Source organism: Manis pentadactyla, chromosome 6 (genome assembly GCF_030020395.1).
Source record: "Manis pentadactyla isolate mManPen7 chromosome 6, mManPen7.hap1, whole genome shotgun sequence".
Taxonomy (NCBI): domain Eukaryota; kingdom Metazoa; phylum Chordata; class Mammalia; order Pholidota; family Manidae; genus Manis; species Manis pentadactyla.
Window position 1 is genome coordinate 139,755,371 of NC_080024.1, and position 60,617 is coordinate 139,815,987.

General features: G+C 37.1%; 2 protein-coding genes across 5 annotated transcripts; one reads left to right on the forward strand and one right to left on the reverse strand.

Moving 5' to 3' along the window:
* Positions 1 to 4,871: 4,871 nt before the first annotated feature.
* Positions 4,872 to 13,886, reverse strand: STARD6 (StAR related lipid transfer domain containing 6). Its single transcript, XM_057504339.1, is given in 3 exon segments — positions 4,872 to 5,070; positions 11,364 to 11,446; positions 12,383 to 13,886. Coding segments are annotated over 3 exon segments (372 nt in total). The 5' UTR covers positions 12,473 to 13,886.
* Positions 13,887 to 15,476: 1,590 nt separating this feature from the next.
* C6H18orf54 (chromosome 6 C18orf54 homolog) lies at positions 15,477 to 59,765 on the forward strand. Of its 4 annotated transcripts, XM_036918565.2 has the most exons (9): positions 15,480 to 15,601; positions 16,279 to 16,371; positions 18,023 to 18,351; positions 19,385 to 20,167; positions 20,497 to 20,647; positions 23,261 to 23,363; positions 34,214 to 34,345; positions 35,629 to 35,699; positions 41,037 to 44,263. In XM_036918565.2, the coding sequence occupies exons 3-9, from the start codon at positions 18,069 to 18,071 to the stop codon at positions 41,137 to 41,139; spliced, it is 1,626 nt and encodes a 541-aa protein (XP_036774460.2). In that variant the 5' UTR covers positions 15,480 to 15,601; positions 16,279 to 16,371; positions 18,023 to 18,068; the 3' UTR covers positions 41,140 to 44,263. The 4 variants fall into 4 exon arrangements, with proteins under 4 accessions (XP_057360173.1, XP_036774460.2, XP_057360174.1 ...); XM_057504190.1 differs by lacking the exon at positions 16,279 to 16,371 and having other exon boundaries at positions 15,477 to 15,601; XM_057504191.1 differs by lacking the exons at positions 15,480 to 15,601; positions 41,037 to 44,263 and adding an exon at positions 59,626 to 59,765 and having other exon boundaries at positions 15,611 to 16,371.
* Positions 59,766 to 60,617: the final 852 nt, after the last annotated feature.

A 60,617-nucleotide genomic window follows, 5' to 3' on the forward strand; every position in this document is an offset into this window, starting at 1 on the left:
TACCTTCAGACTTTCCAGTTACATGGAATTTTTGCTATCTGGTGGCTTCCCCAATTCCTGGCTATTTAGTAGTCACTCAAATGGTAAAATACCATAATGTATAGAGATGACAAGACACAGCAGATGTGCTTGCATTATAAACACTTGTTAAACATTAGGAGAAGGAGTGAAAGATACAGTACTTGGTAGTATTTCTTTGGTATTATTATTTACATTTTGCCTTAAACAGGATACAAGTTAATCAAATATATTATTCTACTATTTTTAAAATAGTAGATTTTTTGCCTCCTGATTTCAAAATTATTTGTCTTTCTTGGAATACATATTGTATTAAAATGTGTAATTTGGTGATCTGTGTTTATGAGTTGGTTTATGGCTAAAAAGCTCACATTCTTTTAAGTGTAAAGTCTAAATTGTAAAACAGTAAAAGTGGTATATTCACCAAACAGGGCGTATTCTTAGTGATAGTATAATTGCAGGTTTAATTATGTCTTTTGAATATTTTATTAGGAAGGAAAAATGCTCAGAATACAGGGAGTTTTAGGAGGAGAGACCAACATCCAAGGAATTTGGAACAGAATACGGAGACTCCCTTTAGTTAAGCTGCTCTTCAAAATACACGTACTTCCAGCATCTCCCCCAAGATGCCCTCCCTAGTCCATAGCAGCTTTACAGCCCTCCCCATTCCATACCCCGCCAGGTTTCTCTCACACAAAGGAGGCATGAAGACTAACTTCTGAAGCTCGAAGGTGATTAGTAGAAGAGTTAAAACTGACTTTGTTATGAAAGAGCTATTCATTCATGAGAACAGTACTTCTGTATCTTCTTACACTTGAATTTTGACATCATTTCCTGTGAAATGAGAGGCTTTTGAAGGTGTGTGCCTCTTTGGAGCTGTGATTTGGTATATAATATTTATAAGTAAAAGCAGACTTTTTCCTGGGGCTAAATATCTATATCTCCTTAACAATCATTTCAATCCATAGAACCAGATCAGAAAATCTTGACTAGAGGACTTGCTTTTAAAGAGTAATGTTAAACAAGTGTTTATAATGTAAGCACATCTGCTGTGTTTTGGCAAATAATAAGATGTATCATAGGTAATTAAAAATCAAATATTTTAAAACAAATGCTATTTACTATGAGATAGTTTCATATAATTTTATGACATTTAGGTTTTTTTTGGCTTGGATATTTTTTCTATTTAAGTTTTTTCCATTTAAAGTTTTTTCTACTTAAATTTTTTTAAAATTTTGAGATGATTGTAGATTTACATGCAAATTATAAAGAAAGATGCCATATACCCTTTACCCAGTTTCTCCCAAAGGTACTATCTTGTATAACTATAGTACAAGGTCACAACCAGGAAATCTACACTGATACAATCCACTTAGTTTATTCAGATATCACTAGTTTTAATGCAGACATTTACATGTGTGGGTCATTATATGCAGTTTTGTCACATATGACAAATTCCCGTGACCACCACCACAGTCAACACACAGAACAGGTTAATCACAAGGATCCCTCCTGCTACCCTTTCAAGGCCACAACACCTCCCTTCTTGCCCCAGTCCTGTTATTCCCAGTAACCCACTAATTGTTTTCCATGTCTATCATTTTGTCTCTTCAAGAATGTTATATAAATGGAATAATAGACTGACCCTTTGAGATGGGCTTTTTTTACTCAGCAGTATTCCCTTAAGACCATCCATGTTGTGTGTAGCAGTAGTTTGTTCCTTTGTATTACTTAGTGGTGTTCCATGTATGGATCACCACAGTTTATTCATCCATTAAGGGCTACCTAGGTAGTCGCCACTTTGGGGCTATTTAGAATAAAGGTGCTATGAATATTTCTGTGCAGGTTTTTGTGTGAACATTTCCATTTCAGTGGGATAAAGTGCCATCGCTGGGTCACAGAGTGAGCATGTTTTATTTTGTAAGACGCTGCTATCCTCCCTCACAGTGGCCGGACCATTTTACGTTTCCACTTGGTAGTGTATGAAGGACCCGGTTTCTCCACATCCTCCCTAACATTTGATCTAAACACTAATTTTAAAAAAATGCTAGCCTTCAGATAAGTGTGTGCTGATACCTCAGTGTGGTTGTTATTTGCATTTGCTCTTTTTAGAAACTTACTTGCTATCTAAATATCTTCTTCAGTGAAATGTCCATGTCTTTTGCCATTTTTTTAATGCTGTTGAGTTTTGAAAGATTTTTTTACCTGAATTCCTTTACCAGAAATGTCTTTCAGGTATTTTCTCCCAGTCTGTAACTCTCGTCATTTTCTTCACAGGATCTTTCCCAGATCATATATTTTTAATTTTGATGAAGATCAATTTCTCATTTTTTCCACATATGGATCATAGTTTTGGTGTCCAGTATAAGAACTCTTTGCCTAAGTTGTAGGTTCTGAAATTTTTCTCTTAAAAGTTTTATAGTTTTATGTTTTATATTTTAGTCCATGCTCTATGTTAATTTTTGTATAAAGTACAAAATTAGGTCAAGGCCTTTGGATGTCAGTTGCTCTACCACTATCTGCTGAAAAGCCATCCTTCCTCCATGGAATTGCTTTTGTACCTGTCAACCATCAAATAGGATTCAATATACTCATGAGGATAAGTAGATTACATTTTCACCTGTATTTTGACCCATTCTGATGTTCTTCCCTTTCTGAAGGACTCGGGGTTCTGTTTAACCTTCAGTCTTAGCGGGTAGCCCCCTAGCTGAGGTGTAGCGGGAGAGTTGGGAGGGTGTGTATGTTCAGCTTCCCTGAGCCCTGCCTTCACCACCCTGGCAAAAGTGGAGCACTGACTGACTCACTGCAGCTCAGCTCCTCTTCCTGGGGAAAGTGGGCACTGATTTGCTCAGCCTTTTTTGCTGCTGAGTACACTTGCTGACTCAGCTTCCCACTGGGTCCTGCTGACACCGGGAGAGGGGATGGGGAAGCACAGTGCTGGCGAGCCCCATGTCCTACCACCTTGTTTCACCCTGTTCATGCCAGGGGGCAGTGGAGGCCCAGATCCCTGCTGAGCCCTGTTGATATCAAAGTGTATTAGTTTCCTATGGCTACTATGACAAATTACCACAAATATGGGGGGCTTAAAAAAAACAAGAATTTATCTCAAGTTCGGGAAACCAGAAGTCTAAAATCACAGTGTCAGTAGGGCCACACTCCCTCTGAAGGCTGCGGGGGGAAATTCCTTCCTTACCTCTTCTGGCTTCTGGTGACTCTAGGTGTTCTTGACTTGTGGCTGCAAAACTCCAACCTCTGCTTCTCTCTTCTGCCTCTTCACATCTTTCCTCTGTGCATCTCATAAGATAGTTGTGATTAGATTTATGGCCCACCCAGAAATCCAGGATGATTTATTATTTTTATTTTTTATTTTTTATTCAGGCCCTTAATAACATCAGCAAAGATCCTTTTTCCAAATAAGGTCACATTCAAGTTTTCAGGGATTTGACAAGGACATATCTTTTGGGGAACACCATTCATCACTCTGCAGGGGGAAGCCATTGATGCTGGGTGGGGGTAGGGGCTGAGCATCCTGCTGGACCTTGGGAGCACTGCGGGCCGGGGGTGGACTGTGAAGCTGAGTAGTGACCAGCCCTTCCGTGCACGAGCTGGTGAAGTCTTGCTGCTGCCAGGTGGGGGTAGAAGCTCGCTTTGCCACTGGACTCTGCTGACAGCACCCCAGCAGGGATATCAAAGCACCACTACCTGCTTCTACTGGGAGGAAGATCGAAAATCAGCTCCCTGCTTGAGAAGCCTACGCCACCTGGAAGGGTAATCAGAATGCTGTGTGCTTTGCCAGGGAGAAGATGGAAGATCAGCCCCCTGCTCAACCCTGCTGACACCACAGGGTGGGGGTGTCGGATACCACCACCTGCTGCTGTGGGATGAAAGATCATCTCTCCACTTTGCCCGACTGAAACCACGGGGTGAGGTGGGTGCAGTTTTTAGGTTGATGTTTGGCTGGTATAGGTGGGCGTTGTCAAAAGAGTTTTGTTCTGTTAGGCCACCCTTTTGCTCATAGCCACTCTGATGGCTGGGAGGAATAGACCTTTTCTTGAAGTTTTCTGTTGTTCCTGCCTGTTGGTGGTTCCAGGATGGAGGCCTCCGCAGTGCCCTGTCTGGAATACACGGGAGGCAATAAGGAAACGCAGAGAACTCCCTACTGGGTCAGTCCTCAAGTTCCAAGCTCCCCAAGGCCGGTTTGTCACCTCCTTTCCACCTATGCTTGTCTTCCTATACTTGCTTGTCGTGTTATGTGCAGGGTCTTTTAGTTTAAAAGGATGGACTTGGGAGGAATGGGCAACTACATCTTGGGCAGAACCAGAAACTGATTCATGCCTCATTCGATTTTAAATTCCAGATTTCATTCATCATCCATTCTAGTAGAATTCTTTTCAGTTTTTATGTTCATTTCCTATAATTATCAGTTTAAACAGTAAGTGAAAGAAAAACAATTTAAAATATATTTTTAATCTTTAATTAATGCTGACCTCTAACTGTATATGTTTTCTTATTGATTCTTCTGCAGAACATTTCTAGGGGAAAAAAGCAAAAATAGAAGTACATTAAGAACACTTGTTATTTAAAATCATTTTTATATGGGATTAAAAATTATTTAATGCTGTTCTCTTGTACAACTATGAGTTCTTATTTTCACAAAGTACCTCTAGTAATTTGTACAAGAATACTGTCTAGAATAGTTTAGACAGTATTCTTGAGATGCTGAAGGGGAAATTTGATCAAATGGAAGTGAGCTGAGAAGGCAAGCATAAATAACAGTATTTATGCATATTGACTTCAAAGTAAACTGTAATAACTGCCCCACATGATTTTATATGGCCTCATGTTAAATGGGTTCATTTCCTCTTTAGGAATGATTAATGACCTTTATGATGCCATCCTCATCCTGATGCAGCTTTGTGTGTCTTTATTCCATCTTTTGCATTGAGGATGAAGCTTACTAAGTTGGAAGGCATGATTTCTTCAATTATTGTCTGGACCAACATCACTAGTTTGGAATGTGCTGGGTTCCTGTAAACAAAGGAAGAGTTGAAAAATATAAAGAATTTTTAGATTTATCTATTGAATTTCCAAGCTTATGGAAAGTAGGATTCTTGTCTTATTCACCACTTGATTCCCTTCATAGGGCTTGTACCTAGAATAAACAGGATACCTAAGATAAATAGTTACTGAAGAAAGAAGGAAAAAAAGGGTAGAGTGATTTGCACATTCATAAACATTTTACATAAAAATATTAAGTAGACTATTTCTTAAAGTCTTCAACTTTAGTCAACTTTTCCTTTTTGTCATCTTACTTTTCTGAGTTACAAAAGTAATATATGATTCTGAAAATTTAAACAATACAGAATTCTCATATTACCCTCATTCTGTTCTGAGATAATCACTATTTATAGTTCCGACTGTATTTTTTCAGATGATTGTCTATGTATATATACAAGAAAGTATACACATATATATATATATACACATATACACATATGTATACCTACCACACATATACATTTTTGGTTTTAGAAAAATATATATTCATTTTTCTGCAACCAGTTTTATTTTCCTCTTAGTAGGATATCATACAACTTTTTTTGTGTCAATACTTACATATCTGCTTAGTTGTTCTACATAACCGCATAGAGTATTTAATACTCTATTTAACCAGCCCTTTATAGATTATCACTTGGGTTATTTCTTTTTGCTATTATAAATAAAGCTACAATGAAACATCTTTGGAATGTATCCATTTGTACTTTTATAAGAATTTACATAGAATTTCTAGGTTTTGTGCACTTAACATTTTGAAATGTTATCTCCAAATTGTCCTCTAAGAACATACTATATTTTTATATTCTAGACCAGGATTTTCAAACTGCAGTACGTGAAGACTTTCCAAGGGGTATGAGAGGATGAATAACATTTGAGGGAATAAATATTCAAATCTATAACTTCCATATGTACCTTATCCTTAAACTGAGCTGAGAACATATCACCGATGGAGATATCAGCTTATCCTTTCTCACAAGCCTCTTCACATCATCCTTATGTTGATTTACAGAATAAAATTATACCTGTCATCCCCACAAACAGTAGTAGGGTGCTTTCCCTGGCTTACAAAAATCTTTGAGATGCTGAAGGGGAAATTTGATCAACTGGAAGTGAGCTGAGAAGGCAAGCAACTAATGACTTCATAATAAATAATTACCAAGTCATGTTGTCAGTTCTTTGCTTTCAAGAAAATTTAAGGATCTAGTTGAATTGTCAGCTGATAGGTCATTAAACATAGTTTTTGATTGAGATCCCTATGTAATTTATAGTACATAACCCAGAAGAATTTCATGGGATTGAATGATACTGCTAGAATTATATTCTTTCCATTTTAACTCACTTACTTCTGTAAACAAAGTTTCTGAGTGCTTACGTTTATAAAAATGTAAAGTAGGAGTAAACTTGATATTAAATGCTATCTCATTTTATTTGTAATATCAATCCACAGAAAAAAAGTTGCCCATGTTTATATTCAGGAGATTTTTGCCTATGTTTTCCTCTAAAAGTTTTATGGTTTCATGACTTACATCCAGGTCTTTGATCCATTTTGAGTTTGCTTTTGTGTATGGGGTTAGACAATAATCCAATTTCATTTTCTTGCATATAACTGTCCAGTTTTGCCAACACCAGTTGAAGAGGCTGTCATTTCCCATTGTATATCCATGGCTCCTTTATCATGTATTAATTGACCATATATGCTTGGGTTTATATTTGGGCTCTTTAGTCTTTTCCATTGGTCTATGGGTCTGTTCTTGATTACTGTGGCTTTTTAGTAGCGCATGAAGTCAGGGAGTGTAATCCCCCCAGCTTTATTCTTCCTTCTCAGGATTGCTTTGGCTATTCAGGGTCTTTTGTGGTTTCATATGATTTTTAGACTATTTGCTCTAGTTTGTTGAAGAATGCTGTTGGTATTGAATCTATAGATTGCTTTAGGCAGGATGGCCATTTTGACGATATCAATTCTTCCTATTCATGAGCATGGGATGTATTTCTATTTATTGGTATCTTCTCTAATTTTCTCATGAGTGTCTTGTAGTTTTCAGGGTATAAGTCTTTCACTTCCTTGGTTAGGTTTATTCCTAAGTATTTTATTCTTTTTGATGCAATTGTGAATGGAATTGTTTTCCTGATTTCTCTTTCTGTTAGTTCATCATTAGTGTATAAGAATGCAACATATTTCTGTGTATTAGTTCTGTATCCTGCAACTTTGCTGAATTCAGATATTAGATCTAGTAGTTTTAGAGTGGATTCTTTAGGGATTTTTTATGTACAATATCATGTCATCTGCAAACAGTGAGAATTAGACTTCTTCCTTACCAATATGGATGCCTTTTATTTCTTTGTGTTGTCTGATTGCTGTGGCTAGCACCTCCAGAATTATGTTGAATAAAAGTGGGAAAGTGGGCTTCCTTGTCTTGTTCCTGATCTTAAAGGAAAAGCTTTCAGCTTCTTGCTGTTTAGTATGATGTTGACTGTGGGTTTGTCATGTATGGCCTTTATCATGTTGAGGTACTTGCCCTTATACCCATTTTGTTGAGAGTTTTTGCCATGAATGGATGTTGAATTTTGTCAAATGCTTTTTCTGCATCTATGAAGATGAGCATGTGGTTTTTGTCCTTCTTTTTGTTGATGTGTTGTATGATGTTGATGGATTTTTGAGTATTGTACCATCCTTGCATACCTGTAATAAATCCTACCTGATCATGATTGATAATCTTTTTGATGTATTTTTGAATTTGGTTTGCTATTATTTTGTTGAATATTTTTGCATCTATGTTCATCAAGGATATTGGTCTGTGATTTTCTTTTTTTGTGGTGTCTTTGCCTGGTTTGGGTTTTAGAATGATGTTGGCTTCATAGAATGAGTTTGGAAGTATTCCCTCCTCTTCTACTTTTTGGAAAACTGGGTATTAGGTCTTCACTAAAGGTTTGATAAAATTCAGTGGTGAAGCCATCTGGTCCAGGAGTTTTGTTCTTAGGTAGTTTTTTGATTACCAATTCATTGCTTATAATTGGTCTGTTCAGATTTTCTGTTTCATCCTGGGTCAGCCTTGGAAAGTTGTATTTTTCTAGAATGTTGTCCATTTCTTCTAGGTTATCCAGTTTGTTAGCATATGATTTTCTATAGTATTCTCTAATAATTCTTGGTATTTCTATGGTGTCTGTAGTGATTGTTCCTTTCTCATTTCTGATTCTGTTTATGTGTGTAGACTCTCTTTTGTTCTTGATAAGTCTGGCTAGGGGTTTATCTATTTTGCTTATTTTCTTGAAGAACCAGCTCCTGCTTCTATTGATTCTTTGTATTGTTTTATTTTTCTCAATTTTATTTATTTCTGCTCTAATCTTTATTATGTCCCTCCTTATGCTGAGGATAAAGGCCCAGAGGATGGCTGTGCAGGCAGAGAGGCCCAGAGGCAGAGACCAGTGTGCTGCATGCAGACTTGCTCTGAGTGAGCAGGATTTTGGTGATTCACCTGCCGCCAAGGAAATAAAGTTGGGTATGACCCTTTCACCGCAAAAACGTTTTACTGTCATTTTCTTTGGTCACATTGAATCCATAGTGAACTTTCCTGGGGCTGAAACCTACTGGCAAGACACAACTTTATGAAGAATGGGGTACAGTTGAGTAATGGTATCCATGGAGTCCATTAGTAGTTACTGAAATAATCCATATGAGAGATGATGGCAGCTTGTACTAGGATGGTAGTAGGGAGATAATGAAAATTAAATAACTTCTCTCTGTACTTATCTAGTCAATTAGGACATCTCTAGAATCCAAATCTGAGATCAATGATCCAATCTAGGACAATGTTTTACAAGCATGTTCTTGGTCAAAAACATTTGGAAAAGTTTGCATTAAAGTTAAATAGGTTTCTAAATAGTTTTTCCTAAAAAGTTAAATAGTTTTTCCTAAAATTACTAAAATTACTTTAGGATTGAATCTTACAGTGAATCTTCAGAATGAAGTGTTTTGAAAAGTTTTATTTGATAATGCAACCCATTTTTCCCCCACATAGCATTTTTGGGGATTATATTTCTCCCAGACACTAGTTTGGCAAACAGAATTAGACCATGCCGTATACCCCCAAAAGCGTGCAATGTTTTATCTTCAGTTGCTCATTCTAAATTCATGTGCATATGTTTCTTATTTGGATTATTTACAACTCTTTAAATAAAACACTGAAGCTTTGAAGTACTGGAAAAATTTTAATCTTCCTTAGGTTTTCCCCTTGATTTGACTGCAATCTCACTTTCTTCTCACTCTATTGTAGGAGGTGGGGAGGTAAACTTTTGACTGAGGCAGACCAACCTAACCAACATGTTCAAATTGATTTCCTTTGTAAAAATCTAAATATCTGCCACAGCTGTTGACAATAATAGATATATTTTGAAAAATATAAACTGCTCCAGTCACATGCTCCTTCTGAAGAATCACTGAGCTGTGCTTGAGAAAACAGGCATGCAAAATGGAGTTTCATGTACATTTTATCAATCTTAATTTTGAGGCTGTGTTTAATATTTATTGGACTATAGCTCACCTGTAAAAAAAGAATCAAGTTTGCCAAAACCAATGTATGATAGGCCATCTCTACAATGGTCCCCTCTACTTCCTGGGTTCACACACTTGGGTACTCCCCTTCCCCTGAGTCAGGGCTGGATATAGTGACTCACTTCTAATAAACTGAATATTGCAAAAGTGATAAAGAGTTCACTTCCAAGATTAGGTTGCAGAAAGACTTTGGCTTCTGTCTTGTTTGCTCTTTCTTTCTCTTGCTCTCTTCTAGAACCCTCACTCCTCAGAGTAAGCAAACTGCCATGTTGTGAATAGCCCCACAGAGAGGCCTATATGTCAAGAAACTGAGGAAAGCATCTAGCCTAAAGCCAGCAAGGAACTGAGGCCCTCATTCCAACAAGTACATAAAGAACTGAATCCTACCAACAACCATGTAAGTGAGCTTGGGGGTCAAGCTGCCTTCAGATGAGACCTCAGCCCTGGCACACACCCTGGCTGTAACCTTGTGAGAACCCTTGAGGCAGGGGTACAAAGCTAAGCTACACCTTGATTCCAGACCCATACAAATCATGAGATAATAAATGTCTGGTAAGTCACTAAGATATGGGGTGACATATTATTGTACAGTGTTTGTAAATTTCACTTCAAATGTGAGTACAAGAAGTTTCAACTTTTTTGTCTGTTTAGTTTAACATGTAAGAGTAAAATAGCTTATGATAAATTTTAATAAAGCTTTAAAACAGTCTAATTGAGTCTATTATTTGAATGGCTCTAGGCATTGTATATTGGACCTTGTGTATAAATACCCAGGAAGTGTTTGTACAATAAATAAGCAACTTCTGGGGTTTCTTAGATGCATAGGTTGCTGTCTACACTGGTTTGATCTGTAAGGCATCAAAAAACTATAATATCCAAAACTTTATTCTCCTAGTGTACCTGGTTTTGACCTTCCCCATTCCCTTATCAGTCTATTTTTGAAAGTGCCACTATTAGAATCATTAATTGTGTAGATAACAAAGGCAGGAATTATCTTCCTGATAATTACTAAAATGAAAATGAGAAAGCACACTAGCTTTATCCCATGGTAAAACACTGGACTGAAGCATAAGATAGGTAAATTTTAGTCAGATGTAAAAAGAGCAAGAAGTACAAAATGAAGTAGTTGAAAGAAGTGGACTCCAAAAAAATAAAAGGGTATTGAATAAAATTTGGTTTTCTCAATAACACATAATGATCTGATGGCATTAAGGTATAATGAGCAATGAATGACTAACTCTTAAACATAAAGTTAAAAATGTCAGCACAATTTCCCTTTGTGTACTTGTACTGGAAATAGCAGGATCCTCAAGGATATCCTTAACAGCAGCTTATAGAAAAAATTTACATGTATCAGCAGGAAAAATAAGTTGGGGAAGTAAACTGGTTTTTAGTGGTTCATTTAATGGAAAGATGGGTGTTTAAAAGACCATAAGATATTGTTAGCAAGAAAATACCAATTTACTTTTATAGTAATTATTTCTCAAACTAGAAATTTCCTATCTTAGTGAATTATTCATCAAAAGGGATTTCCCTCCCTATTCCTTCAGGTTTGAAAATGATTAGAAAATATATAATTGCTATATTTTATGAGTATCACATTTCAACCAGTGACTTTATAATTTCTATTTCCTCATTGTTATCCAATAATGTATAGCTAAGGAAGCAGGATTAAATTCTTGATTTATCAATGACATTGAATTCAAAATAATGATTGTAAATAAGAAATTGTACTCACAGATTTCCATGGAATTTTTTAGAAGCCTTGCTGGAAACAGTTGTCTTTTCTCCAAAGGAAATAAAAATCTACAAATACATTAGCTCTCAGATACAGGAAGAAAAAAAACCCTCAGAAAAAAAGAAAACAGAAGTAAAAATGTTTTCTTGGTTTAAAAAAAATAGTGCTTAGAAAAGTCTTCCTAATGAATGGTTTCTTATTAAAAAACAAACTCTTGATCCACTCCTAGGAATTTACCCTAAGAACGCAGCAGCCCAGTTTGAAAAAGACATATGCACCCCTATGTTTATCACAGCACTATTTACAATACCCAAGAAATGGAAGCAACCTAAGTGTCCATCAGTAGATGAATGGATAAAGAAGATGTGGTACATATACACAATGGAATATTCTTCAGCCATAAGAACAGAACAAATCCTACCATTTGCAACAACATGGATTGAGCTAGAGGGTATTATGCTCAGTGAAATAAGCCAGGCGGAGAAAGACAAGTGCCAAATGATTTCACTCATCTGTAGAGTATAAGAACAAAGGAAAAACTGAAGGAACAAAACAGCAGCAGACTCACAGAACCCAAGAAGGAACTAACAGTTACCAAAGGGAAAAGAACTGGGGAAGTTGGGTGGGAAGGGAGGGATAAGGGGGAAAATTAGCACACATAATGTAGCAGGGTCGGGGGACAGGGGGAAGGCAGTATAACACAGAGAAGATAAGTAATGATTCTATAGCATCTTACTACACTGATGGACAGTGACTGTAATGGGGTATGTGGTGGGGGCTTGATAATAGGGGGAGTCTAGTAACCATAATATTGCTCATGTAATTGTACATTAATAATAGCAAAAAAAAATACTGCACAGCAACAACAACAAAAAAAAGTTGTTGCCTTATAGAAATGTGTGGGAACAAGGTGGACTGGGACATGAGTAGGAATGAGACTTTTCAATGCACATCTTTTTGTATCATTTTTATTTTTGAAACAAAAAAAGCAAACTCTTGAAACCTATTTGTTTTTTTACCGATGTTTTAACCACTTTCCAGCCTGATGTATCTTGATTGTAACCTAGAATTTCTTGAGCAGTTTATTGGGCAAGTGTCTTATAGTCCATCTATCTGCAAAGTTTTAAAAACAAATGAATGTAAGAGTAGAATAATATAAAAATGTTTTTAAATGCTGTATTATGTTTTACTACGATTTCTCCAGTGCCTGTCACATAGAAATGAACAATAATTACATGTTGAATGCATGCATGCACGAATCTCTTCTTCCTTATTAATGGTCTTTCAAATGAGAAAATGTGGTACAGTACAAAGAGCAGGCTTTGGAGTCAAAGAGACATGTGTCAAATCCTGTCTCTGCCACTGACTAATTGTAAACTATGTTATTTAATATTTGTTTCCGTGTTCTCTGAGATAATAAACCTAACCTGGTAGAATTAATGTGAGGATTAAATGAGAACACACTTAAGTGTTCTACACCATTGCCTGACGTACAATAGTCATTCAATAAATCATTATTATTTCTAACACCTTAATCATGTTTCCATTCTCTTGTTAAGCATCATAATCTGTTGAACATGTGTCCTGGGAATTAATCTTTTTTAAAGTGAGTGGCAGGGGCAGTCAGTGATCAGATCCCTAGCTTGGTCTCCAAAGTTAATTCTCACCTGTTTTCTTCTCTCCCACTTAGCTCCAATCATACTGACCTCCTGGCTGTTTCTCAGATACAACCAAGCATCTCCTCACACTGGAATCTTTGTATTTGCTGCTCCCTTGGCTTGTACCATCCTTCCGCAGTATGAATGACTGACTCCTTTTGATTGGTGTCTTTATTTAAACGCAGGATCAAATTTAGACAGGATCTCTGGACAGGATCAAGTTCAAATCAGTTCAGCTTAAACACATTTGCTGAACCCCTACTAGGGGTTCCATACTGTGGTGGGCTTGCAAAAACAGCTGAGTAAGATACTGTTTCTGAGCTCAATGAGTTTAGGAAACTGGAATCTCATTGGTCCTTTGGCCCCACATCCAGTTTTCAGTTAGGGGGAACTGGCTGGTATGGTACAAAGAACGACAACTAAAAGCTGGCTTCAAATCCTGCGTTTGCCACTCACCGCTAGCTGTATGACTTTGGGTAAATTGTTTAACCTTTGAACTTCAATTTTCACATCTCTAGATTATGGATAGTAATAGCTATCTCCTGCGTCATTATAAGGATTGAGTTAACACATGTAAGAGTGATCCAAACAGTGTGAGACCTCTTCTCAGTGGGTTAGCTTCTCTGCTTAAAATGGACACACTTAAATCTACCTTTTAAAGAGCTCTTCAAAGAGCTGACTCAATAAACTTTCTTAAAGTTTAATGACCAGAACATGTCTTCCTTAGCTCTCATTTAAAACTCTTTAGGTTGGATTATAAGTCTATTTTCTCTTGTTTAGTTCTCCAGCAAGGCACACCCTAGTTGACCTTTATATTTGAAAAGCTTGAGTAAACCATTATAACTCCTCTTTTCTAGCAGACTCCTCTTTCCTCCTCTTGGTTTCCTTACCTTTCCTAATAGATCTAGTTCAGAATTTTAATAGCTATTGGGACTCTTCTCCAAATCTTTGTAGAGATCTCCATTTTCTCTTAACCTGTGAAGGAACAAAGTGGAAGTACAATTTTTTTGATCCATGAATTAGGTCAATATATTTGATAATTTCCTTTATATTTTTTCAGTGTCCTATTTACACTTAATGTCCTCATTAGGAAACATTTGCTATATAAGCTCCAAGATGGAAGAAAAAGGTAGTAAGAGAAATGTTAAAGCTACTGTTTATGAAAAGAACCTGTAAGAGATTATTTTCAAGAAAGGTTAAAAAGCCATGTAGGTGGAATGTGGATAAAAACATCTAACTTTTTAAGCTCATCCCATTAACAATCTTTGACTGATCTCTGACCTGTGCATGCCTCAGCATATATAAAATCTTTATTTCCTATCATCAACGTACTTGATACTGACCGATCTAGAAACTGCACAGATTATTGGAACGTATCACTGGAGTGTGAACTCCTGCTGGGACTCTGTCTTATCCATTTTCAAATCATTAGCACTTACTGCCATAATAAACATGTTTAATTCAATCACTCAACTGAACTTTATAGCTTCTGGACTTTTTCATTTGCTAAGGAAAAAGGGAAGGTTAAATTTAGTGGGCTAAAGAGGGTGAGAAGAAGAAAGCACAAATGACAAGACTACCATCGTATTACCTGGTGATGTTATGTCAGATAAACTGGAACATATTCAGGTGGAGCAATGGTCAAGGGTATCGTCATCCATAGGGTCAGTGGAAAACAAACATAAACCAGTTTTGAGATGGCATCTTTTTTTGGGTACAGCACGTGGTTGAAACTGTATTCTTCACACTTCATATTCTGTCCCGGCCTTATAGATGGGTTCACACATGTTGTTAGTGGGTCTTTACATTTGTTTGTATGATCTCCCTCTTTCTGGGCTGACTGGGTCCCTAATCCATCACTGCCATTTTTCCCTGGGAATCAAGGTCCCCAAGGACTTTGTTAAATCCCATCCCTGGCCAAACTCCCTCCAACAATCCCGCATCTGCTTTGAGCGTGAGGGTCCGGCTGGAAGCCCGGGACGGCGGTCCCAGGGATGGTGTGGGGAAGGCACGGAGGAGTCGGGGAAGGAAGTGGTTGGGGGAGCTGGTGTCTTAGCCTGGCGGGTGGAGCGGAAGGCGAGGAGGCCGAGCGTGCTGGACGGTCTGGGACTGTGCGGCCGGCTCGCGTCGACCCGGGCTGCCGCCGCCAGAGCCCCCGAGCCTCCGGCCCCTCGTAAGGCCCGGGAAGCCGGCCAAGGAGGCTCAGCCTGTCGCTAGCGCAGTCGGCCTGCGAATAGCGGGGACGGAGGCGAGGAGGGAGTGAAGGGCGGTGACTTCGATGTAGTCCAGGGCCAACCCCTCCATCCCAGATAGACGAGGAAGGAGGAACTACACTTCCCAGCAGGGAGTGCGACCTAACGTCCGCGGCGCCCCTTCCCCTGCAGCCTTCGCCCCCCGCCCTGCTCGCTCCCTGCGACCGAGGGCTGCGCATGCGCACCGCAAGACGGCGCCATGTCGGGTCCGTTTGAAAGCCAGCGCGGGCGTCGCCCTCCGCTGTGACGGCGGAGCAAGCGGCGGATCAGTGGATCCTGAGACTGGGCGGCGTGTAGGGCGGGGTTGCTCTGTCGGGTCTCCCGTCAGGTAACAAGCCCTTACTTTAGGCGGAGAACTGTGGGAGTGTGCGTTTTTCTCTCTTTTTGTGCCCCGGTGGGTGAGTTCGGTCTGAGAAACGGTGTCTTCTCGAGGGTCGCCCAGCTTTGACAGCCCGAGGGAAGGGCTGTAGGCAGAGTGGCGGGGAGGAAAGGCGAAGCCGTTCCCGGAGGGAGCGCGCGTGTGGAGAGTGCGGGTGGGAAGAGGACAGCTTTAGGGGAGGGTCGCGGAGCGGGACGGGAGGACCCACGTGGGCCTCTCTGGGACTCGAGGCGTCCATTGAAGCGGGCGGGGTCTTGGGCTTTGGGGCCGTCGCCTCGGAAAAAACCCGTCCCCGGCGGAGCTCACGCCTGCTGTCTAGTATAACGGGTTTGGGGCGGAGGCGGCCAGCTGCAGCTCGGGTCTGTGCCTGCCGGGGCTGCCGGAATCCCGCAATCCCGCAGGCAGCGTGTGTCCTAGACGAGGGCGGGGTTTGACCCCAACCTCGGGCGCGGGAAGGATGCTCTGGTCCAGCGGCGCCGGCAGTCTTCGCTTTTCAGGTTCATTTTTTTTTGCTGGAGAATAAACAGACGTTCGGTTTCATAACATTAAGTAACAGAGCTGTTGTTCCTAAGTTCTTAATTTCCTGTGAGCTATTCTTAACACTGAACATTCTGTTCTTGAATCAGAGGTGGTGGAAATTTCTTGACATTCATTTTAACATTCTCTTCTTTGGAATGATGGATTTCCTTTTGGAAACGAAAGTGTTTACGGAGGAAATGGTAAGATATATGGGATTTGTTTCCAAATAATCCCGTGGGGAAAAGCGGGTGGATTAAAGTTTGGGTATGTTCATTGTTTTAAGCAGGATGATGGGTGCATAGAGGTTTATTAAACTATTCTTTCTACTTTTGTATACCTTTGGAAACTTTCCACAATAAAAATTCACTTGTGGGTTTTCCCTTTGCCTCCTGTAAGTTGAAATAAATGTTACTACCCATTTACTGAGAACTATACCTCAACAGTTTTCCCCTTTAGGGTTTTGTTTTATTTTTAAGATTTTGTAAAACCATATCAGTAACCTGTACTGTGTTCGAATAAGGGAGAAAACGTTTGGTCAAGCTTATTATTCAAGCAATATTTATTTGAGAAAATTCAAACTATTAAATGAGATGGGTAAAGAAAGGGCAGAGCCATTCTTTAGAGGTATGCTAATATCACAAAGTGGCTAAATAACCGTTATCTTCTGTTCTGCTGCTTCGCCTGACTGCTGTCAGCTCTCCTGCAAAGGCAAGTGCATGCTCTAATGCTGAGGCAGGATGACGTTTTATTCTGACTTTTCTTCTTCAAGTGGAAAACTTGGAGTATAAAGTCAAATTTTACAGTTATTAAGGTTATGTAGAAGTTGTTATAAATTAAACATTCCCAAAATTATAGCCAAAATTTAAGCATATTAACTTTAATTACAGCATGTGTTAAATCCCAGGTACTAATCTTTCATTTTTAGTACAGAAAATCCATTTTATGTTCATTTAATTTTTAAAAGAATGTTATCACATATACTGAGGTAGTGCCTTCTCATTCTTTTATTTCTTAGATTTTCAAACATAGGACCTATTACTGCTCTGAGACAGGATTTAATAATGGGAAATTAGTAAGGTGGATACATTAAGCCAATTTCCTAATTACTTTAGTCTCCTTAAAAAGAGAGGTGGGATGAATCTGTTTAACATAAGAATTGAAAAATAGTGGGGGTAGTAACAAAAAGGCAGGTCAGAAAACGATTATTAACAATTTTAGGAAAATAGTGTTTGCTAGCTTGTTTTATGGTAAACTTATAGTTTATTTCTTTATAGATAAATATTGTAAATTATTCTCTCATCTTTTTTGGGGGAAGGGGTTGGCTAAACTTACATATTGCTATTTACAACACTGAGCATGGATATTCTCCATTGTTCCTTGTTTCTAATACTTTATATTTGATGTCTTTAAAAGTTTTAACTAGCACCTGTTTGCAGTGTATAGTGGTAGGTGTATAAATTTAAAAATATTCTGTATAGGGGAATGTTAGGTATTGTGATGTCATAGAATATATAACCATAAGAAAAGACTATACGTCAGTAGTTCTTAGGACTTAAAAAAAAAAAAAGTGAATACTCTTCCTTTGGTATTTTCTGTGAATATTCTCAGATAATTTTTGTATATAAAATTCAAAGGCACATAGTAGGTGCTTAGTAAGTGGTTTCTAATCAATGAAGGAATTCACAACAATTAAAATAATAGAAAATCTATAACGTGTATTGCATAAAAAGGATTTATAATGAATTTTATTCTTTAAAGGAGATAATAAAAATTTATGTATTTAGTCATTTCTCTGCATATGGCTATTATTCCTTTTAATTGGGACTTTAATCTTTTGTTTTTGTATTACAGTTGTTTTTAAGAGAAATCAATAGAAATAACCCATTTTGAGGAAGCCATGGCAAAATCAAATTCAAAACACAGAGTTTGTTCTCAGGAGTCTTCAGTGTCTTCTCTGTTAGCAAGCTGCAGCCTAAGTGGTAGTAATTCCTCTAACTCTGATGGTTCTTATCAATATAAGGATAAACTGTACAGTTCTGCATCTCAGGCTCTACAGGCCTACATTGATGATTTCGATCTAAGTCAAATGTATCCTGATGCAAGCATGGGAAAGATTAACATTGATAACTGTTCTGCTGATATACCAGAATTCTCCAACTCTATTTATAAACCAAACAATGGTATGCTTTTATTCTTTTTGTCCACTGATTTAAAGCATTTGAGAGATGTGTGGTAGCTTGGAAAACAAGTGTTTCTTTTTTGGTCTTTTGGGGGTAAAAACTACTTTTTTTAATATTAAGATCTGGATTTAAAAAAATGATTCTGTAAATCTCTAGTTCTCAGGAATTTTCAGTTAAGAACCTCTTTTGACCTTGGAGGGAAGATGATGAATGTAATTAATGATAGCAGGTGGCTAACACTTAAGCCAATTTTATTGTAACATAATGGAAAGGGCACTGACTTTGTGGTTCTAGCTTTCATTAACTAGCTTCATGACTTTAAACAAATCTCAGCCTTTCTGAGTTTATATTTGATCAGTCCCAAGTGCAATAGGACCATCCCACTAGCCTTCCTGATCTGTATTCTGTGGGACAATAATATTCGTAAAATGTTGTTTTTTCTTGATAAGGTTTCCATGAAGACAAGTTTGGAAAAAGCATCTGTTGATTACCCAGTTAACACTGTATTGAGCATTTATGGAATAGCCCTAGTATGGGGGAAGTTTGCATTCAACTCTTAGATGATGTGGGCAATATATTCCAGAAAAGGAAATTAGAACATTTTTGCTCTGTGTGTTAATGCTATTGTAAGGTTAGTAGGCAAGAAAGCAAATTATTTTTCCACATAGTTTAATAGCATATTTTTTTTCCTTTGTTGTATCCAGTATTGAGTGACCAGTATGTATTAATATGAATGTATTAGGGTATTGGGTATATCTAGAAGAAAAATATTGAAATCGTAAATCAAAGAACATGGGGAAACTCAGGAGATTGGAGAAAAAGTATAGAAGTTGGTTAAAACAAATTGAAGTGTTGTGAGGAAAAAGCACATCCTATTTAATCAACCCATCCCTTTTGTTCTTTTAATCAGAGCTTTAAGAAGATAAAGGGAAAGTGGCAAAAATGATTCTTAATTCTCATTTACTGTTGAATATTATGAAGTATTTTCGTATGTGATATAAAAAAGAAACAGAACTATGCTTTTGTTTTTCAGCTTTTGAAAATCCTGGTCACAAAAAACACTACTTGTTCTATAGAAAACAGACTATTAATGACATAGACTCCATTAGTCTAACAACTGATGATTTATTAAAACTTCCAGCAGATGGATCATTTTCTTTCAGTTGTGTTGGACCAGGTCACAGACTTAGCAAGAAAAATAAGAAATGCATTGGAAGACTGAGTTCATCGGACACTGAAAAGGATCAAAATTTTCAACGACCCTTCACTGTCATGGTCAAGGATAACATAGTTACTCCTGCTGTACATACAAATAAAAATGGAAAACAGTGTGGTAGGCTAAAAAACCCAAAGCTTGTGAATAAGACTAATAAATGTGTTTCTAAGCCATCTTTATCTTTTCCCAAGAAATCATCTTTCAAGGACAGTTCAGAACACAGTCTTGAACAGAATTACCCAAGATGGCTCACTAGCCAGAAGTCCGATCTTAATGTTTCAGGGATAACTAGTATACCTGATTTCAAATACCCAGTTTGGCTGCACAATCAAGACTTGCTACCTGATACAAATAGTCAAAGGATTTACAAAATATTTAAAGAAGATCAGTGTTCCCCTAGACATAGTTACCAGGCACAAAAAACTTCTCAACTTATGAATAAACTTGACTGTTTTGAATATTCTTTCCAACCCTCACACATTTCAAAATCCTTGAGTGATGATAAAGGAGTAGTTAATGAATATAAATGTGATTCTGAACATAGCCAGTGTCAGTGTGAGAATCTACTTCTCCCAGGACAGTCCAAAGAGCCATTCAATGGTAATTGTTTTTGTTTTGTTTTTAAGAATCAAAGTGCTATAAATTTGACCTTATGTTTAGATTTTTAAAGAGTTTTTATGTTTTATTCTTGATGTAAAGATCAGGTGATGTATCTTTTGGTACTCTTATGGCTTTCATTTATGTAGCATTTTGAAACTAGAAAATGTCCTTTCTCCCCTTTTTTCCTTTGTTTGAAATGTCACATTTTAACATAATTTGCTGTTTTAGATACTGTTATAGTCCAAATGATCTGAATTCTTGTTTCCTTTGTAAGATATTACTGAACTTTAATTTTTTTCTTAAAGAATTAATGTAATTTTTTAAATTAGGTGACAAAATTGAATTGCTTATTCTGAAGGCCAAAAGAAATCTAGAGCAATGTACTGAAGAACTGCCGAAGTCTATGAAAAAGGATGATAGTCCTTGTTCATTAGATAAACTTGAAGCAGAAAGATCATGGGAAAATATTCCTGTTACTTTGTAAGTTACAATGGAAAAACTAGTTTTCCAAATGAAAAAGTCATGTTAATAACTGATTTATTTTTAAAAAATAATGATAGTTAGCAATGGTAATAAAAAGGCAATTCAATGGAACATAGCTTTCATTGTGGCTTGCTTTAAATTGCATTTTCCATTTGTTACCACAAGATGGTGTAATGTTTCATAATCTTAAGTGCATTTATATAACTTCTTACTTTCTTACATGTTTCTTTTGTTGCACTATAAAATATTGATAAATGTTTAATATGAGGAATTAGAACCAAAAAACAGTTATTTTGCAGATAGAGGAATGCTATGAAACTCTTAACTTTCTTTTTATTTATTTTTTTCCCCTCTATATTCTCTCCATGTAGTAAAGTAAACCATTTCTTTTCATTTACTTATTACCTTTTCTTTTACTTGTTATTTTCCTTAAATGATGTGCACTTTCTTGTATGGTCTACTGTATACATTTTTTTGTAGCTTCTAAGATGGTTTTCATATCTGTGCTTAACCTTTCTGTGACATAGTTTCTCAGAATAAAAAGTGTTTACCTAGATACCTGTGAATGTGAGGGTGGAGTAAGAATTGGGAGTTCATATAGGAAAGCTTTTTTTCTTAGTGCTGTTACATCTGGGACTCATCAGAAAGGCATTCTTGGTAACTATATCCTCTCTTAGGCTCTGATGATTATCTTCAGTTGTCTAAACTTTCTTTTGTAGATGGAGTCTGTTAATTCCTCGATCTTTTTTTTTTGCTTTTCATTTGAAAGACATAGTTTTTGAATGTGGACAATGACTATAATTTTGGTTTGGAATTCTGGCTCTGTTATTTCCTTACTGAGACCTCATACATGTTGCTTCTATTTTGTGCAAGACATTGTATAAGTTCTTCTACTGTGTGGTTGTTGTAAGGATTCAATTGATTAGAAAATAAATGTTAGGTATTCAGGTCAGTTTCTGACTTAGGATGAGCCCTCTTGTAGTTGTAGTGGTGATGATTATCCAGAATATTTGTTTTCTTCATTTAACTTAATTTCTCAATTGTTGATTCAATAATATCTTCTTTTTTTTAAAACTTGCATTAATAATTAGCTCACTTAATTTCTCTTATCTTTCCTATTTCCTAATTTCTTATATTCTTATCAGTTGGTCTTTGTATTTGTAAAGTACTGTTGCTGCAATACTTTGCTTTCAGTTGGAACCAAAATGGTTGAGTAAGTAATATCAGAGAAGTTTAAGAGTAAAATATTTGAATACATTTAATGCATTTTGTAATTAGATAACTTCTAACCTGTCTAATTTTTTTTATTATCATTAATGGTTTGGCCTAGTGCCTTGCATACAGTAGTTGATTTTTGGAAGATTGAATTCATATTGTGATGGGTATGTTTGTACATAAAGTTAATGATGGATTGTGAGAAGAAGAAATAGACCTAATCTCAGTGTAACATTAACAAACTATCAGTCTGTCCTCAAAACCAAAATTGACTAGGAAGTACTTAAGGTGTAATGAATAAAGGATAGAGCATAACCACAACCAAATAATTGCTTTGTTTGAAAATTTCCAACAAGTTGGAAAAAATTAAAAAGCTAAACAAAGAAAAGAACAACAGTATAATGAATCCCTGTGCACCCAGGACTCCTCTTCCATAATTGGGTAAATGTTTTTTGATGAAAGAAGGTAGATGTACAAATCCTTTTGGTAAAGAGTGGGAGAAAAGACTACTTGGGAGTGAGAGAAAACTCACAGTAAATTACAAATCAAACGAGTCAGTAATGAAGTGCTGTTAATTATTGAGAAAAAAATTTGCATTTGACATTTAAATGTTATAAAAAGATTCTTAGGTATCAGTATTTGAGTTAGAAAGACATTGATATATAAAGAAGAGAATGAATGGGTTTATTCTCTGTGACTAATAGAATTGGGAAAATTCTTTTGCTAGGGATTTTCCTCTACTACCCCTTGAACATCAAGAAGGAAACATACCATCTATTAAATGTTCTGGGTACATAGAGTTAATTTTTGCAATTTCTGTGTGATAAATGGGACTACAGATACAGAAATTGAAATTCAGATAATTTACTTAAGGTCATATAGTAAGTAGGATTAGGATTTAAACACAGAATTTTTATTTTCAAAATTGATCCTTTTCCCACTATAATCTGTCTTCTACGTTAATGCCAGTTCTGGAGGGGAAGTCCTATTGCTTTGATGTGGAAAAGCATGTAAATGCCATCCCAGTGGAAACTCTTATAGGGGGTTTTGTGTATTACCATTAGGTAACTAATGTTAATTAGAGAAATGTACTGCTTATTTCAAACAAAAGAGCTTTTGGAGCATTGTCTATAGTTGAAAGCTTATTTGTTTATTTTTCAGTTTCTTTATAGTTTTCCCTTAGAGCTTTAAAGGAGAAGCAAGGAGATGGGAGGGGGTTAGATTCTGACATCAGTTTAGGAGAAGATGAGGGACCAAGCACCATCAATATGAATCATATCTTTAATGTTTATGTCTTGGTGACAGTTTGCATTTAAATGCTAACCATTCAATTATATACTAATTTTTATAAATTGGGAACTTAATTGCTATCTTGTATCCTTAAATCCTATTTAGCAAATCTCCTGTTCCTGTTAACTCTGATGATAGTCCTCAGCAAATTTCAAAGGCAAAGTGTGCTAAAGGGTTCCTTGAAGACTTTTTATGTAATGATAGTCAGGTGGGTAAAGTTAAATCTTTTTAACTTATTAAAAGAATATTTGTGACTAGTATATAGATATTAATTTCTAAGTTGGATGTTATACAACAGAAAGTGACCAAGATCCCTTCTTCTCCAACACATGTCATAAAACAACACTCCTAGAATTACTGATTGTTGTAGTATTCCAGAGTAGAGGGACCTGGGATTGAACTCTACAGAAACCTAAATTGTCATTACAGTCTTTTGGAAAACATGTAAAACAGACTATTACAAAGTGAATTGTATTTTCCCATAGAGTGGTTGATTATGGAGAGTTGTATTTCTATTAAGACTATATCAACTCATCAATGATAATATATCATGAACTCCCTGATATGATGCACAGTCCATTTCTAGAACTTTTTCATCTCCCCCAACTGAAATGCTGTACCCATTAAAAGTAACTCGCCATCCCCCTTTCTGTTTAGCCTCTCACTATCACCATTCTACTTTTTGTCTCTAAGAATTTGACTACTCTAGGAATCTTACATGTCTTAGTCTGCTCAAGCTGCCAACACCAAATACCATAGACTGGTGGCTTAAATAACAGAAACTTGTTTTTCATAGTTCTGGTTTCTGGGGAGTCTAAGATCAAGGTGCTGGTTGGTGATGTTCCTGGTGAAGACTGTCTTCCTGGCTTGTAGACAGCCACTTGTGCTCTCACATGGCTGTTCCTTGAACTCTTAACATGTCTCTTCTTGTAAGGATGATAACCTTGTGGTATCAGGGCCTCCCTTATGACCTCATTTAATTTGAATTTTCTCTTTACAGCTGTATCTCCAAATACACCTGCATTTGAGGGTAGAGATTCAACATGAAATTTTAGGGGGACATAATTCAATCCATCATAAAAGAAGAATCATGCAATATTTGTCCTTTTGTGAACTGGCTTATTCTGTTAGCAAAATGTCAACAAGGTTCATCTATGTTGTATCATGTGTCAAAATTTCCTTTCTTAGATTGAACAATATTCCATTGTATGTACGTACCAAGTATTGTGTAACCATTCATCCATTGATGGACACTTGGGTTGCTTCCACCTTTTGGCTATTGTGGATAATGCTGCTATGACCATGGGTGTACAAATATCTTTTTGAATTTCTGCTTTAACTTCTTTTGGGTATGTAACCAGAAGGGGAAATACAGGATCTTGTAGTAATTTTATGCTTAATCTTGAGGAATTGTGTTCCATCTTTTGAGGAATACCATTTTCCACAGCAGCTGCACCATTTTACATCCCACACCCTGTTTCTTACACCTTGCTCATATAACTGTGCAGAATGTCTTTAAAATCTTTTTAGCCATTATGCTTAACTTTCAATTTCTTCACCAGTGAGTACTCACTTCCAGTATCCTACCCATGCTAGTCAACAACTTTCCCTAGACTTGAAGATTAAATGCTGAAATATGTTAAATTGCATGTATCTTTTTTTTTTTTTGTGAGGGCATCTCTCATATTTATTGATCAAATGGTTGTTAACGACAATAAAATTATGTATAGGGGAGTCAATGCTCAATGCACAATCATTAATCCACCCCAAGCCTAATTTTCATCAGTCTCCAATCTTCTGAGGCTTAACAAACAAGTTCTTACATGGAGAACAAATTCTTACGTAATGAATAAGTTACATAGTGAACAGTACAAGGGCAGTCATCACGGAAACTTTCGGTTTTGCTCATGCATTATGAACTCTAAACAGTCAGTTCAAATATGAATACTCATTTGGTTTTTATACTTGATTTATATGTGGATACCACATTTCTCTATTATTATTATTTTTAATAAAATGCTGAAGTGGTAGGTAGATACAAGATAAAGGTAGAAAACATAGTTTAGTGTTGTAAGAGAGCAAATGTAGATGATCAGGTGTGTGCCTGTAGACTATGTGTTAATCCAAGCTAGACCAGGGCAATAAAACATCCACGTATGCAGAAGATTTCTCTCAGAACGGGGGTGAGGTTCTAAGCCTCACCTCTGTTGATCCCCAATTTCTCACCTGATGGCCCCCTGCGACTGTGCCTGTCTTAGGTTGTTCCTCCCTTGAGGAATCTTACCCGTCTCTGGCCAACCAGTCATCTTCCGGGGCCATACAGGGAAATGTTAAGTTGGTAAGTGAGAGAGAAGCCTTATTGTTTGAAAAGGTTAGCTTTTTACTTCTTTGCATATTTATGCCCTGTGGCTTCTATGCCCAGCATTTGTCTTGAGGTATCTTTACCACTTGGAAGAATTATGATACTCGGTAAATTTGATATGAGGCACGAATTCTATTTAAGGGTTGTAATTAGGAAGGAAGAAGAAAAGCTATAGAAGTAGCAGGCGGAAGAAAACATGGGAAGATTGATTATTTCTTTGACATATCTTCTTGTACAGTAACTTCAGCATGAATAGGTTTTAAGCTACTACTTAAATTGCGCACACACATTAACATAATAGGAGTATAGTTACATAACCAAAGCATATCTGTAATTACCAGCCATCTCCAGTGAAACCAAGAAAACCAGTTAGGTACCTTAGGCATTTGTGAAAACTTATCTATGATATGGTGGATATTGTCCAACTGAACTTGAACAGTCTGAGAGAAATCAGACAAATTAAAACAACCCATTCCTGGGGACTGTTCACATGCCATATGTTCTTTTAACAGTAAATAGTCTGTAGTTGTAAGATTTTGGAGAGCTACAATTTGCAGTTCTCTTAATTCTTGGTTGAGTTCCAACAGTATAGATCCAGTCAAATTTATTGTTTTACTATATGCACAGGCCAGCTTAGATATCTCCTTCCTCATTCCCATGGCAAGTCCAGGAACTGGTGGGATGAGTGCATCTACAGCTGTAGCAGTGCGTGGATCTTTGTTGGGGTTTTTTGATGATCATCTTCTGGCATGAGTCTTCCAGAGAGTGCTGATGTTGGAAGTTCTTTTTCATATCGTATCTTAGTTCATTTTTGGGGTAGCCCAATTAGGCTTTGATCCTCTGTATAAGCACAAACAGACCCTTTGCCTACACTTTTATATGCCCTTTATACCCTTGTGTAGAACTCGTTGGAGGTTACCACACAGGAACTGCCCTTTTTTTTTTTTTTTGCTTTGTTTTTGGTATCACTAATCTACACTTACATGACGAATATTATGTTTACTAGGCTCTCCCCTATACCAGGTCTCCCCTATAAACCCCTTTACAGTCACTGTCCATCAGCATAGCAAAATGTTGTAGAATCACTACTTGCCTTCTCTGTGTTGTACAGCCCTCCCTTTTCTCCTACCCCCCCATGCATGTTAATCTTAATACCCCCCTACTTCTCCCCCCCTTATCCCTCCCTACCCACCCATCCTCCCCAGTCCCTTTCCCTTTGGTACCTGTTAGTCCATTCTTGAGTTCTGTGATTCTGCTTCTGTTTTGTTCCTTCAGTTTTTCCTTTGTTCTTATATTCCACAGATAAGTGAAATCATTTGGTATTTCTCTTTCTCTGCTTGGCTTGTTTCACTGAGCATAATACCCTCCAGCTCCATCCATGTTGCTGCAAATGGTTGGATTTGCCCTTTTCTTATGGCTGAGTAGTATTCCATTGTGTATATGTACCACATCTTCTTTATCCATTCATCTATCGATGGACATTTAGGTTGCTTCCAATTCTTGGCTATTGTAAATAGTGCTGCAATAAACATAGGGGTGCATCTGTCTTTCTCAAACTTGATTGCTGCGTTCTTAGGGTAAATTCCTAGGAGTGGAATTCCTGGGTCAAATGGTAAGTCTGTTTTGAGCATTTTGATGTACCTCCATACTGCTTTCCACAATGGTTGAACTAACTTACATTCCCACCAGCAGTGTAGGAGGTTTCCCCTTTCTCCACAGCCTCGCGAACATTTGTTGTTGTTTGTGTTTTGGATGGCAGCCATCCTTACTGGTGTGAGGTGATACCTCATTGTAGTTTTAATTTGCATTTCTCTGATAATTAGCGATGTGGAGCATCTTTTCATGTGTCTGTTGGCCATCTGTATTTCTTTTTTGGAGAACTGTCTGTTCAGTTCCTCTGCCCATTTTTTAATTGGGTTATTTGTTTTTTGTTTGTTGAGGCGTGTGAGCTCCTTATATATTCTGGACGTCAAGCCTTTATTGGATGTGTCATTTTCAAATATATTCTCCCATACTGTAGGGATCCTTCTTGTTGTATTGATGGTGTCTTTTGCTGTACAGAAGCTTTTCAGCTTAATATTGTCCCACTTACTCATTTTTGCTGTTGTTTTCCTTGCCCGGGGAGATATGTTCAAGAAGAGGTCACTCATGTTTATGTCTAAGAGGTTTTTGCCTATGTTTTCTTCCAAGAGTTTAATGGTTTCATGGCTTACATTCAGGTCTTTGATCCATTTTGAGTTTACTTTTGTATATGGGGTTAGACAATGGTCCAGTTTCATTCTCCTACATGTAGCTGTCCAGTTTTGCCAGCAGCACCTGTTGAAGAGACTGTCATTTCGCCATTGTATGTCCATGGCTCCTTTATCAAATATTAATTGACCATATATGTCTGGGTTAATGTCTGGATTCTCTAGTCTGTTCCATTGGTCTGTGGCTCTGCTCTTGTGCCAGTACCAAATTGTCTTGATTACTATGGCTTTATAGTAGAGCTTGAAGTTGGGGAGTGAGATCCCCCCTACTTTATTCTTCTTTCTCAGGATTGCTTTGGCTATTCGGGGTCTTTGGTGTTTCCATATGAATTTTTGAATTATTTGTTCCAGTTCATTGAAGAATGTTGCTGGTAGTTTCATAGGGATTGCATCAAATCTGTATATTGCTTTGGGCAGGATGGCCATTTTGACGATATTAATTCTTCCTAGCCACGAGCATGGGATGAGTTTCCATCTGTTAGTGTCCCCTTTAATTTCTCTTAAGAGTGACTTGTAGTTTTCAGAGTATAAGTCTTTCACTTCTTTGGTTAGGTTTATTCCTAGGTATTTTATTTTTTTTGATGCAATTGTGAATGGAGTTGTTTTCCTGATTTCTCTTTCTGTTGGTTCATTGTTAGTATATAGGAAAGCCACAGATTTCTGTGTGTTGATTTTGTATCCTGCAACTTTGCTGTATTCCGATATCAGTTCTAGTAGTTTTGGGGTGGAGTCTTTAGGGTTTTTTATGTACAGTATCATGTCATCTGCAAATAGTGACAGTTTAACTTCTTCTTTACCAATCTGGATTCCTTGTATTTCTTTATTTTGTCTGATTGCTGTGGCTAGGACCTCCAGTACTATGTTAAATAACAGTGGAGAGAGTGGGCATCCCTGTCTAGTTCCCGATCTCAGAGGAAATGCTTTCAGCTTCTCGCTGTTCAATATAATGTTGGCTGTGGGTTTATCATAGATGGCCTTTATTATGTTGAGGTACTTGCCTTCTATTCCCATTTTGCTGAGAGTTTTTAACATGAATGGATGTTGAACTTTGTCAAATGCTTTTTCAGCATCTATGGAGATGATCATGTGGTTTTTGTCTTTCTTTTTGTTGATGTGGTGGATGATGTTGATGGACTTTCGAATGTTGTACCATCCTTGCATCCCTGGGATGAATCCCACTTGGTCATGGTGTATGATCCTTTTGATGTATTTTTGAATTCGGTTTGCGAATATTTTGTTGAGTATTTTTGCATCTACGTTCATCAGGATATTGGTCTGCAGTTTTCTTTTTTGGTGGGGTGTTTGCCTGGTTTTGGTATTAGGGTGATGTTAGCTTCATAGAATGAGTTTGGGAGTATCCCCTCCTCCTTTATTTTTTGGAAAACTTTAAGGAGAATGGGTATTATGTCTTCCCTGTATGTCTGATAAAATTCCGAGGTAAATCCATCTGGCCCAGGGGTTTTGTTCTTTGGTAGTTTTTTGATTACCGCTTCAATTTCGTTGCTGGTAATTGGTCTGTTTAGATTTTCTGTTTCTTCCTGGGTCAATCTTGGAAGGTTATATTTTTCTAGGAAGTTGTCTGTTTCTCCTAGGTTTCCCAGCTTGTTAGCATATAGGTTTTCATAGTATTCTCCAATAATTCTTTGCATTTCCGTGGGGTCCGTCGTGATTTTTCCTTTCTCGTTTCTGATACTGTTGATTTGTGTTGACTCTCTTTTCTTCTTAATAAGTCTGGCTATAGGCTTATCTATTTTGTTTATTTTCTCGAAGAACCAGCTCTTGGTTTCATTGATTTTTGCTATTGTTTTATTCTTCTCAATTTTATTTATTTCTTCTCTGATCTTTATTATGTCCCTCCTTCTGCTGACCTTAGGCCTCATCTGTTCTTCTTTTTCCAATTTCGATAATTGTGACATTAGACCATTCATTTGGGATTGCTCTTCCTTTTTTAAATATGCTTGGATTGCTATATACTTTCCTCTTAAGACTGCTTTTGCTGTGTCCCACAGAAGTTGGGGCTTAGTGTTGTTGTTGTCATTTGTTTCCATATATTGCTGGATCTCCATTTTGATTTGGTCATTGATCCATTGATTATTTAGGAGCGTGTTGTTAAGCCTCCATGTGTTTGTGAGCCTCTTTGCTTTCTTTGTACAGTTTATTTCTAGTTTTATGCCTTTGTGGTCTGAAAAGTTGGTTGGTAGGATTTCAATCTTTTGGAATTTTCTGAGGCTCTTTTTGTGGCCTAGTATGTGGTCTATTCTGGAGAATGTTCCATGTGCACTTGAGAAGAATGTATATCCTGTTGCTTTTGGATGTAGAGTTCTATAGATGTCTATTAGGTCCATCTGCTCTACTGTGTTGTTCAGTGCTTCCGTGTCCTTACTTATTTTCTGCCCAGTGGATCTATCCTTTGGGGTGAGTGGTGTGTTGAAGTCTCCTAGAATGAATGCATTGCAGTCTATATCCCCCTTTAGTTCTGTTAGTATTTGTTTCACATATGCTGGTGCTCCTGTGTTGGGTGCATATATATTTAGAATGGTTATATCCTCTTGTTGGACTGAGCCCTTTATCATTATGTAGTGTCCTTCTTTATCTCTTGTTACTTTCTTTGTTTTGAAGTCTGTTTTTTCTGATATTAGTACTGCAACCCCTGCTTTCTTCTCGCTGTTGTTTGCTTGAAATACGTTTTTCCATCCCTTGACTTTTAGTCTGTACATGTCTTTGGGTTTGAGGTGAGTTTCTTGTAAGCAGCATATAGATGGGTCTTGCTTTTTTATCCATTCTGTTACTCTGTGTCTTTTGATTGTTGCATTGAACCCATTAACTTTTAGGGTGACTATTGAAAGATATGTACTTATTGCCATTGCAGGCTTTAAATTCGTGGTTAACAAAGGTTCAAGGTTAGCCTCTTTAGTATCTTAGTGCCTAACTTAGCTTGCTTATTGAGCTGTTATATACACTGTCTGGAGATTCTTTTCTTCTCTCCCTTCTTGTTCCTCCTCCTCGATTCTTCATATGTTGGGTGTTTTGTGCTGTGCTCTTTCTAGGAGTGCTCCCATCTAGAGCAGTCCCTGTAAGATGTTCTGTAGAGGTGGTTTGTGGGAAGCAAATTCCCTCAGCTTTTGTTTGTCTGGGAATTGTTTAATCCCACCGTCATATTTGAATGATAGTCGTGCTGGATACAGTATCCTTGGTTCAAGGCCCTTCTGTTTCATTGTATTAAATATATCATGCCATTCTCTTCTGGCCTGTAGGGTTTCTGTTGAGAAATCTGACGTTAGCCTGATGGGTTTCCCTTTATAGGTGACCTTTTTCTCTCTAGCTGCCTTTAACACTCTTTCCTTGTCCTTGATCTTTGCCATTTTAATTATTATGTGTCTTGGTGTTGCCCTTCTTGGATCCTTTCTGTTGGGGGTTCTGTGTATTTCCGTGGTCTGTTTGATTACTTCCTCCCCCAGTGTGGGGAAGTTTTCAGCAATTATTTCTTCTAAGATACTTTCCATCTCTTTGCCTCTCTCTTCTTCTTCTGGGACCCCTATAATACGGATATTGCTCCTTTTAGATTGGTCACACAGTTCTCTTAATATTGTTTCATTCCTGGAGATCCTTTTGTCTCTCTCTATGTCAGCTTCCATGCGTTCCTGTTCTCTGATTTCAATTCCATCAATGGCCTCTTGCATTCTATCCATTCTGCTTATAAACCCTTCCAGAGTTTGTTTCATTTCTGCGATCTCCTTTCTGGCATCTGTGATCTCCCTCCGGACTTCATCCCATTTCTCTTGCGTATTTCTCTGCATCTCTGTCAGCATGTTTATGATTCTTATTTTGAATTCTTTTTCAGGAAGACTGGTTAGGTCTGTCTCCTTCTCTGGTGTTGTCTCTGTGATCTTTGTCTGCCTGTAGCTTTGCCTTTTCATGGTGATAGGAATAGTCTGCAGAACTGGGACGAGTGACGGCTGGAAGAACTTCCCTTCTTGTTGGTTTGTGGCCCTCCTCTCCTGGGAGAACAGCGACCTCTAGTGGCTTGTGCTGCGCAGCTTCGCGCAGACAGGGTTTCTGCTTCCTGCCCGGCTGCTATGGAGTTAATCTCCGCTGTTGCTGTGGGCGTGGCCTGGCTCGGGCAGCTACTCCAAAATGGTGGAGTCGTGTTGGAGCAGGAGCTGCTGGGAGGCTATTTATCTCCGTAAGGGGCCTCCCTGCTCCCTGCAGCCCAGTGGTTAGGGTGCCCAGAGATCCCGGATTCCCTACCTCTGGATTAAGTGACCCGCCCTGCCCCTTTAAGACTTCCAAAAAGCACCCGCCAAAACAAAACAACGACCACCAAAAAAAAAAAAAAGAAAAAAAAATTTTTTAATTTAAAGAAAAAAAAAAAGTTTTTAATTAAAAAAAAAAAAAAAAAAAAAAAGGTGGTCGTTCGTTTTTCTTTATTCTCCGGTGCCAGCCTCAGGCCTCTGCTCACCGGTCTTTCTGCCCTGTTTCCCTAGTATTGGGGTCCCTATCCCTTTAAGACTTCCAAAAAGCGCTCGCCAAAACAAAACAGCAAAAAAGCAAAAAAAAAAAGAAATGGTCGCGCGCTTTTCTTATGTCCTCTGTCGCCCAGCCTCCAGTGCCTGCTCACTGTTCTTGCTACCCTGTTTTCCCAGTATCGAGCGCCCTGCACTCTGGCCCGGATGGCTGGGGCTGGGTGTTCGGCAGTCCTGGGCTCCGTCTCCCTCCCGCTCTGCCTGCTCTTCTCCCGCCGGGAGCTGGGGGGAGGGGCGCTCGGGTCCCGCCCGGCCGGGGCTTGTATCTTACCCCCTTCCCGAGGCGCTGGGTTCTCTCAGGTGTGGATGTGGTCTGGATATTGTCCTGTGTCCTCTGGTCTTTATTCTAGGAAGGGTTGTCTTTGTTATATTTTCATAGATATATGTTGTTTTGGGAGGAGATTTCCGCTGCTCTACTCACGCCGCCATCTTCCGCCTCTCTCCCAAATTGCATGTATCTTAGGAGCCTGTTTGCCACTAGTTAGCAGAACACGGCAACTCATTGAAAAGTGTAAATATAATACATTTGTAAGACTTTTAAAAAAAAGTTTAAAAATATCCCCTGCAGGAACTCTCCTATACCGTTGGTGGGAATGTAAATTAGTTCAACCACTGTGGAAAGCAATATGGAAGTTCCTCAAAAAAACTAAAAATAGAAATACCATTTGACCTGGGAATTCCACTCCTAGGAATTTACCCAAAGAATATAATTTATCAGATTCAAAAAGACATATGCACCCCTATGTTTATTGCAGCACTATCTACAATAGCTAAGACATGGAAGCAACATAAGTGTGTATCAGTATATGAATGGATAAAGAAGAGGTGGTACATATACACAATGGAATACTATTCAGCCATAAGAAAGAAACAAATTCTACCATTTGCAACAACATGGATTGAGCTGGAGGATATTATGCTCAGTGAAATAAGCCAGGCTGAGAAAGGCAAGTATCAAATGATTTCCCTCATTTGTGTAGTATCTTAACAAAGAAGCAAAACTGAAGGAACAAAACAGCAACAGACTCAGACTCCAAGAAGGGAGTAGTGGTTACCAAAGGGGAGGGGTGGAGGATGGCGGGTGGGGAGGGAGGGAGAAGGGCATTGAGGGTTGGCACACATGGTGTGGGGAGGATCATGGGGTAGACAGTGTAGCACAAAGAAGGCAAATAGTGATTCTGTGGCATCTTACTACACTGATAGGCAGTGACTGCAGTGGGGTATGCGGGGACACGATAATATGGGTGAATGTAGTAACCACATTGTTTTGTCATGTGAAACCTCCATAAGAGTGTATATCAATAATACCTTAATAAAAAAATATATCCCCTGCAGATTCTCTTAAAAGTATTCTGACCACCTTGTGTGGCTAAGTGCTGTGCCTTTTTTGGATACAGGTAAGATCAGTGATAACAGAGGTATGAGTGTTTTTTTAGGTAGCAAGGAATGTGTGGCTCATGACGAGGTGAAAAACCAACATTTTCTTGTGTGAAAGCTTATTTAGAAGTGTACAGAGAATACTATATTTGAAATTTGAATCCTTGCTCAGTTGTTAATCAGCTTCATTTACACACTTGCAAAGACCATGTTGGCTTACCCGATCCCTGAGAGCCTTTCAGTTTTAAATCCATGCTTTTTAATGTATGAAATGAATGCATTGCAGGTGTAAACATGTACTATTCATTTTAAAAGAGCAGGGACTAGAAAGGATACGCCAAACTGTTAATTATGATTTTTCTCTGACGCCATCTGGGGACTGGGTAAGGGAAGGTGATGAGTTATACTTTTGACATTTTAAAGACACTTTATTGACATGTATTGTTTGGACTTTCTTTTTGGTTAATTTTTTACTGGGGGGAAAGTAATACAAAATTTTGTATACCCTGAATTTGAAAGGTTTATCACTCATCTGTTTTAACCTTAGAGCTGTACCCTTTCTGGAGGGAAACATCATGGTCCTGTTGAGGCCCTGAAACAAATGTTATTTAACCTTCAAGCAGTACAAGAAAGTTTTAATCAGAATAAAACCACCGAGCCAAAAGAAGAAATTACACAAGTGAGCACAAACTTGGTTTATGAATTGAGGTCTGTGAATATGACTTGAGATGTGCAAAGATATGAGATTTCTTTCTAGATATTTTTAGTTTGACCTCTAATTCTATGTTAATAAGCATGCCACATAACAATGTAGAGTTGTACTATTATTCTTTTTTTCAAAAGTAACTTTTTCAAATATAATACTACTAGATTTCTGTAGTTGTGTATCCCTGAGTGGATTGTTCTATTTAGTTTATGGTTATAAATACAGCATCTTACTTAGATATGATGATATTACCATTGTAGAATGAAAGGATTTGTAAGAGTTGTTTTTTAATTCCTACAAAATTATTCTGTGTAGTCCAACTTCTTGTGTTTATATTTGGGGAGGCCTGTAAAACCTTTTCACCATCAGACTTCTCCATATACCTTTGTCATCTGAAATTTAATTTTGTTACTATGTGTTTATTGACTTCTGACTACTATGTAAAATTTTATTTTAAAAATATTGTATTTTTATGTATTTCCTAGAATTTGGAAATCTGCTTTGGGCAGCTATTCTGTAGAGGTTGAATGTTCTTCATAGTAGTATAGAGTTTACGAACATAGAGTTTATATTCTTCCACCTCTGATTATAAATTCTAATTCTGCTACTTTTCAGCAAGGAATATTTGTATAAATCACTTAATCTCTTTAGATTCAGTTTCCTTTTTCTGTAAAATGAGGTTGTTGAGAAGAAAAATTAGACAAACAATATCAAGTACTTATTTACAGTGCTTGACACCTGATAAAAAATATCTGGTAGATACTTAATGAATATTTTTATTATCAGTTTTGTTATTGTTATTCAGTAGAGCTTTATGAAATGCAGTTTTTATTACAGATGAGTGGATCAGCTCTTGGGAACTGTCACAGCCTGCTCATTTGAGTTGTATTAATTTTTCTCTTTACATTCTAATAATCATAACATTAACATATGGAGTGTAATCCATCCTACTTTCCTCCTTTTAAATATCATTGAGATATAACCTTGTTCAGTAAAGTCAGAATGTCAAGACAAGATTTGATTTTTATTGGACATGCATGTAGAAGCTGACTTCAGGACAATTGAAAGGTGATCTAACTAGTAGTTGTGTTTTTAAATTAAAGAAAAAATAAACAATGATTGGAAATTATTTGCTAGAATGATTTCATTGGAAATGCAGACAGTATTTTTTAATGTTCTTAGTAATCACAAATAGCATTTAAGTTTATACTTATATGATTTCAATGTTTTGTTATATTTTGTGTTTTTAATAATAGGTTGCAGAAGACAATTTATCTAAGTTACAATTGCAGGAAAGTATGGTTCCTATTACTAGGTCACTTCAAAAGTAAGTATTCTCTACTAATTTCTAAGTATGTTATGGATACAAATTCGTTAACCATCTTTTGATTAAAATCAGAATGTTATAGGATGGAATTAACCAATTCTGAGAGTAGATGTACTTGGTATATCTTAACATCTTAAATACAGGCTTCTTGGAGCATATTATTTAATCCCTACATTTTCTCTGAAGTCTGTGCTATTCCTATTTAAAATGTTCTTAGAACTTAGTGAGATAACCTTAGACACCTAAAATATAATGAATATGAATGGCCTACAGAGTCTCTTCATTTCTGAGTAATAGCAACAATTTGAGATAATATTGGTATGGATATTCTGGAAGAACAGCTTGTTCATGGAAGGTGTCTTCGTATATTCCCTTTAGGATAACATAATTACAAATACATCATAATTTGACATATCTCCACAGAAATCGAAAATGTATATAATGTCCTGGCTATAAAGATAGATAAGCATCCTTAGGGCTTCTAGATCTATCTGCTTATCTTAAACAAAACAGTGGGGAAGAATACAAGTATTACCTATTACGGTCAGGATATTGGCAGAAAGGAAGGGTGTTTATTTATGGGTTTATTTGTGTGAATATGCAGTGCCCTCAGAAGAGGGAGTACTGAGCTTAGGATATGCTGATTAAAATTTTTTACTTTGTTAACACCCTTTCACTTGGCTGTAAGTAGAACTAAACAAATACTGTCTATCTTTTGTCCTTCCAGAATTGGCTTAGGATTCTGTTATTTAAGAAAGTGATGGAAAAGTGAAACACTAGGCATGTCAACTTAGGACTCTGTCATTACATATATTATATACATACACATACATATACATGTATGTGTATATTTATGAAATTTTTTTTGTTTTCATAGTTTACAAAACATATATATATATACATACATATATATATATATATATATATATATATATATATATATATATATGATTTTTTTTCCTGTGCTTAATTTATAATCTTCTGGGTAGAAGTATGCCTCTTTGTAGCTGGCCATAGTACTTGGGTATAGTGTTTCATACCCAACAGGATTCAGCGAATAATGATAATAACTAATATTTATTGAACATTTACCAAGTGTCAGTGTTCTTAGTGCTTTTGAATGTAATATATGTGATCTTCAGAACCCTATAAGTTAAGTACTATTATTATCTTTATAGTATAGATTAAGTAATAAAGATCAAGTAGTAAAGTAATTTTCCCAAGGTTGCAAAGGTAGTAAGAGAGAACGCAGGGATTCAAACCAGACAGCCTGTGTTTCTAACACTTATCTCATTAATGATAGTGGTACATTATCCATTTACACTAGGTTCAGGGCCTCAGCTGATTATGTAGGTTAAGACCTTTTTCTGCTTTTAAAGTAGATGGCCTCAAGCTTCCCATGGCTCTTAAAAGCATTGGTATTGAACTTGTCACAGACTTAAATGTGTTTTTTTGAGTTAAGGCACATACCGTGGAAGGTGTTTTTCTTGGTGAAAATGAACACTAGGCCATAGGTAATTAAATGACTACAAAAATTGATATTGATCATAGGTACTTTTACCATTTGCTAGATAAAAAAAAAATAGTAGCAGCTTTTTTCTAGCTTAGGCAATTAGTGATCTTGCCTACAGATAGAATGCCATTTTCAGAGAGTAAGATCCATGTTTTGTTAGATTTGGCTTTTACTTTACATGTTAGAGGTATTATCAGTAAGGCATCTGTACTGTTATGAGGCAAATTGAGACTCACAGAAACATGTTACTATATTCTTTCATTATTTTCAGTCTGTAGATTGACTGTTTTAAAGACAATTTAAAATTAATTCAACCTCAGTGTTCCTTTTTCTAGACTGCAAAATGTTCTGGTTAGGTTTATGGTCATCTTTTCATATTTAAAATAAATAAACTTGGCTTCTTCACAAGTTACAAATTGTGCCTTGGGTGCTTTAATGACCTTTCCTAGGGTAAAAGTCCTATTATTGTTGTCCCTGTTTCTCAAATAACAGTTCTTGTTTTTAACAGTTTGGATTGCTAACCAGTTTTAAAATATCTTTCATTAGTATAAAGAAACTCCAAGGTCTTAATATGCATTCTCTTTACTCCGTGGGACATTCAGTTTTCTGAAGTTCTCCCTTTAGAGATAACTTCTGTAGGAATACACAGTGGACCTTAAGTATAACTGACTGATAATAGCTTAAAATGTAATTTTTTCCAGAGGGATTTTTGCTTTTAGGGGTCAAAATTGTAATTATCTTGTATTCCTTTCACACTTAGCTTTGTCTTGTATGTTTACATATTAGAACTCAATAAAAACTGAGACCTCCATAAGAAATCTGTCATCTTTAAGCAAATGAAAAGACTGTAGTTTTTGAGCAAGTGCCTTTTCTAGAATCTTTTATGCCATGTCAGCCACCAGCTATTCTGCCTAGGCTAGCTGTGAAGAACAAGCAGTAGTAAACTGCTATATACTAGAAAGGTAAGCAACAGTAGATGATTACAAAATCATCAGTCACCAGATATAATTTTAATTTAACTCTGGGATATGTTGTTTTATATATAATTTGGAAATGGATGTATAAGCTTTTCTAATTCTGAGTACTTAAGACTATGCTGTGAAGACCAAACTTAATGATACCTAGAAAACTGTCCTGTTTCTCATGCACTTTTCCTCCTCAATTTTCTGGTTTTAATTCTATACTAGAGAAACAGAATTACCTCTCAACTTGGAAAACATGATCCTAAAGCAGAGATTTTTCTTTATTCTAAAATACGCATACTTCACTTGGATCTAGTGGTAGGAAGTTGTTCTGAAAAGACTTTCAGTTCTTGCTGTATACTAGCTGAATATAGGACAGTAAACATAAAATTTAGGAAAACAGTATAGTAGTAAAAATAGGAAAGCAAAGGCAAGATAACAACGAGTAAATTAAAATGTAGCTAAATTGCCTCATATAATCAGTCTGTTATTTTCTGTGGGTCATTTGTATTTAATGTTCATCAAAAGATACATTGTCATGATAAAAAATGAGTTTCTTTTATTTCACTTTTTAAGGTGAGTGACTACTCAGTGTTGTAACATAACCCCTAATGTTTTCCCCATTAGCCTGCTTTTTAACTTTTTTAGAGAAGAAAATTAAGAATAATTTCCTTCCACAATTTTATCCTTCAGTTCCCCTGCAAATAACTGAAATAGAAATCACTTATGATAGCCTCTTCTCTAAGTAGATTGATTGTTTCATTTTCAGCAGGGCGGGTGGAGGTTAAGTGAAAGAACTAGCTGAAGTAGCAGGATTTCGGATTTCTACTTAGATTTTTTATTCCTTCCCATCATACCATATCTCTCTTTTTTTCCTCCCCTTCTCTCCTTTCTCCCTGACATTGTTTCTTCAAGGCATAAAATAAACTATATAGTTTTAGAAAGGAAACCAGTTATATTAAATTATAGTTTGAAGATATTAAATTTCTAATTAATAGTATGTGCTTCTTTATTAATGCATTCACAATAAAACAATACACTTAAAATACAGGTAAGTTAAAATTCATTTTGTAAAAAACCTAGATTAGTGTGAAACTTTTATATAGCTTGAATAAAAGCATTAAACCATGGAGTGGTTTTTAACTTACCTTTCACATGTTGATCAGCAAACAGAGAAATGGAATATTGGGAAGCATTGGTATCTGGGTCACCAGTGAGACTTCACTATTTAGTGGATGAACAACTAGGCTTAAAGTTATCTATGTTCTAGCAGTGGGTTTAATAACTATTGTAATTTTGGAACCATTCTATAACTATTGTAAATTTGAAGTAGTGATGAGGAAAAGTTATTTTGAGATACCTGCAATGACGATAATGTGATAAGAAAGTATCTCTCATTTCTGTGGCACATGAGGTCACAGATTTTGGTCTGTTGGCTTATATTCATAATGGAAGGAAATGCTAATTTACAGACAGCATTTAGTGAAAATAAAGATGGGGATTTTTTCCAATCTAATTTCATAGATTCTCTAAATCCAAGGGATCTGTGGCCCTCAGAGTTGTATATAATAAGACACTAGTCACTTGCTTTTTTTCTTTTTCTTGAACCACAGGTAGTTCAGTTAACAATCCTGAAAAGAGAAAGAAGATAAGTCCCAAATTGCCTTCTTTCTCATAAATGCGTCTCTGGAAGAAAGTAATTCTTTAGCTAGAGAGATATTACTATAGCATATAGAAATGATAGAGTCTATATAGTTAATTTTATCTCTGATTGCTTAGTAACTTTAGATGAATTGTCATTTAGTTAATGAAGATGAAAAGCTCACAAAGTAATTGAAATTGCTAAAAGGGTGGTAGAAGCCAAGTTCTTATTTGAGTAAAAGTGTCTAAGAAGTAGAATACAGGGAAGTGGATACAATACAGTAATTAGCACTACTAGTTTCCTTCATCCTCATCCTGGGTAAAGTGGAAGATGCGTTTTATTTAATCTGCATTTATCAGGCCTGTGTTACAGACTGTAGAATGGGGTGTTGTAGTTGCCACCTTTCAGCTTATCTTAGAAATTACTAACATGAGAGGTTACTGCACATCATAATTATATAATTTGTTTTCTTGGTCTCTTATTAGAGAGATGAAATATGATTGATTAACTTTTTTTGAGTAGTCTTCAAGGAGCTGAAGGATAGAGTGGAGGAAAAACTGGGAGAATATTTTTTAGAGGAAGACTGGAAACTTAAGAGCCTTTCTCTTCCTGCTTTGTTTGAGGGATGATTGAATTTTTTTCCACTGAGACCTCATCTACAATCTTTAAAGAAAAATCAGGTTGTTGGTGTAATATCACATTATTAAACATAATTGCCATTTGTTTCCTGCATGCTCAATAAAAATGAGTTTTTCCTCAGAACTATAACTGATCATTCAATGCTATTCTTTAAATTTTAGCTATCTTGAATATACATGTTAAAAATAAATTATTATTTTTTAAATGATATACTCAGAATACCAAAAGGAAAGGTATTTCACAGAGCTGTTGTAAAAATTACATGAAGAAGTTTATTAAGTGTGACACAAATTATATGTATTACTGTTTCTTAGTAGGCTACTTGACAGACTTAAAAAACCTTGAATGTCAAAAATATAATTTTTTAAAGAAAATGTTTATAGAATTTTAGGTGAATTATCTTAACCCTTATTCAGACCTCAAAGTTTTATAAAGGAAAAATTCTGTTTGATAACTAAAATTCTGTAAATTCATTTCTCATACACTGAAGTTAAACAATGTAATCACGTTTTCTTGCTGTCTGCATTGCCTAGTCAGTTCTTAATATTGGTTTATAATGTGTTTTATACTTTTTAATAAAGGGCTTTGCACCATTTATCTCGCCTGAGAGACCTTGTTGATGATACCAGTGGGAAACAAGTCACCGAAAATGTGAAGAGGAAAATAAAATGGTCTAACCAATAAATAGTCACCACAGAACAAAAATGTATTTTTTTTCTATTGCTTAAACTGACAAAGGAATTATAAGCCATACATTATCCTGTCATTGGTTTGAGTATAATATTTAAAAAACCAAACTTGAAAATGTCCATAGGTTTTTGTGATCTATTCTCATTTTGTGCCAAAATACCAAAATGTGATCTGCAAGGATTCACACTATGTCCTACAGTCTGATTTTGATCTTCAGGACAGCAACTGTCTAAAATTCAAAGAAGGATGATTTCTGATCTGGAAGCTTACATGGACTTAACCTTCAGCGTCCTCATGATCTTATCACCTGGCTCTGGATCATTAAGAAACTCTTCCTGGATTCTACCCAAAATCTCTAAAGTTCAATAAACTTTTAATACAGTTAGCATCCATATTTAAGGAGCTTAAAGGAATATCAAAATTGTTATGGTATATCTTAGCCATATGGAAATGTTACTTTTACATTCCATAAATCAAATATTTAAGGTATGTTGTATTTGCAAATAACAGTTTTATAATGGGGTGATACAGTGCTTACAGGAATGTTATTTTATATTGTGAAATCCAAGAGAATCTCATTTAATGCTTTGATTTTGATTCTATATAATATAATCTCGATAATACTTGACAGTTTACAGAACATTTTTGGGGGTGATATTTGAAAATTTAGTATTTTAACATTAGATTATTTCCAAGATTTTAGTTTTGAGCTTAGGTCAAACTCTAGTAAAAACTATGAAATCAGTAAAATTTGATGAATTCTGATAACAGCTTGAAAAAAAAAGAATATGGAAAATCAGCAACTTTGTATTTTAAAGCTGTTTTGTAAGAGCTGAACTTTTTAAAAAGCAGTCTGTAGTCTTAAATATTTGTCTCTATCAAGTTCTAATTAACAGGAAACATCTTTACCAATAAAACTAAGAAATATGGCATAAAGCATGACTACTGAAGCATATTAAAAGAGTCTTATGAAATTAAAGAATATCTGTGTATATATACAAATACTAGAAATACTATACCCACGTGACAGCATCTTTGTTAAGTAGCTTTACTGTCAAATAGGAATTTCTGAGTACATTGGGTCAAATAATTTCCCCCAAATCTACGTAAGAACTTTGTTACAGAACTTACATATTAGAGACTGTAAAGTGAACCCTTTTTTTTCCCTTAGCCAGTGAGTCAGAGTAACCATACTATTTTTTTTGCCCAGTTTGAGAGTCACTTGCCAATAAATTTGTTTTGTTTACTCTGTGGACATATTTCTGCCACTGGCACTCTGCTTTCTGAATATGGTCTTGTGCTTCACAGCAAATAGTATGTATGCAGCCAAACAAGGCATTAATTTGATGATTAAAGTATGATTGGCTATTAGAAAAATGCTGATTTTAATTGGATGAACGTAAGGTGGATCTGGGTTGATCATGTTCCAGGCTTAGTCGAATCCACTTCTGGAAAATTCTAAAGAAGGCAGAGAAGATAAAGACATCAGATAATAAACTTCTAATTGCATATTAGAGGTTGATAAGATAGAATATTTAGTGTGCCTGGAAAGCATCTCCCAGGGATTTATGCTGTAATAATTCTGAATAGCACTGATTTCGTGCTTCTCTCCAATACTGAGTAAGTTAAGACGGTTCTAAAATTTTGTTGTAACTATCTTTAAGAAATTTGATTATACTTACAAAAATAGTATTTTTCCTTTTCTGTTAAAAATACGGAAGTTTTTTTTACCTAAGAAGGAAGTTAAATAAAAATGACTAATTCCAACCATTTTAAAAAGGAAATAGAGTCACACTCAGAAAAATAGCTAACTGATAAATATTCAAGAAATTCTCCAGTGAATTGATTTAATTAATTACATGTTACATATTTCAGGCTTTTTAATTTTGAGATTTCCAGTTGGGAAAAGGGAGACAATAGCATTAAGACTGCTGACTTGAGAATTTAAAGCAGATAATGAGAACAATTAGATTTTAAAAATTACATTGTGAATATAAAATTTTATCACTTTTCCTCTTTTTAGATATATTGAAAAATGTTCAGTAGAAAAAATAGTGAAAATTTTAATAAAATATTTCAAAGTTTTAATTGAATATGAAAAAAATGTAACAAACCTAAATCCAAACATTATTTGAGATCAAGGGATAAAGGTATGATGAATATGTGAAGACAAAACTCAACTGTATTTTCTTATCAATAAGAACTCAGATTTTTCTATGGCAATTAATTTCAGCTTCATAGGGATTTCTAAGCAAATTGAGAAACTGTTTTCTTGGGTTTGTTTTGGTTATATGTCTCTAGTTACTTTGCTTTTTGTTGAAGTTCATGAATGTGGATTTTTTTGGGTATTATTTTATACTTAATATTTAAGATAATGTCTTGTTAAATTATACATAGCTATAAAATGTTTCCTGAAGATAAATCATGACAGTATTTCTTGTTTCCACCTATGTTTTGAACACACAAAATCACTCATAGATTTGAATTTTAATTTTTCCTGTCCTCCCTTTCACTATGTCTAAGAACCCTATTTGGAACTTGGAAAAAGGCAAGTGGCATGAAAAGAGATAAAAGAAAAGGCCAATAAAACTGGTACTTTCTGAACAATTGGTTTCTTCAAATATAAAAGACTTTATATTGTTGTATTCCATGTATCATTTGGATGTTTCATACTTCATTATATGTTGTGTTGGATTGTAGTGCTTACTGTGTAATGATTGGGGCAAACCTAAGCCTAAATGTAAATGTAACAGGTGATATTAGATATTTCCTATTATATTAGAAATTATCCGTTTCCCACTTCCCTGCTTCCTTTATTTCCTTTGTTATATTCATCTGTGGCTAAGAGCCACAAATGTCTTTTTTTTTTTTAATTTTTTTTTTTTGAATCCTTTCCTTAACATTATTTTACTCAGTATTCATCTAATAAATATGTGCTTAATGCGTATTCTATGCTTACTAATGTGCTCATTCTTTGACAAAATGTTTAATTATAAGATATTCTTTGATTTAACACTATGAAATCAGAAATAAATAATTGAATGATATTCTATTGTATATGTGAGTTGTTATGTATTCAACTCTTCCCTTATTGTTTTTTTTTTTTTTTGAGAGGGCATATCTCATTTATTGATCAAATGGTTGTTAACAACAATAAAATTCTGTATAGGGGACTCAGTGCACAATCATTAATCAACCCCAAGCCTAATTCTCAACAGTCTCCAATCTTCTGAAGCATAACGAACAAGTTCTTACATGGTGAACAAGTTCTTACATAGTGAATAAGTTCTTACATGGTGAACAGTGCAAGGGCAGTCATCACAGAAACTTTCGGTTTTGCTCATGCATTATGAACTCTAAACAGTCAGTTCAAATATGAATACTCATTTGGTTTTTATACTTGATTTATATGTGGATACCACATTTCTCTATTATTATTATTTTTAATAAAATGCTGAAGTGGTAGGTAGATACAAGATAAAGGTAGAAAACATAGTTTAGTGTTGTAAGAGAGCAAATGTAGATGATCAGGTGTGTGCCTGTAGACTATGTGTTAATCCAAGCTAGACCAGGGCAATAAAACATCCACGTATGCAGAAGATTTCTCTCAGAACAGGGGTGAGGTTCTAAGCCTCACCTCTGTTGATCCCCAATTTCTCACCTGATGGCCCCCTGCGTCTGTGCCTGTCTTAGGTTGTTCCTCCCTTGAGGAATCTTACCCGTCTCTGGCCAACCAGTCATCTTCCGGGGCCATACAGGGAAATGTAAAGTTGGTAAGTGAGAGAGAAGCAATATTGTTTGAAAAGGTTAGCTTTTTACTTCTTTGCATATTTATGCCCTGTGGCTTCTATGCCCAGCATTTGTCTTGAGGTATCTTTGTCACTTGGAAGAATTATGATACTCGGTAATTTTGATATGAGGCACGAATTCTACTTAAGGGTTGTAATTAGGAAGGAAGAAGAAAAGCTATAGAAGTAGCAGGCGGAAGAAAACATGGGAAGATTGATTATTTCTTTGACATATCTTCTTGTAGAGTAACATAAGCATGTATAGGTTTTAAACTACTAATTAAATTGCGCACACACATTAACATAGTAGGAATACAGCTACATAACCAAAGCAGACCTACAATTACCAGCCATCTCCAGTGAAACCAAGAAAACCAGTTAGGCACCTTAGGCATTTGTGAAAACTTATCTATGATATGGTGGATATTGTCCAACTGAACTGGAACAGTCTGAGAGAAATCAGACAAAACAACCCATTCCTGGAGACTGTTCACATCACATATGTTCTTTTAACAGTAGATAGTCTGTAGTTGTAAGGTTTTGGAGCGCTACAACTTGCACTTCTCCTAATTCTTGGTTGAGTTCCAACAGTACAGATCCAGTCAAATTTGTTGTTTTACTGTATGCACAGGCCAGCTTAGATATCTCCTTCTTCATTCCAATGGCAAGTCCAGGAACTGGTGGAATGAATGCAGCTACAACTGCAATAGTGCCAGGATCTTTGTTGAAGTGTTTTGATGATCATCTTCTGGAATGACTCTTCCAGAGAATGTTGATGTTGGAAGTTCTTCATATCGTATCTTAATTCGTTTTCTGGGTAGCCAAATTAGGCTTTGATCCTCTGTATAAACACAAACAAACCCTTTGCCCACACTTTGATATGCCCTTTATTTCATCGTGAAGAAATTATTGGTGATCACCACACAGGAACTGTTAGTCCATTCTTGGGTTCTGTGATTCTGCTGCTGTTTTGTTCCTTCAGTTTTTCCTTTGTTCTTATACTCCACAGATGAGTGAAATCATTTGGTATTTCTCTTTCTCCACTTGGCTTATTTCACTGAGCATAATACCCTCTAGCTCCATCCATGTTGTTGCAAATGGTAGGATTTGTTTTCTTCTTATTGCTGAGTAATATTCCATTGTGTATATGTACCACAGCTTCTTTATCCATTCATCTACTGATGGACACTTAGGTTTCTTCCAATTCTTGGCTATTGTAAATAGTGCTGTGATAAACATAGAGGTGCATCTGTCTTTTTCAAACTTGAGTGCTGTATTCTTAGGCTAAATTCCTAGGAGTGGAATTCCTGGGTCAAATGGTAAGTCTATTTTGAGCATTTTGAGGAACCACCATACTGCTTTCCACAATGGTTGAACTAATTTACATTCCCACCAGCAGTGTAGGAGGGTCCCCCTTTCTCCACAGCCTCGCCAACATTTGTTGTTGTTTGTCTTTTGGATGGCAGCCATCCTTACTGGTGTGAGGTGATACCTCATTGTGGTTCTAATTTGCATTTCTTTGATAATTAGCGATGTGGAGCATCTTTTCATGTGTCTGTTGGCCATCTGGATTTCTTTTTTGGAGAACTGTCTGTTCAGTTCCTCTGCCCATTTTTTAACTGGAATACTTGTTTTTTGTTTGTTGAGGTGGGTGAGCTCTTTATATATTTTGGACGTCAAGCCTTTATCAGATCTGTCATTTACAAATATATTCTCCCATACTGTAGGGTACCTTTTTGTTCTATTGATGGTGTCTTTTGCTGTATAGAAGCTGTTGTTTTCCTTGCCCAGGGAGATATGTTCAAGAAGAGGTCACTCATGTTTATGTCTAAGAGGTTTCTGCCTATGTTTTCTTCCAAGAGTTTAATGGTTTCATGACTTACATTCAGGTCTTTGATCCATTTTGAGTTTACTTTTGTATATGGGGTTAGACAATGGTCCAGATTCATTCTCCTACATGTAGCTGTCCAGTTTTGCCAGCACCACCTGTTGAAGAGACTGTCATTTCGCCATTGTATGTCCATGGCTCCTTTATCAAATATTAATTGACCATATATGTCTGGGTTAATGTCTGGATTCTCTAGTCTGTTCCATTGGTCTGTGGCTCTGCTCTTGTGCCAGAACCAAATCGTCTTGATTACTATGGCTTTGTAGTAGAGCTTGAAGTTGGGGAGTGAGATCCCCCCTACTTTATTCTTCTTTCTCAGGATTGCTTTGGCTATTCGGGGTCTTTGGTGGTTCCATATGAATTTTTGAATTATTTGTTCCAGTTCATTGAAGAATGTTGCTGGTAGTTTCATAGGGATTGCATCAAATCTGTATATTGCTTTGGGCAGGATGGCCATTTTGACGATATTAATTCTTCCTAGCCACGAGCATGGGATGAGTTTCCATTTGTTAGTGTCCCCTTTAATTTCTCTTAAGAGTGACTTGTAGTTTTCAGGGTATAGGTCTTTAACTTCTTTGGTTAGGTTTATTCCTAGGTATTTTATTCTTTTTGATGCAATTGTGAATGGAATTTTCCTGATTTCTCTTTCTATTGGTTCATTGTTAGTATATAGGAAAGCCACAGATTTCTGTGTGTTAATTTTGTATCCCACAACTTTGCTGTATTCCGATATCAGTTCTACTAGTTTTAGAGTGGAGTCTTTAGGGTTTTTTATGTACAGTGTCATGTCATCTGCAAATAGTGACAGTTTAACTTCTTCTTTACCAGTCTGGATACCTTGTATTTCTTTGTTTTGTCTGATTGCTGTGGCTAGTACCTCCAGTACTATGTTAAATAACAGTGGGGAGAGTGGGCATCCCTGTCTTGTTCCCGATCTCAGAGGAAAAGCTTTCAGCTTCTCACTGTTCAGTATGATGTTGGCTGTGGGTTTATCATATATGGCCTTTATTATGTTGAGTTAGTTGCCCTCTATACCCATTTTGCTGAGAGTTTTTATCATGAATGGATGTTGAATTTTGTCAAGTGCTTTTTCAGCATCTATGGAGATGATCATGTGGTTTTTGTCTTTCTTTTTGTTGATGTGGTGGATGATGTTGATGGACATTCGAATGTTGTACCATCCTTACATCCCTGGGATGAATCCCACTTGGTCATGGTGTATGATCCTTTTGATATGTTTTTGAATTCGGTTTGCTAATATTTTATTGAGTATTTTTGCATCTACATTCATCAGGGATATTGGTCTGTAATTTTCTTTTTTGCTGGGGTCTTTGCCTGGTTTTGGTATTAGGGTGATGTTGGCTTCATAGAATGAGTTTGGGAGTATTCCCTCCTCTTCTATTTTTTGGAAAACTTTAAGGAGAATGGGTATTATGTCTTCTCTGTGTGTCTGATAAAATTCTGAGGTAAATCCGTCTGGCCCAGGGGTTTTGTTCTTGGGTAGTTTTTTGATTACCGTTTCAATTTCTTTGCTCGTAATTGGTTTGTTTAACTTTTGTGTTTCTTCCTTGGTCAGTCTTGGAAGGTTGTGTTTTTCTAGGAAGTTGTCCATTTCTTCTAGGTTTTCCAGCTTGTTGGCATATAGGTTTTCATAGTATTTAATAATTCTTTGTATTTCTGTGGAGTCTGTTGTGATTTTTCCATTCCCATTTCTGATTCTGTTGATTTGTGTTGATTCTGTTTTTCTCTTAATAAGTTTGGCTAGAGGCTTATCTATTTTGTTTATTTTCTCAAAGACCCAGCTCTTGGTTTCATTGATTTTTGCTATTGTTTTATTCTTCTCAATTTTGTTTATTTCTTCTCTGATCTTTATTATGTCCCTCCTTCTGCTGACTTTAGGCCTCATTTGTTCTTCTTTTTCCAGTTTCTATAATTGTGATGTTAGACTATTCATTTGGGATTGTTCTTTCTTCTTCAAGTGTGCCTGGATCACTATATACTTTCCTCTTCAGACTGCTTTTGCTGTGTCCCACAGAAGTTGGGGCTTAGTGTTGTTGTTGTCATTATTTTCCATATATTCCTTGATCTCTATTTTAATTTGTTCATTGATCCCTGATTATTTAGGAGCATGTTGTTAAGCCTCCATGTGTTTGTGAGCCTTTTTGTTTTCTTGGTAGAATTTATTTCTAGTTTTATACCTTTGTGGTCTGAAAAGTTGGTTGGTAGAATTTCAATATTTTGGAATTTACTGAGGCTCTTTTTGTGGGCTAGTAAGTGGTGTATTGTGGAGAATGTTCCATGTGCACTTGAGAAGAATGTATATCCCGCTGCTTTTGGATGTAGAGTTCTATAGATGTCTATTAGGTCCATCTGTTCTACTGTGTTGTTCAGTGCCTCTGTGTCCTTACTTATTTTCTGCCCGGTGGATCTATCCTTTGGGGTGAGTGGTATGTTGAAGTCTCCTAAAATGAATGCATTGCAGTCTATTTACCCCTTTAGTTCTGTTAGTATTTGTTTCACATATGCTGGTGCTCCTGTGTTGGGTGCATATATATTTAGAATGGTTTTATCCTCTTGTTGGACTGAGCCCTTTATCATTATGTAATGTCCTTCTTTATCTCTTGTTACTTTCTTTGTTTTGAAGTCTATTTTGTCTGATATTATTACTGCAACCCCTGCTTTCTTCTCTCTGTTGTTTGCTTGAAATATGTTTTTCCATCCCTTGACTTTTAGTCTGTACATGTCTTTGGGTTTGAGGTGAGTTTCTTGTAAGCAGCATATAGATGGGTCTTGCTTTTTTATCCATTCTATTACTCTGTGCTTTTAATTGGTGCATTCAGTCCATTAACATTTAGGGTGACTATTGAAAGATATGTACTTATTGCCATTGCAGGCTTTAAATTCGTGGTTACCAAAGGTTCAAGGTTAGCCTCTTTAGTATCTTACTGCCTAACTTAGCTCGCTTATTGAGCTGTTATGTACACTGTCTGGAGATTCTTTTCTTCTCTCCCTTCATATTCCTCCTCCTCAATTCTTCATATGTTGGGTGTTTTGTGCTGTGCTCCTTCTAGGAGTGCTCCCATCTAGAGCAGTCCCTGTAAGATGCCCTGTAGAGGTGGTTTGTGGGAAGCAAATTCCCTCAGCTTTTGCTTGTCTGGGAATTGTTTAATCCCACCGTCATATTTAAATGATAATCGTGCTGGATACAGTATCCTTGGTTCAAGGCCCTTCTGTTTCATTGTATTAAATATATCATGCCATTCTCTTCTGGCCTGTAGGGTTTCTGTCGAGAAGTCTGATGATAGCCTGATGGGTTTTCCTTTATGGGTGTCCTTTTTCTCTCTAGCTGCCTTTAACACTCTTTCCTTGTCCTTGATCTTTGCCATTTTAATTGTTATGTGTCTTGGTGTTGTCCTCCTTGGGTCCTTTCTTTTGGGAGTTCTGTGTATTTCCGTGGTCTGTTCAATTATTTCCTCCCCCAGTTTGGGGAAGTTTTCAGCAATTATTTCTTCAAAGACACTTTCTATCCCTTTTCTCTCTCTTCTTCTTCTTCTGGTACCCCTATAATACGGATATTGTTCCTTTTGGATTGGTCACACAGTTCTCTTAATATTGTTTCATTCCTGTAGATCCTTTTATCTCTCTCTATGTCAGCTTCTATGCGTTCCTGTTCTCTGGTTTCTATTCAATGAATGGCCTCTTGCATCCTATCCATTCTGCTTATAAATCCTTCCAGAGTTTGTTTCATTTCTGTGATCTCCTTTCTGGCATCTGTGATCTCCCTCCGGACTTCATCCCTTCACTCTTGCATATTTCTCTGCATCTCCGTCAACATGTTTATGATTTTTATTTTGAGTTCTTTTTCAGGAAGACTGGTTGGGTCTGTCTCCTCTGGTGGTGTCTCTGTGATCTTGGTTTGCCTGTAATTTTGCCTTTTCATGGTGATAGAAATAGTTTGCAGAGCTGGGACGAGTGACGGCTGGAAGAACTCCCCTTCTTGTTGGTTTGTGGCCCTCCTCTCCTGGGAGAACAGCGACCTCTAGTGGCTTGTGCTGGGCAGCTGCACACAGACAGGGCTTCTGCTTCCTGCCCGGCTGCTATGGAGTTAATCTCCGCTGTTGCTGTGGGCGTGGCCTGGCTCGGGCAGCTGCTCCAAAATGGTGGAGCCGCGTTGGAGGGGGAGCCACCAGGAGGCTATTTATCTCCATGAGGGGCCTCCCTGCTCCCTGCTGCCCAGGGGGTTAGAGTGCCCAGAGATCCCCGAATTCCCTGCCTCTGGATGAAGTGTCCCGCCCTGTCCCTTTTAGATTTCCAAAAAGCACTCGCCAAAACAAAACAAAACAAAACAAAAAAAAAGCCAGTCGCTTTTCTTTGTCCCCAGGCGCCGGCCTCAGGGACCCACTCACTGGTCTTGCTGCCCTGTTTCCCTAGTATCCAGGGCCCTGCACTCTGGCCTGGATGGCTGGGGCTGGGTGTTCGGCAGTCCTGGGCTCCGTCTCCCTCCCGCTCTGCCTGCTCTTCTCCCTCCGGGAGCTGGGGGGAGGCGCGCTCGGCTCCCGCGGGGCCGGGGCTTGTATCTTACCCCCTTCGCGAGGCGCTGGGTTCTCACAGGTGTGGATGTGGTCTGGATGTTGTCCTGTGTCCTCTGGTCTCTATTCTAGAAAGAGTTGTCTTTGTTATAAATATATGTGGTTTTGGGAGGAGATTTCTGCTGCTCTATTCACACCACCATCTTGGCTCCACCCCCCACAAATGTCTTTTTTGAACAAAATAATTTTAGCTTTTTACCCTCCTTGTTTATTCTACATTGTCTTTACCATAGACCAGAGCCATCTGTGTGACAGCTTATTCCCAATGCTACAATTTTTATACAAATTTATACAAAAAATACTACAACTTGTAGCCATCCTTCATTACCTTAACTGAGACTAGTCAATTTGCCTCCTGATGGCCTATTACAACCTGAAACATTCCTCCCTTACACTGAAGACAGGCTGTCTGGTCTTTGCAAGACAGCTTTACGCCGCCACCTTAACCATACTGATTTGTTCTACCAAACTGAGTAGCTAAATTGCTCTACTCAGATTCTCCCTAAAATCTATGTATATTCTCATCTTTGTGCATTTTATTTTCCATTCTTGAAACACTGAGTTTTCTTTCATTCTGGTTATCTAAAGCTTACTCTGCCATGTCTTTAAAGCTTTTGTCTTTCCCTTTCCAAACTTTCTAACCTCCTTCCAAACTCTAGTAAGTTGGTTTTCCTTTTTCCTTCCCCCATCACTCATTTAGCTATTATATTTTTTGTTTATATTTAGCTACTATATTTTGGACAGTGTGTCCTTTTTCCCATTGTATTCCTAGGGGAGAAAATATCTCAGAAAATGTTAGATGATTGATTTTTGTTTTATGTCCTTGATGATACTGCCTCCTGTATTGTGTAAATAAGGAACATGTAAATTTATAGATTGATAATTCTAAGACTAATTCCCTGTATAAGGTGAACTCAACATAGGAGAGACCACATCTTTTATTTATGCAATGTTCTGCAAATCCTTTTTAAAATGAAGTAAATTAAACCTGTTTTGGAAGTTATTTCTTTTTTGATGTTGCTGCTGCTATTTATCAGATAAGATTGACATTTGTGTATTTTGGGTAACTTAATTGTAAGCTTTCTAACATCATGAACCCTCAAAACTTTAAGATTTTTGAGTTTATTGCATTTCATCAGGTATATAAACTATTTTACAGATCTAGAACTAAGTCTAGGAAAGCTTTCAGTGATTGTTTTTTATTGTGTTACTTCTTTGAGACTGGCTTGTTGGGAAACTACCAGTCTGGGTCCAGTATAGAAACAGAAACCACACAGTGACTTTAACAAGGGAGGTTTAATTTTAAAATGTTTTAACTATGACAAAGAGATAAAGGAGAGCTCTGCAGTACTGCAGAGCTAAGGGAGAGTACTCAAGGAAGGATGTTCTTGGAAGAGGGGGCCTAAGATTTGTGCTCAGACCTTGTTGAAGAAGGGGTGGCTGCAGCGCACTGGATGGCAGAGAAGTTTACTGGTTTGCCTTGACCAGAGTTGGTGGGCAGTCAGTAGGCAAGCAGGAAGCCTCCCCAAGGTTCAGGGAAGCTGGAGCTGGTGACTGGGTGTCTGGGCATGCAGGGGGCATAAGGGGGCCCAATGTTGGCAGGACACCTGGAGCATGAGGCAGTCCGTGTGTTGGGAAGGTTGAAGGAAGGTGATCACCAGCCTGGGCCAGCCTGAGGTTGCCAGGAGAACCATATATTCTGGGATTGTGGGGCAGAGCACCACTGGATGTTTTCATACCCACCTGGTTTGCTGATGGTGCAGGTGGAAAGCACAAGGAGAGTCCCTTCAGGGTGAATTTGGAGTTGAGATATTTTTTGCTTCAATTAAGCCATGATGTTTTTCTGTGTCTTCCACATATTGCTCTTAATTTTGCCTTTCAAGACAATCTCATACATACATTTCAGTAACTGGCACAGAAACTGATCAGGTTCTGGAAAGATTTTGTGGGAGGGAACATCATAAGGGTAAATACAAAATGCCTTATATTCATCTTTGCCTTGTCTGTGTTACATACTACATATCCTGTCCAAACCAAGAACTACCAAGTTTAAGATAGCAAAAATGTCAGGTTATGTGGAAGACAGGCATAATGAGAAACTTTGGGCCAATATTTTCAAAATCCAGTGAATTTGATAACTTTGTAGAAGAGTTCTGAACTAGAGATCTGGAACTATTTTAAATATTCTGGAATAATATGAGGATCAAAATGTCTTACATAGGAGTAGAGTGCATCCTTCCATTACTTTTCATCAGGGTGGCCACACAGCTTTTATATGAATGTTTCTGGAAATGGAGTGTTTCCTGCAATTGAAATGTTTTGTTTCATAGTATATTTTTTGCTTCAATTAAGCCATGATGTTTTTCTGTGTCTTCCACTAATTGCTCTTAATTTTGCCTTTCAAGACAATCTCATACACACATTTCAGTCTTCCTAATATTGAAACCAACAAGAGTAATGTGTAATGATCCTTCACTCTTTCAGGCTAAGTGTTGACTAGTTTTTAAGTAATTTCTTTGGACAAAGTTTTATGTTTCTTATTGTCTAACTTTGGATTCTCGCAAAGTTTTCAAAGCTTTGCTTAAATATCTACAATTTGCAAATGATTCAGAGCCCTATTTAACAGCAAAACTAGTATACAATTCTTAAAAAAATTGGGATGTACTTGATATTAGTTTCAGATGTACAGCTGAATGATTCAGTATTTTTATATATTTTGAAATCACAGTAAAGCAACACCCATTACTGTTATTTTTTATCACCACCTGTTGCTAAGTTTTTCTGTTTTGTTGAGTTACAATTGGTAAAAATAAGACATTTAAATTGTATGTTGTGATGATTCAATATGCATATACATTGGAAAAGTTTCCCTCCGTCTAGTTAATACACCCATCATTTCATGTTTATTTTTGTGTGTGTGTTTTTCACTTTTAAAGACTGTGGCACCAGATGTCCTAGATGCATAGAGTAGAATGGGGCTCTACATTTTATTTTTTAATAATTTGATTCTCCACTCAGCATTTATTTGGCTCCTGGAACTGTGCTAGATGTGTGTGGGGGTGGAGGCAGGAAAGGAGAGTGTAGCTAGGGGTGGGAGAGGTTATGGCAAGTAAGTCATGACTCTGTCATGAGGAACTTGGTGGAAATACTTGAATGGGTACTATTACTCTACAACCAGTAAGTATTGTTTCAGAGGAATGAAGATGGAGCAACTGCTATAAAGGCACAGAAGATGGAACAGCTAAGTGGCCTGGGAAAAATCAGGAATGATTTCACTCGAGAAGGAGTTACTTGAGTTGATCCAGAAAAGCTAACAAGTTTGTCATCAAAGAAATTGGGTGAAAGAGTGTTTTTTCTCGGCAGAGGGTAATATGTGCAAAGAGTTCAGTGGTTAAAAAGTCTGAGGCAAATTGGCTTAGGGTGTTGTGTGTTGTAGTGAAAGAAACCTGCACTTCAGTGTCAGGCAGATTTGTTTATGATTCCACCATTTAGTAGCGCTTTATTGTGAACAAATTACTTGACCTTGCCTGAATCATTTTGTTTGCTTTCCCATTTGTAATAACTGCTTAGGAGTTTTGTTTAGATGATTAATAATACAAGTTATGCATGGCACATACGAACTCAGTAAATACTAGCACTAGCTGCAAATATGGTAACACATCTAGTTGGAGGAGGCACTAGGAATAGACATAAGGCTGCTTTAACCCTTGTGCCTCCCCATCCTATTCTCCACACGATAGCAAGAATTATCCTTTAAAAACATGCCTGATGATGTTGAATCTCTTCTCAAAATTTCCAGTGGCTTCCCATCCCAGGGTGTGAAGTTCCTACCACAACAAAAAAGCACCTCTCCCCTCAGCCCCCAAAACCGAACAGTTCCTACCTCTGCATTTGCTCTCTGATTCAGCCACACTCATCTTGCCGTGCTCAAATAACTATGAGCATGCTTCTGCCTCCAGGTCTTTACATTATTTCATTCATCGAGACAGTCATTCCTCAAACTCCCCATGATTTCACTTCCTCACTTAAGGTGTCTGCTCAAATGTCACTTTATCAGAGAGGCCTATCCTGACCCCACCAAGCCTTGTGCCATTATTCTTTGCCCCTTTGCCACTACTTTACTTTTTCTTCACTTAATGTTGAGAGCAGGGACTTTAGTTTATTCACAGTTTTCTCCCCAAACAACTAGAATAGTGCCTAGTGGTAAAGTGCTACATAGATGTTTTCTGAATGAATGGGGCTTTTATACTGTAGGTAAAGGGAAGGGGACCACCATTTTTACAGCCAAGCTGAAAGTGGATTTTGTTAGTCCCTACATTCATTTGTGGTTGCAGTAAACTGAACTTTTTCCCCCAAATACTAAAGCCAACAATTTTCCTTCTTTCCAGTAATTAGTCTTTAATGCCTGATCCCATGGCGTAAAGGCATTAGGTTAGTACTTTCCTGAGGTAGTAAAGAAAGCTATGCAGGCCTTAATTTAGTTTTTGTTCAGAGCTACAGGGCTACTTTTACTGAGGTTTCTATGATGTTTTAGTGTAAAATAAGTTCCCAGAATACAGGTGTTATTTTTTATACTGATGTTTAGAGGACTATTGATTTGCCTTAGTTTGCAGTAGTAGAAGATGCTGTTTGATTGACCAAATGATTATTTGGGTTTTTAGACAACAGTATAAGAAGACAACAGAAACTAGCAAAGAGAAGTCCGTTGGAAGGGATTCAGAAGCTCCAATGACAGTGTGTAATATCATGTGTGACTTGGCTCAGCCAGGGCTGCAAGGAACATGATAATGCCTTGAACTAAAGTTCAGCACCCCATCGAATCATTTAAATCTTTGATTTTTTTTAAGAGATTGAAATAGGAAAAATTTTACTCCAAAGCAGGTTTACTTATCTCATTAATGCGAGTTAAAGCAGAGGCACTATTCTTTAAAAATGAGCAAAGTGTAGCAAATGTTTACCAAATTTCTGCTGTAGTTCTTGTTCAGTGTGTGTGTGTACGTGTGGGTTTCTGAGTCATTCTTGAGGGTTTTAAAATGCCATATTCTCTCTTCTCTCCCATATTAGCCGGGGGTACCATGGGCAAATTGCAGCTTTAAGTTTCAGTTGATAAGAAGCATAAATAACAGTACTTGCTTCTCCCAGCTAATTGAGGTAAAGTGTTTGCTTAACATGGTGTGTCTCCTACATAGTAAGTGCCCAGTGTTAGTTTTTACTGGTAAATGCAATTATTGAGTACTTGTTTTCAGAATTTCAGCTGAATACAATTGTTGCCATTTAGCTGCCTGTGTATAGATAGTTTGTAGAAATAGGTAACAGGTCAGTTTGTAAGGACTTTAAATTTTTTTCCCACTAGAGGACACTGTCTACTTTGGCAGAAACAAGATTAAGAAACTGCCTGATTGGCCCACTAACCCTTAAATCTGGCTTGAGCTTTGCCCCTGGCCTGGCATTCATTCTCCATTTACAATTCTTGAAGATTGTGTTGAAATATGTGAAGAAATGCTTTTTCTATATTCCCTTCCCTTTGTTTCCACATCAAGGTATAACTCTTTTGTTTTGAGGAGGGAGAAGCATCTCTCTCCATTCTGTAAACCAGATATATTTAGACAAAGGGTATTATGATTCGGGCCCCAAATCTCTTGCTTCTCTTCAGCATGCTTCAGCCCCAGGGTTCCTGTTAGACCACTAATGGACTTGCAGTGTACTGATCTCTCCCTAGGTACCCCCCCACCCAACACTCACATAATGGAAGGATGTCTGAACATTGGCACGTGCTTCTGCCATTGTAAAGGATGGGTCCCTGAAAGAGTAATTGCCTTTGGGTTTTCCCTTCAGCAAGACAGGCTTGACATTGTGAGCTGGGAGTGGAGATTCAAGGGAAGTACCCTTGTCACTTCTCATCCTTGAGGCTGCTTCCCCACATAGGATTAAGAGCAAGCTTAGCTAGTAGACTAAACCAGTGACCACAGCCTCCCCAACATCTCTCATTTCAAGTTAGGCAGAAAAGAGGAGCTGAGGGATGGGGAAGGAGAAAAGGCAAAAAAGGGCAGCAAAAGGTGAAATACAAAGTTTGATAACTTTACTATTGTGAATGAACAGATCCTGCTGAGGTTGGTTTTTTCATGGATTAGTAGCAGCTTTGGATTCCTGCCTAGTGACCATTCTTACAAAGTAATTTTGCAGAGGATGTTATAGCATCCACATCTCAGTCTGCATGTGACTTACCGTTGCTCCCCGTTGTTTCAGTCTGTGTACAGTGGAATACCAATGTGAAGGGCTCTGTTACTATGTCATTATTTAGCTATGGCCACAAGGGGGCCCCCAACACGAAAGGGTGAGTAGGGTATGGAGATAAGGGGCAAGGAGAGAATGAAGATCTGAGGAGATAACTAGAATGCTAGGGATTCTCTATGGTCTGGTAGGGATACAAGGAGGGCTCCTCTTTGAGTCATCTTCATAGGGTCCTGAATCATAAAACTAGGAGCTGGAGTCTCTGTAGCCCACTTCTAGGTTCTGTAACTTTAGATTTCATTCTCTATAGCCCATGGTCTCTGATTCAACTGAAAAAGTCCAAACTCTTAGCATTAACTGTGTAGCAGGGTCTTTCTGGCTATTGGAAGGCCTCACTTGTTAGGAAACACCCAAACCAGGACTTTGGTTCAATAATTTGAACAGCATCTTGTCCAAGGACCATATATTCTGACCACAAAAAGAGGGTTAGGCAGGAATGGTCTTAATGCTGGCAGAGTTGAAATAAGACTTGAAATTAGAGATAACTAAGGGGTTTCCCAAAAAGCTACTGACTTAACTAAAAGTGAGCAGGCACTGGTTCTGTGGGAACTAGATTATAAACAAACTAGTAGAAATAATCATCCTTTTAATAAAGCAGGATCTGTCAGGTCGCTAGGCAGACACAAGTGGGTCCTGTCCTGGGCAAGGTCCTCCCCCTTTCCACCTACCCTCTTCTCACCAGATGGCAGAACGTGCCCCAAGCTCTTGTTTATGGTTCGTTCATTCTCCTGTCTTATCAGGGCCAAACAAGATATAAAAGCCCAGTGGGACTTCCAGGCCACCAAAACAGGTTGGCTGCAGGCACACTAAGACCCAGAAGGTGAAGGTGACCCAGAGCTACCTTGGGGTTCATTATACTGTAATTATGATATAATGTATTACATGTAAGTATAATGTAATACATTATACTATAATATATAATTACAGTATAATAAATATATTGTAACTACAGCCTCCCTCCCCCCCAACACACACACACACACACAAAATGGGTTCCACTTGGGTACTTAGGGGTAAGTGCCTGTGTGCTAGGAAGGTTATATAATCTACAACTGTCAATCAATTTGTCAGTTGAATGATGTAAGACTCAGGGATGACTTTTACCATTGTAAAACCAACCCTAACCTTAATAGCAGGGCTGCTTCTGGTTTCCTAACTGCCCACTATCCACGCTCTCTGAGAGTGCACTTGTACTTTGCTTAATAAATTCCTGCCACTAAGACTGTCTTAAGTCTTCTCTTGACTGAATTCTTTCCTATGAGAAAACAAAGAACCAAGGTCTAAACGAACTTGTAATATCTACCCTACCTAGAAGAGAAGCTGATACATGGTGATTAACAGATTGTTATCACACACCTTTCCAGATGATCCTAGGGCCTGAATTTGAGAGTAGGGAGATATTGTATCTGTGTTCTAGAGCAAGGGTGGGCAAATTTTGGTGCACAGGTTTTTGTACACTCCAAGAGTAAGAATATGTTTTGTATTTTTAAATGGTAGATAAATAATATAAAAGAATGAAATCTACATGAACATTACTATGCTAAGCACTCATCACAATATTTCCAATCATAGAAAGGCAACAGTCAAATTAGAAAAAAAATTTCACAGCAGAATTTCTAAACAAAAATAATAAATGAGGCTGATGCCACAGTGTTTTGAGTGGCTTATTTGTTAGCCAGATAAGGAAAACTATACTGATAAAAAGCACATTAAATTGTGATTGATTGCAGAAACTGAAGGAATGTGTCCAGAGAAAATTAATTTATTTAGGACTATTAGCCCTTTTTGGAGAACAGTTGACCAAACAGCTAACATTTTGAACAATGTAATAATTAAAAATCAGGGCAAATAATTTCAGTGGTTTTTCTTGGCTCTTGACAAGTCCAAAAGATTTTAATGATACTAAGTTGTTTTTTTATTTCAGAAGTCAATGCCAAATTTGAAGTGACAAAAGAATTAGCCTCAATGAATAGTATTTCAAAGAAGCTGAGAAAAATGAATCAGTACACATGAAGTGGAATCAGTTAAGATGTATTACAACTCACAGTGGTAACATATGTGAAGCAGAACCCAAGAATGGACTAGTGGTTACTAAAGGGAAAGAGGTTGGGGATGGTGGGGGCACAGGGAGGGAGAAGGGGATTTAGGGGTATTATGATTAGCATGGAGGCACAGGGAAGGCAGTAAAGCACAGAGAAGACGAGTAGTGACTCTAGCATCTTACTATGCTGATGGACAGTGACTGCAATGGGGTATGTGGTGGGGACTTGATAATGAGGGGTAATGTGGTAACCATGATGTTGCTCATGCGAAACCTTCATAAGATTGTATATCAGTGATACCTTAATAAAAAAAAAGTATTTGTATTAAAAAAAGCACAAAAATGACTTGAAATTATTCCCTGTTGGAAATTTTAAAAAATATATGAAAGAATGAATAATGGCTTAAAGCAAAATAAAAAAATATTTTTCAGCCAAAAAAAGAAATAGATATGTGAAGCAGAAAAAATACTTAGTTGTACAAATTTATAAGTCATGTAAAAATGTAAGACGTTTAAAGCTTATTCACGGTATTATTCATTAGCAGGTGCTTTGCAGAAAATATTTGAGTCTACTATGTGTCAGTAAGGTCCGTGGTGAACTGCATTTGCTCTGTGGATTTAACCCTCATCAATTCTGAGAGTTTTTGTCAGAAATAGAAACTGAATCTTCTCTCTTTCCCCAACACACATTAAGATGATGGCTCAGAGGTGGTAAAATTTTATTGTGATATTTTGAATCTTAGAGCCAAAACTGAAATTTTTCTTAATGAGAAGAATCACATATAATGGAACTATATTATGGAACTATAATGGAACACTGAATGGCTTTGGAAATTAGCTTTTGAGGTCAACTTCATGACGTTTCTTAGTTCAAC

What these genes read in the sequence shown, in the direction of transcription:
- C6H18orf54 (XM_057504190.1), top strand. Translation starts at nt 18,069, where the DNA reads ATGGCAAAATCAAATTCAAAACACAGAGTTTGTTCTCAGGAGTCTTCA. An exon ending in GTCCAAAGAGCCATTCAATG is followed by an intron (nt 20,168 to 20,496) that starts GTAATTGTTTTT and finishes TTTTTAAATTAG; the next exon opens with GTGACAAAATTGAATTGCTT. An exon ending in TTTTATGTAATGATAGTCAG is followed by an intron (nt 23,364 to 34,213) that starts GTGGGTAAAGTT and finishes TTTTAACCTTAG; the next exon opens with AGCTGTACCCTTTCTGGAGG.